At 44.6% G+C, this 72089-nt stretch overlaps 2 protein-coding genes across 5 annotated transcripts; one reads left to right on the forward strand and one right to left on the reverse strand.

Annotated features, from left to right (window-relative positions):
• Positions 1-3231: 3231 nt before the first annotated feature.
• On the forward strand, positions 3232-34832 carry LOC137352266 (guanylin-like). 4 transcript variants are annotated; one of them, XR_010969663.1, is made up of 4 exons: positions 3232-3457; positions 7476-7704; positions 23652-24027; positions 32839-34832. XR_010969663.1 is itself a non-coding variant. In XM_068017553.1 (4 exons), exons 1-3 carry the CDS (start codon positions 3386-3388, stop codon positions 29497-29499), a joined length of 279 nt encoding a protein of 92 aa, XP_067873654.1. In that variant the 5' UTR covers positions 3235-3385; the 3' UTR covers positions 29500-29739; positions 32839-34832. The 4 variants fall into 4 exon arrangements, 2 of the variants coding, with proteins under 2 accessions (XP_067873654.1, XP_067873653.1); XM_068017553.1 differs by lacking the exon at positions 7476-7704 and adding an exon at positions 29480-29739 and having other exon boundaries at positions 3235-3457; positions 23841-24027; XR_010969662.1 differs by lacking the exon at positions 7476-7704 and having other exon boundaries at positions 3242-3457.
• A 10025-nt stretch (positions 34833-44857) lies between these two features.
• On the reverse strand, positions 44858-48582 carry LOC137351929 (guanylin-like). The gene is made up of 3 exons (XM_068016810.1): positions 48511-48582; positions 46111-46297; positions 44858-45055 (listed from the first exon to the last, which is right to left on the reverse strand). The coding sequence occupies exons 1-3, from the start codon at positions 48580-48582 to the stop codon at positions 44991-44993; spliced, it is 324 nt and encodes a 107-aa protein (XP_067872911.1). The 3' UTR covers positions 44858-44990.
• Positions 48583-72089: the final 23507 nt, after the last annotated feature.

Genomic DNA, 72089 nt, shown 5'->3' on the forward strand with positions numbered 1-72089 from the left:
AGTCACTGTTGCAATGGAGAGAACATGGCAGCCAATTTGTGCACAGCAAGATCCCACAAACAGCAATGTGATAATGGTCAGATCACCTGTTTTAGCGATGCTGGTTGAGAGATTAATATTGGCTAGATGGATCTGCAAATTAACTTTTTTTAGTAAACAACTTTATGGGTTCTTCGAGCCCTCAGAGGCAATAGCGAACAATGCGTGAGATGGGAAGCAGCCTTTGGATTCCTTGGAATTCAAAAACTTCACCTGGAAAGAAGTCAACAAAGCCCATTTTGTGCCAAAGTTTACAAATTATGAATTAAAGGGGTGACAATACAAACCATAAATAATCAGGGAGGAGGATTTTGAGGTTGAAGTAACATATTTGAGTTGGTCGATGGTTTGCTTAACACATTATTTAGCCTCTCAAAGTGTAAAGATGAGGTTAATTCAATTAAAACATCTTCGATATAGAATGGCTGCACTTGGCTGCTTACTGGATAGTAAGATGTCGATGCTGTGGTTGAGAAGTAGGCACCTTACTTCATATGTTGTGACGTTGTTCCCAAATCTGCTCCTTTTGGAAAGTGTTAGTAGCACATGCCTAATGTCCGAAGATTATTGCTGGCTCTTATGGTTCTACAATGTTGATGCAGTATCATTCAGCATTGCTAGTGACAAAAAGTGTATAGCGATCAAAGGACCTGTTTACTTACTGGACGAATATAGTCCTGATGAGTCTGCATCTGGAATGAGTGGCATCTTAGAATGTGGGGAAGGTATAATTCCACCATCAAATTTGAAAAGCAATGCAAAAAATGCTTAGAGGACAAGATTGAAAGCTCAAGATCCAGTAGTGAAGATTCAGAGCCTTCTCCCTGCATAGTAATTCAGGAAACAATCCTCTGCAGAATAGGAGAACATGGTGGAACTATCCAAAGTAGGTGGCAGACTCTCCAAGGCTTTTCAATAGTAGCCCAGAGCACTTATTCCTCCGATTAGAGGGGCAACAGAGAAGGCTGAGGCTAACACTTATGGCACTTAGGGCTCAAAATTATGAAGAAAGACTTGCGGAGTTGTTTTTGTTTTTATTGGATCCCAGGCTATTTTAATGCTGAGGAGGATAAATTCTATGGATAGAAGCAGATGATTTGATCCAGACTGTGAATGGACTTCTAGTAAATGTAGTTGATGTCATTTTGATTAACTGATCTAAAAAGGAAATGAATAAGTGGAAGATGGAAACAGGGTGGGATGCTGAAGACTGAAATTCTCAAATATGACACAGGGCACAATAGTTCCTGAGTTGGTGAGTTGGGGCAGTTTCTTTGAAACATGGAAGGCTAATGTTAAAGGTTGAAGATATATGCATAGATAATCTGGAGTTTTGCTTCATTATTGGGGGGATCAAAGTATTTATACAGAACCTTTCCTCACAATAGTTAATGGGTGGAGCAGAGTCCAAGATAATATAGATTGTGCATGCTTTATGGAAGGAGGAGGCTCAATGGACACTTCTGTTGCCATAAGCCTATTAATATTGCTGAACAAACAATCTCTTCTCTTCACGTCAGCGGCTCAGTGACTAGCACTCTCACCTTTGAGTCAGTAGGTTATGGGTTTAAGTGCCACTCCAGAGACTTGAGCATATGTTCTAGGCCGAAACTTTAGTGCAGTCTTTCGGATGAGACGTTAAACTGAGCCCTGTCTGCCATCTCATGTGGACATGAAAGATCACATGGTATTATTCGACAAAGAGCTGGGGAGTCCTCCCCGGTGTCCTGGCCAATATTTAACCCTCAACCAACATCAATAAAACAGATTATCTAGTCAATTATCACATTGCTGTTTATGCGAGCTTGCTGCCCGTCAATTGGCCGCTGTATTTCTTAATGTACGACAGACTGCTCTTTAAAAGAACTTCATTGGCTGTAAAACACTTTTGGACATCTTGAAGACATGAAAGGCGCCATATAAATGTAATTCCTTTTTTTCTTTTACAATAGGGTTTTCACAGATCTGTTGCTAGAGTTGTCTCCAAGAACTTTTGTGTTTCATTTGTGCCAATCACTTTTTCTCCTCTTCAGAGTCTAAGTTAGCATGTTTGCATATTCAGGATTGATCTTGGGGCAACTCTCTCAATCCCCTATACAGGCAACAAGAAAATGATTACAATCAGATGAATGACTTTTTTCGCACTTAATAGAGCCCACTTATTACATCTCTCACTATTTAAAGCACTTTAGGACAGGGTGTTTGTGATAAGGTGCTACATAAATGCAAGTTCATTTATGTTGTATACTTTCTCCCTCTTTTCTCTCTCTTTATCTTCTCAATACTGTATAGTTCTGTCTATTATATCTTCTGCAAACAATTCCGTCTGCCGGAATGGAATTCCTTACTATCTTCATTCTTTCTTTCTTCGTACAATCTAGAAGTTTTAAAACCAGAGCTTTGTGTCATTACTTCTGCATTTACCTAGGCTTTTTTCCTTGTCATTTTGAACTGTGGGGTTTCAGTTGTTTGGAGAGACTGGAGAAGCTGGGATTATTCTCCCTCCGGCAGCGAAGGTTAAGGGAGACTTGGTAAAGATGTCCAAAATCATGAAGGGTTTTGATAGGGTACACAAAGGAGAAACTATTTCCATTGGCAGGAGAGTTGGTAACTGGAGGATTTAAGGTAATTGACAAAAAGTAAGGGGGAAATGAGGAGAATGTTTCTTTACTCAGCAAGTTGTTATGGGCTGGAATGCACTGCCTGAAAGTTTGGTGGAAGTAGACTCAATAGTAACTTTCAAAAGGGAATTGGATCTAAACTTAAAAAGGAAAAAAAGTGTACGACTATGGGGAAAGACCAGGGGAGTGGGACTAAATTGGAAGCTCTTTCAGAGAGCTGGTACAGTGACAATCGGCCAAATAGCCGCTCACTGTTTGATTTTGGCCTGTCAAGTAGGTTTCCTTTCAAAAAAATCTGTTTCTAATTCCATGCTTTTGTATGTTCTCAAGTTGACACCACATCAGCCACCAGGTCACAGAATTGTTGGTGCGAAAATGTAAAAAAAACTGTTCCAGAAAGGACACTCTTTTTAATTTGGATCAAATGGTACATTTATAAGTTTGTCACACATAATGCAGAGAGGAAACCTTCCCTTATTTGTAACCCAGTAGCGACACTCTGTTACTCATTAATGACATTTAAAGTCTAAAATAACGGCACTTCTGTTAGCCATTGTACAAGAACTGTTTTAATTGCACTGTGATCTACTGTCTCCATATTATTGGTGTTATATCAGATGACTTAATAATCATAAACCAGGATCTTATAAGGACAGTTCAAGCTGACAGATTGTACAGAATTCCAGAATTGATTTGCTTGAGGGGAACATCAGACATCAGTGGCCATGAGAAGCCTTTTGGCCTGCATTCTGCTCACCAGCTGCTTGCAGAGTCGCTCAGCAGATATTGTGGTTCGGGTAAGATTGTCTCTCAAACTCTCTCTAAAATTGACTGTGCAGTAACAGACTCTTGCCTTTGCACACTACCCCTTGTCATAATTTCCTTCGAACGTACAGCAGATTTTTGGGGGAATATTTAATAGCGAGAGGATCATATCCCAGGAATGAATGGGCTAGAATAATGAATGCAAAAGAATACTCTGTTATATCATGGCCTGGTATTAACTAAGCCAATAACATTAAATTATATTTGGTGCAACTATTGTTTTGACATTGTAGCTATTTATAAATGCAAAGGTTGATTCAATATACCATTTATCTATTAAATGTTATATTTTATTTACTTATTACAGTATTAAAAGTCCCTCCCAATCAATGATAGATCAATGAACCCTCCTGCAAACATTTAAAAACCTCAATGGTCTTTGGGTTGTTCGATGCCAATATCCTGCGTTTTCACATCAGCACCCCACCCTTAGGAAAACTATTAATCTTTCTGTCTCACATTCTACTTCTTAAATATTTTCCCTTAGTATCCAGGGCTAAAAGGGTTAATTTACAAGGATAAACTAGGCTTACATTCCCTGGAGTATAGAAGGTTAAGGTATGATCAAATTTAAGTATTTAAGATGATATCTTTGCAGCATCCTTAAACACGGGTGAGGTCCCAGAGGACTGGAGAATTGCTAATGTTGTCCCCTTGTTTAAGAAGGGTAGCAGGGATAATCCAGGTAATTATAGACCGGTGAGCCTGACGTCAGTGGTAGGGAAGCTGCTGGAGAAGTTACTGAGGGATAAGATCTATTCTCATTTGGAAGAAAATGGGCTTAGCAGTGATAGGCAACATGGTTTTGTGCAGGGAAGGTCATGTCTTACCAACTTAATAGAATTCTTTGAGGAAGTGACAAAGTTAATTAATGAGGGAAGGGCTGTAGATGTCATATACATGGACTTCAGTAAGGTGTTTGATAAGGTTCCCCATGGTAGGCTGATGGAGAAAGTGAAGGCGCATGGGGTCCAAGGTGTACTAGCTAGATGGATAAAGAACTGGCTGGGCAACAGGAGACAGAGAGTAGCAGTGGAAGGGAGTTTCTCAAAATGGAGACGTGTGACCAGTGGTGTTCCACAGGGATCCGTGCTGGGACCACTGTTGTTTGTGATATACATAAATGATTTGGAGGAAAGTATAGGTGGTCTGATTAGCAAGTTTGCAGACGACACTAAGATTGGTGGAGTAGCAGATAGTGAAGGGGACTGTCAGAAAATACAGCAGAATATAGATAGACTGGAGAGTTGGGCAGAGAAATGGCAGATGGAGTTCAATCAGGGCAAATGCGAGGTGATGCATTTTGGAAGATCCAATTCAAGAGTGAACTATACAGTAAATGGAAAAGTCCTGGGGAAAATTGATGTACAGAGAGATTTGGGTGTTCAGGTCCATTGTTCCCTGAAGGTGGCAACGCAGGTAAATAGAGCGGTCAAGAAGGCATATGGCATGCTTTCCTTCATCGGACGGGGTATTGAGTACAAGAGTTGGCAGGTCATGTTACAGTTGTATAGGACTTTGGTTCGGCCACATTTGGAATAATGCGTGCAGTTCTGGTCGCCACATTACCAAAAGGATGTGGATGCTTTGGAGAGGGTGCAGAGGAGGTTCACCAGGATGTTGCCTGGTATGGAGGGCGCTAGCTATGAAGAGAGGTTGAGTAGATTAGGATTATTTTCATTAGAAAGACGGAGGTTGAGGGGGGACCTGATTGAGGTGTACAAAATCATGAGAGGTATAGACAGGTTGGATAGCAAGAAGCTTTTTCCCAGAGTGGGGGATTCAATTACTAGGGGTCACGAGTTCAAAGTGAAAGGGGAAAAGTTTAGGGGGGATATGCGTGGAAAGTTCTTTACGCAGAGGGTGGTGGGTGCCTGGAACGCGTTGCCAGCGGAGGTGGTAGACGCGGGCACGATAGCGTCTTTTAAGATGTATCTAGACAGATACATGAATGGGCAGGAAGCAAAGAGATACAGACCTTTAGAAAATAGGCGTCATGTTTAGATAGAGGATCTGGATCGGCGCAGGCTTGGAGGGCCGAAGGGCCTGTTACTGTGCTGTAATTTTCTTTGTTCTTTGTTCTTATTGAAGAGTTTGCTTGGGTAGATCGTGAGAAACTATGTCCTCTGTTGGAGGAGTCCCGAACAAGAGGCATAACATTAAAATTAGAGCTGGGGGGATGTTAGGAAGCACTTCCTCACATAAAAGGATGTGGAAATCTGGAACTGTCTCCCTAAAAAGCCGTTGAGGCCGATAGAGAGCAGCTGAATGGCCTACTCCTCGTGTTCATACCCTCAGATGTTCCTGAGCATCTGATGCCTTGCGTATTATTTTTACCCAGGTTTTCCAGATTCATATCTTCGATAATTGTGTTCTTCCATTAGGCACTCAATGGGAAAATATCTGATTTACACCCTAATAAAAGACATCATTTGGAAGGCAGCAGAGCTAACAGGAAGACTTCAGTGCTAATTTTCAGACTATTGCATTCAGCTAGAACCCAGCTGAATAAATCTCTAATTTCAGGGCTCTAATGCACCCAACTACATCCGAATGCAGTCACAGAACCACACCCGAAAATGTTTCATTATGGGACAATGCCAAAATATGGGGTTTACAGCATCCCCCTCCTGCCCGCACTTCCTTTGAGAAGCGACCCACATGGAAGAGTTTCTTGAACATTAAATACATTTGCTGCAGGGTCACAGCTTGAATGGCTCACAACATCTCAACATGCCCCAGACACATTCTTCCAAACCTGACCCTATTCAGAAGGGAAGAATCCCAGCACTGGATCTCTTCCTGATAAGCTTTGCTGACCTCTCCGTAAGCACATTTTTGGCACAGAATAATTTTTTTCTCATTTGGATTCCAGTTGACCTCTCAAGCTCAGTGACCCTCTGCTTCTTTGAACCCTGAAATGTCACGAAAACCTGGGAGCTTTTAGATCCTCAAATCACTTTTACAGGTCCCACCATGCCAGTATAAAAATTTATGAACATATGCAACAACCCTCTGATCCAGCCAACCTGACCCACACAATTATGATATCTTGTGTATATCAAAATGTATGCTCCCCATCCCACGAGAAACCATGCGATCTCCTTGATTACAGTATGAAAAACCTGGAAGTAAAAAGCTGGTATCAGTAAGCTGTCAGATTGTTGTAAAAGCCCATCTGATTCATTAATGTCTTTTAAGGATGGAAACTTGGCCTATATGTGACTTCAGTCCCACACAAATGCTGTTGGGTCTCAATTGCCCTCTGAAGTGATCTAGCAAGCCTCTCACTTGTATCAAGTCCCTCCAAATAATAATACAAGTCCCACTACCACTTTCTCAGTGCATCTAGGGATGCGCAATGAAAATTCACATTGCCAGCGATGCCAATGTCCTGAGGAGGAATAATAAAAAAAACGTCCTGATTGTGAGAAAAATTCCGGTTTCTTTCTAACTTTGAAAACTAAAGGTTTGGTAATGAATCCAAGCAAGAGGCTTTCCCAAAGCTGGACCTTCCCTGATCCAACAACATTCATCTTTAAAAAGTGTTTCACAGCCTGTTACAGTCAATCTTTCCCCCAACATCTTTTCCTTATATACATTTCATGAGCAGATTGCGGTCTCTTACAAGCTGAAATCTATGCCTTTATAATTTGCCTAATCTAGTTTGAATGGCCTAATTCTGACAGTTAACCCTCTACATCTCCTGCCAATTTGGATGATAGAAAATATCACATTGTTAAGATACTTTAGTTTAGGCGAAACAACTGGCCAAATTTATTCACAATTAATCCTGATCTACAGAAGCAAAAAACATAGGTAGAATGCTACACCCTAATTATACATTGTAATTGTGCATTAATTGTATTGAAAAACTGTAATCAATCCACAAGGGGTTAAGATACACATTTTTCCGCTTGGTAGTACAGAACTTGGGTATTGCTGAAAAAAGAGACATGCTGTTGAAGTTTCTCATCTTGCACTCATCAGGACAGATGCAAGAATGCCAAATTTTAAATGGAGCAACAATTTATACTACATGAGAAAAGGGTGCTGATTGGTTGGCAAGTCGACTCTAAGCATTGCCATGGAGAATGCACCAGGGAACGACTGACCCCCACGTTTTGTTTAATTCAAAAAAGTTGCAACGCCTGGACATGTTTCTTTTGTCTGCAGAGGACAGGTCCCTGCTTATGAATATATGTAGATTCTAACAAGCGTAAGTGAGCCACATTGCGAGCCTGACTGATAATCTTAAATTAGTTGTTAGCGTAATTCTTAGCACACTTAGGATTGTTCAATAAGTACTGTCCAATCATGGAATCACATCTAACATTAGACATTGTGTTCTGAGTTGTGCAAGTACAGGCTGGTTGAGTACTCTGCATATTGCAAACAACTGAAGTGATGCGCTGTCTGATACGATCCGCAACTTATTGGGACATACAGCCTACGTACCTGGCATCGCACCAGCACTGGAATTCATATGCCACATTATTCATTTGTGTGGTAGGCAGAACGCCTTTTTGGCTTGATGGCAGCATCCTGTTGGTGGAAAATACCACTCGTGTTGCTACTGCACAATAGCAGTGCGAAATGGCTAGCTCCACCTGTTGCTCAAATTTTTGAGATATCCTCCAGGTATGTTGCGTATCGCGCATACTCACAAATGGGCCTTAGGCCACACTTTCGGACCTGAAAAGTGCCTGGTCTACCTCAAATTACCCTGGAAGGTATCTGCCCACTTACCTGCACTCCGGGCCTCCAGCACTGCTCCTGGTCTCAGCAGTGGCTCCTGCTCCTGGTGGGGCTGCTGAGACTGTTGAGTTGCTGACCCTCTAATTGGCCAACAGCTCTTGGATACCGGACTCCCGTCCTAAAAGGAACAGTGACCCTGGTGCGGGGCAGTTAACTGCCTGAGCGCCGTGAAATGCAGCCAGTGGTCCCCCAAATTCCCCTCGTCTTTCTGGCCTAGTGTCGGGACACTGCCACTTTCATAAATTTCAGCCCCATGTTTCCACAAGGCGTCTGGCCTCAGTGCCAGAGAAAGTTCAATGACCTCACATGGGTCACCAAGGTCAGTGAATGCATCTTCAAAGGACATTTTCTGCTCAACCGCACAACCAACCTCACACACCGCTCAATGTACCACATTCTCCTAACTCACCTATCAGGAATCAGGACTCATGCCTAACATTCAGATGTTCTACCTCATGCTCTCACCCTTACCAATGCTGCCAGCCTCACACTCACCTCTCGCTGTGCCCACATGCCTCTAGCTATTCAGCTATGGCAGGTACATCACGCAAACACATTGCAACGCATTCAACTGACATTCTTCTCTCTCTCTTAGAACCATAGAACCGTAGAAAAATTATGGCACAGAAGGAGGCTATTCAGCCCATTGTGTCCGTGCCGGTCGAAAAAACTAGCCACCCAATCCAATCCCACTTTCCAGCACCTGGTCGGCTATAGCACTTTGGGTGCAGGTTGAGGTACCTTTTAAAAGAATTTGCAGGCAACGTGTACCATAACTACAGGAAACAACAGAGAACTAGAGGGGGACAGGGACACCTGCATTACCTGAGCCAGTTGGAGGAGGCAGTGCTCCACATCACTGGGCTGGCTGTGACAGAAGTCATTGTATCTGGCATTGCTGAGTACATTCAGGATGATGGCATGTTTCTGCCTTATACCCTTCTCAAATACCACCTAACCCTCACCCTGCTATCTGGCATGAAGAGCAAGCTACAGATGTTGTGACCACAGACCTCTTGCTCAAACCCCCCCTTCCCTCACCTCAACCTTCCCCTTCTGTACTTCTACTTTCAGATACCCAAGAACTACCGCCTCACCAGCCACTGCAGCCTCTCGATGAAGGGCAAGAGCTACACCTGACTTCTGATGAAGAAGCACCATCACTTGATCTGAAACTCAGAGCCACCAGCTCAGATGCTGGCATTGTCCAAACTTAAGAGGGTAGTATAGAGTCAGGATCAGCATTTGGTGAGTCACCGGGCATAAGTGGGCGCAGTCAGGCCAGGGGAAAAAGATAGTTTGCATGCCAGCTTACCAGAGGCAAGGCTGCAGATGGGTTCTGCTGCTGAAGATTCAGATGGGCATTTTGATGGGGTGGTGTACAGGAGAACACCGATGGACAAGCACATAGAGATACTTGGTGCATGGCAGGCTGCCACAGAGTCTCTTGTCACTGTCAAAGAGCATGGAGGAATCCGGCTCCATATTGGCACAGGGCTTTGTGCAGAGCTAGGAGCCCAGCCCATCCAGCACGGAAGTGGTGGCCATCTCCATGGGAACACTTGCAAACCCAACCACGATGCAGCATCTGATGGCTGATGTCCCAGCTTCCATTGAAGTGCAGACAGAAACCACACAATGCTTTCGTGCGACAGTGCAAGCCAGACTGAGGCCATCATGGTTAACAGATGCCAGTGCCCAAAGCGGCATGCAGACAGTCATAGCTATCCACTAATCTGTCCTCCAGAAGGTTGCTAGGATTGCTGAGGCGCTGCCCTGGGTGAGTGGCAGTGGCTCCGAGGAGCACCAACTTGCTGCCCTCACTCAGGATAACAGCATTCATATTCCCACCACTGACTCTCTGCCATCGCCCTTTCTGTTGCCATTCCACCAGCCTACCCAGTCTGCTGCCATCCATGCTGAGATGGTGCAGTCCGAAGCCAGGCCCTGAAGGCCAAGCTGCCAAAAGTTATCCTACAAGGCCATCTGCAGTCTCCCCCAGTGAGAGTCAGCATCCTTCCACCAGCCACTAGGGTAACACTGTGTAGGAGCACTGGGACAGGCAAAGGTATAGGAAAGACAGGCAGTAAGGGAACGCATCAGGGTGAATTGCAGTTTTGTTCGTGTGGAAGTGTTGTTGGATAAAGTTGTTCTGGAATATTTTTTGTTGATGGCTTTTATTTCAGAATTTGATCAAGAGAATGTACCAGATGGATTGAAAGGTGGGAAATTGGGGAGCAACTGTGATGTGGGGGTGACATCTCGGGGGAAACCAGAGTCTGAGTCTCACAGCCAGCTGGTCCAGAGCTAAGAGCTCTCCTGGATGCCTCCTCCCTTCCCCCTCCTCTTAGTCCTCCACCCAAGGTGGCCTCCAAAGGTTTGGTGGCAAGGGCTGCACCTGCATGAGAGCCAGGTTGTGGAGGGTGCAGCATGAGCTTAGAGACACACTCCAGCAAGTACTGGAGGGCTCCCTCCAGTGTGGTTGTTCCAAGATGCCGAGGGTTTGCTCCGTGCCATTCCTGGTTGCTGCATGGCTGTCATTGTAGCTATTCTGTCCTCGTGTGGTCGGGTGGTGAGAGGGAGTCACGAGCCAGGTGTACAGCAGAAATCCATGGTCACCTAGCAGCCAGTCTCTCATTCTTCATAGTAGGCCAAACATGGCAGTTATGGCACAGGATGAATGTGTTTTGGCTGCTGCCAGAATAGTGGGCATTCATCAAGAGGTTCCGCTGGGCCTGGCCACATACCAACTGGCCATTGATAGTTTGGTAGCCTTTGAGGTTATGGAATATATCCTCATTAACATATGGGGTCATGGAGCTAGGAGTGTGCAGTTGAGTGCACGTGAACCACTGGGAATCCCTCCAGCCAGGGAAATCCATGTGCTCGCTTCTCCTGCTTCTCTCTGGTCAGTGAGAAGACAATGAAGTCCCCACTCCTTTTGTACAGGATCCCCTCACTTCTATACAGAACCCCCTCTCCGTCTGTACAGGACCCCCACTCCTTCTGTACAGGACCCCCTCTCCTTCTGTACAGAACCCCCTCTCCTTCTGTACAGGACCCCCTCACTTCTATACAGGACCCCCTCTCCTTCTCTACAGGACCCCCTCTCCTTCTGTACGGGACCCCCTCTCCTCTGTACAGGACATCCTCTCCTTCTGTACAGGACCTCCTCTCCTTTTGTACAGAAACCCCTCTCCTTCTGCACAGGACCCCTCACTTCTATACAGGACCCCCACTCCTTCTATACAGAACCCCCTCTCCTTCAGTACAGGGTCCCCCTCTCCTTTGTACAGAACCCACTCTCCTTCTGCACAGAACCCCCTCTCCTTCAGTACAGAACCCCCTCTCCTTCTGTACAGGATTCCCTCTCCTTCAGTACAGAACCCCATCTCCTTCTGTACAGGACCCCCCTCTCCTTCGATATAGAACCCCCTCTCCTTCTGTACAGAACAATCTCTCCTTCTGTACAGGGCCCACCTCTCCTTCTGTACAGGATTCCCTCTCATTCTGTACAGGATCGCCACTCCTTCTGTACAGGGCCCCCGACTCCTTCTGTACAGGATTCCCTCTCCTTCTGTACAGAACACACTCTCCTTCTGTACAGGGCCCCCTACTCCTTCTGTACAGGGCCCCCTACTCCTTCTGTACAGGGTCCCCTACTCCTTCTGTACAGGATTCCCTCTCCTTCTGTACAGAACACACTCTCCTTCTGTACAGGCCCCCCACTCCTTCTGTACAGGGCCTCTGTCACCACCCCATTGCAGAGATGGACAGCAAACTGAGATATTGCTAATGTCGCCTGCTCCCATATGAAAGTATCCACCTGCATTGAAATTGAGGGAAACGGTGACCTTGAACACAGGGTTTAGTGAGAGAGAGGAACTGAAGGAAATCAGTATTAGTAGAGAAATGGTGTTGGGGAAATTGATGGAATTGAAGGCCGATAAATCCCCAGGGCCTGATGGCCTGCATCCCAGAGTACTTAAGGAAGTGGCCCCAGAAATAGTGGATGCATTGGTGGTCATCTTCCAAGATTCTATAGACTCTGGAACAGTTCCTTTAGATTGGAAGGTAGCTAATGTAACCCCACTATTTAAAAACGGAAGGAAAGAGAAAGCAGGGAATTATAGACCCGATGTCGGTAGTGGGGAAAATTCTAGAGTCCGTTATCAAAGATTTTATAGCAGAGCACTTGGAGAACAGTGGTAGATTTGGGCAGAGTCAGCATGGATTTACAAAAGGGAAATCATGCTTTACAAATCTACTTGAATTCTTCGAGGGTGTAACTATTAGAGTTTATGAGGGGGAGCCAGTGGATGTGGTTTATTTGGACTTTCAGAAGGCTTTTGACAAAGTCCCACATAGAGATTAGCGTGTAAAATTAAAGCACATGGGATTAGGGGTAGTGTATTGCTATGGATAGAAAATTGGTTTGCAGACAGGAAACAAAGAGTAGGAATAAACGGGAATAAAAACAAGAAATGCTGGAACCACTCAGCAGGTCTGGCAGCATCTGTGGAAAGAGAAGCAGAGTTAACGTTTCGGGTCAGTGACCCTTCTTCGGAATAAACGGGTCTTTTTCTGAATGGCAGGCAGTGACTAGTGGGGTACTGCAGGGATCAATGCTGGGACCCCAGCTATTCACAATATATATTAATTATTTAGATGAGGGAACTAAATGTAATATCTCCAACTTTGCAGATGACACAAAAGTGGGTGGGAGGGTGAGTTGTGAAGAGGATGCAGAGAGGCTTCAGAGTGATTTGGATAAGTTGAGTGAGTGGGCTAATGCATGGCAGATGCAGTATAATGTGGATAAATGTGAGGTTATCCACTTTGGTAGCAAAAACAGGAAGGCAGATTATTATCTGAACGGCTATAAACTGAGAGATGGGAATATGCAACGAGACCTGGGTGTTCTCGTACACAAGTCGCTGAAGGTAAACATGCAGGTGCAACAGGCGGTAAAAAAGGTAAATCGTATGTTGGCCTTCAGAGCGAGAGGATTCGAGTACAGGAGCAGGGATGTCTTTCTGCAATTATACAGGGCCTTGGTGAGGCCACACCTGGAATATTGTGTGCAGTTTTGGTCTCCTTATCTGAGGAAGGATGTTCTTGCTATAGAGGGAGTGCAGCGAAGGTTTACCAAACTGATTCCTGGGATGGCGGGACTGACGTATGAGGAGAGTTTGAGTCAGTTAGGATTATATTCGCTGGAGTTCAGAAGAGTGAGGGGGGATCTCATAGAAACCTTTAAAATTCTAACAGGACTTGACAGGGTAGATGCAGGAAGGATGTTCCCAATGGTGCGGGAGTCCAAAACCATGGGTCATAGTCTAAGGATAGATTAGATTAGATTAGAGATACAGCACTGAAACAGGCCCTTCGGCCCACCAAGTCTGTGCCGAACATCAACCACCCATTTATACTAATCCTACATTCCTACCAAACATCCCCACCTGTCCCTATATTTCCCTACCATCTACCTATACTAGTGACAATTTATAATGGCCAATTTACCGATCAACCTGCAAGTCTTTTGGCTTGTGGGAGGAAACCGGAGCACCCGGAGAAAACCCACGCAGACACAGGGAGAACTTGCAAACTCCACACAGGCAGTACCCGGAATCGAACCCGGGTCCCTGGAACTGTGAGGCTGCAGTGCTAACCACTGCGCCACTGTGCCGCCGGGTAAACATTTCAGGACTGAGATGAGGAGACATTTCTTCACCCAGACAGTGGTGAACCTGTGGAATTCGCTACCACAGAAAGCAGTTGAGGCCAAAACATTGAATGTTTTCAAAAAGGAGTTAGATATAGCTCTTGGGTTTAAAGTGATCAAAGGATATGGAGAGAAAGCAGGAACAGGTTACTGAGATGGATGATCAGCCATGATCATAATGAATGGCGGAGCAGGCTTGAAGGGCCGAATGGCCTACTCCTGCTCCTATTTTCTATATTTCTATCACTCACAACATCGTCCTCACCCTACTTCAGGCTGCATGTCGGGTTGTAGGAGATGGCACAGTGCAGTCACCACCTCCCTGGTGAAATGTAGGCACCTCAAGCATTGTCCCTGGATAAAATGGAGGTAAGAGAAGTGCTCTCTGAAGACCCTTGGTATGTAGGGCCTTCCTCCTCCTCCCTCTGTGCACAACTTCCCCTCTCTGCTGCCTCTGCTCCATGGCCCTGTCATGTACAGTCCAGGGACGACCTCAGAACGGAGAAGCGGCAGTCGGCAGGCGGACCTGGGAGCAGGGGGATCTAGAGCGGGACCTGTGAAATAAAGAGCGGGGCTTGAGGCCTACACTTACCTCAGACCGGAGCAGCGGCAGTCTGCGAGCACTCTAGCTGTGTCGGCGCGCGCTGTATTTCAAAAGAGGGGAAAAAACTTACAGTGACATCACTGGAAATCTGTAAGCTGATTAGTTAGGTAAGAAACAGCTGTTAGTGCCTGTAAATAGCTTTAAAAATCAGGGGAGAGAAAGTTATTTTTCAAAAAAAACCTCAAAGCCTACCTTATAAGTGATAAGGTGATTGGTTGGCTGCTGAGTAACTGCTGTTAGAGAGTATCAGTAAATAGCTGGGTTAAAAGATCAAAGAACAAAGAACAGTACAGAACAGGAACAGGCCATTCGGCCCTCCAAGCCTGCGCCGATCTTGATGCCTGTCTGAACTAAAACCTTTTGCACTTCCGGGGTCTGTATCCCTCTATTTCCATCCTATTCATGTATTTGTCAAGATGCCTCTTAAACGTTGCTATCGTACCTGCTAAAGTAAAGAGAAAGGTAAGGTCTACAGTTTTTTTATATAGTAAGTTGCGTTTTTTAGGGAATCAAGGTCCCTGGTGTTAAATAATCTCTAATTTTTGAGTAATTTAAGGGAGTAAATTAAGGGTAAATCATGGCAGAGCAGCTCGGCAGTGTGGAGTGCTCCTCTTACGCAATGTGGGAAGTCAGGGACACTTCCAGTGTCCAGGAGGGACGCATGTGCAGGAAGTGACTCCAGCTGCAGCTACTCGAAATCCGCATTTCGGATCTGGAGCAGCAGCTGGGGACACTGTGGAGCATCCGCGAGGCTGAGATCATTGTGGATAGCAAGTACAGGGAGGTGGTCACACCACATGTAAAGACTGCTCAGGCAGAAAGGGAATGGGTGACTGCCAGGCAGAGTAGAAGAACTAGGCAGGTAGTGCAGGAGTCCCCTGGGTCCATCTCCCTCTCTAACAGATTTTCCGCTTTGGATACTGTTGGGGGAGATAGCTTCTCAGGGGAATGCAGCAAGAGCCAAGTCTGTGGCAGCAGGGGTGGCTCAGCTGCACAGGAGGGAAGGAAAGAGAGTGGGAGAGCTATAGTGATAGGGGATTCAATCGTAAGGGGTACAGATAGGCATTTCTGTGGCCGCAAACATGACTCCAGGATGGTATGTTGCCTCCCTGGTGCTAGGGTCAAGGATGTTCTGGAGAGGCTGCAGGACATTCTGAAGGGTTAGGGGGAACATTCAGAGGTTGTGGTTCACATTAGTACCAACAACATAGGTAGAAAGAGGGATGAGGTCATGCAACAAGACCTTAGGGACTGAGGTAGCAGATTAAAAAGCAGGACCTCAAAGGTTGTAATCTCTAGATTACTCCCGGTGCCATGTGCTAGTGAGTATAGGAATAGGAGGATAGAGCAGATGAATACATGGCCGAAGAGATGGTGCAGGAGAGAGAGATTTAGTTTCCTGGATCACTGGGTCTGTTTCTGGCGAAGCTGGGACCTCTACAAGTGGGATGGGTTGCACCTAAACCGGAACGGGACCAACATCCTTGCAGTTCTGAAGAAGGGTCACTGACCTGAAACGTTAACTCTGCTTCTCTCTCCACAGATGCTGCCAGACCTGCTGAGTATTTCCAGCGTTTCTTGTTTTTATTTCAGATTTCCAGCATCTGCAGTATTTTGCTTTTATTTATCCTTGCAGGGAGGTAGAGGCCTGCTCAGGTCGGGAAAAAAGAACCTGACCCGAACCCGACCGAACCACAGCGGAGCGGAGCCCGACCTGGCCCGAGTCCCTCCGATTTTGCCCTGAGCCCGACCCGACCCGACCCAAACCCGCCCTGACTCGACCCAACTCGACCCGACCACCCCTTTACTTCCTGACACCGAACCTGCAAGAAGCCGCAGGGCATGCGTGATGACGTCATAGTGACGTCACTCGCTCACTGCGCAGACTCAGTTTCGTCCCGGACTCCCAGCTCAGGTAAGTTTTCTAATTTCAATACTTCCCAGAAGAGCATTTGCCCTGTGTGTCTGGACCGACCCGACCCGACTCGACCCGGACTCGGCCCGACCCGACCCAACCCAAGCCCGAAAACCGGACCCTGAAGATGGGGTGTAAAAGAGGAGGTGGCATTGCACTATTGATCAAGGAGTCAATTACTGCAGTAAGGAGGGATGATACCTTAGAAGATTCCTCAAATGAGGCCAGATGGGTAGAACTTAAAAACAATAAGGGGGCAATCAATTTGCTGGCAGTGTACTACAGGCCTCCAAACAGTCAGGGAAAGATCGAGGAGCAGATATGTTGGCAAATCTCAGAGACGTGTATAATAATAGGGTAATAATCGTAGGGGATTTCAACTTCCCCAATATCAACTGGGATAGTCTTAGTGCAAAAGGCTTAAAGGGGGTGGAATGCTTAAAATGCATACAGGAGAGCTTTTTGAGCCAGCACATAGAAAGTCCTACAAGAGAAGGGGCAGTACTGGACCTAATCTTAGGGAATGAAGGCAGACAAGTGGTAGAAGTTTCAGTGGGGGAGCATTTTGGGGATAGTGACCATAACTCTGTAAGATTTAAGGTAGTTATGGAAAAGGACAAAGATGGACCAAAAATAAAGGTACTGACTTGGGGGAAGGCAGATTTCAATATGATAAAACAGGATCTGGCCAAAGTGGACTGGGAGCAGCTACTTGTAGGAAAGTCTACATCAGACCAGTGGGAATCATTCAGAAAGGAAATAGTGAGAGTTCAGAGCCAACATGTTCCCATAAAGGTGAAGGGTAAGACCAGGAAGTCCAGGGAACCCTGGATGTTGAGGAATATAGAGGATTGGATCAGGAAAAAAAAGGTTTATGGCAGATTCAGAGGGCTGAAAACAGCGGAAGCCCGAGAGGAGTATAGGAGAGTGAAGAGGGGGCATGAAAAAACACTGATGGGCAAGATAAAGGAAAATCTCAAGGCGTTTTATAAGTATATTAAGGGTAAGAGGATAACCAGGGAAGGACCAAAGTGGCAATGTGTGTGTGGAGCCGGAGGATGTAGGTGAGGTTTTAAATGATTATTTTTCATCTGTGTTCACAATGGAGAAGGCTGATGTAGGTGTAGAGAACAGGGAGGCGGATTGTGATATAGAACATAGAACATTACAGCGCAGTACAGGCCCTTCGGCCCTCGATGTTGCGCCGACCTGTGAAACCATCTGACCTAAACTATAGAAAACTTAAACAAATTAGCATTGAAAGGTATTAACGGTTTTAGCTGGCTTAAAAGTGGATAAATCCGCAGATCCAGATGAGATGTATCCCAGGCTGCTATGTGAGGCAAGGGAGGAGATGTCAGGGGCTCTGACACAAATTTTCAAATCCTATCTAGTCACAGGAGAGGTACCAGAGGACTGGAGGACAGCGAATGTGGTATCATTATTCAAGAAGGGTAGTAGGGATAAACCAGGTAATTAAAGGCGAGTGAGTCTAACATCAGTGGTAGGGAAACTATTGGAAAAAATTCTGAGGGGCAGGATTAATCTCCACTTGGAGAGGCAGGGATTAATCAAGAATAGTCAGCATGGCTTTGTCAGGGGGAGATCATGTCTAACAAATTTGATTGAATTTTTCGAGGAGGTGACTTGGTGTGTAAATGAGGGTAAAGCAGTTGATGTAGTCTATATGGACTTCAGTAAGGCTTTTGATAAGGCCCTGCATGGGAGATTGGTCAAGAAAGTAAGAGCCCATGGGATCCAGGGCAATTTGGCAAATTGGATCCAAAATTGGCTTAGTGGCAGGAGGCAGATGGTGATGGTCGAGGGTTGTTTTTGCGATGCGAAGCCTGTGACCAGTGGTGTATCGCAGGGATCGGTGCTGGGATCCTTGCTGTTTTCAGTGTACATTAATGATGTTGACGTAAATATAGGAGATATGATCAGTAAGTTTGCAGGTGACACAAAAATCGGTGGTGTCGTAAATGGCGAGGAGGAAAGCTTTAGATTACAGGATGATATAGATGGGCTGGTAAAATGGGCAGAGCAGTGGCAAATGGAATTTAATCCTGAGAAGTGTGAGGTGATGCATTTTGGAAGGACTAACAAGGCAAGGAAGTACAGAGGGTCAGAGGGATCTTGGTGTACTTGCCCATAGTTCACTGAAGGCAGCAGCACAGGTAGATAAGGTGGTTAGGAAGGCATATGGGATACTTGCCTTTATTAGCTGAGAAATAGAATATAAGAGCAGGGAGGTTATGATGGAGCTGTATAAAATACTAGTTAGGCCACAGCTGGAGTACTGTGTACCGTTCTGGGCACCACACTATAGGAAGGATGTGATTGCACTGGAGAGGGTGCAGAGGAGATTCACCAGGATGTTGCCTGGGATGGAGCATTTCAGCTATGAAGAGAGACTGGATAGGCTAAGGTTGTTTTCCTTAGAGCAGAGAAGGCTGAGGGGGGACCTGATTGAGGTATACAAAATTATGAGGGGCATAGATAGGGTAGATAGGAAGAAACTTTTTCCCTTCGTGGAGGGGTCAATAACCAGCGGGCATAGATTTAAGGTACGGGGCAAGAGGTTTAGAGGGGATCTTAGGAAAAATGTTTCACCCAGAGGGTGTTTGGAATCTGGAACATACTGCCTGAAGGGGTGATAGAGGCAGGAACACTCACAACATTTAAGAAGTATTTAGATGAGCACTTGAAAGACCATAGCATACAAGGCTACGGGCCAGGTGCGGGAAAAGGGGATTAGAATAGATAGGTGCTTGATGGCCGGCACAGACACGATGGGCCAAAGGGCCTGTTTCTGTGCTGTATAACTCTTTGATTCTCTGACTCTAAGGACTGCAACTGTAGCCCCCAAGTTTTCTCTACAGGCCAATCATCCCCTCTAACCACTTTGTCAGGATCCAGCTTCACTCTCTTGTGAATCCAAACAGTTTGCAAAGCTCCTGCAATAACTTTTTTTTTCCTAAAATATACTTTATTCATAAAAATCTGTAAAAAAAAATTCATTACAAAACAGTTTCAAGTTGACATTCCAGAAAGTGCAAAAGAAATCAGTTTTCTTCAATACAGAATGTGAGTTGGCTCACAACCCTTCCATTCCATTTTTACGTGCATTACACAACAAAACCATGTTTTGGTACAAACAGCCCGTGGGGTTTAACACAGGTTCCGGCCCCTCGGTTCACTATGGTGGGAGGACCTTGCACCGTGTCCTTTCTCCATTGAGCCTTTGCTGCGGCTGCCCCAAGCTTTAGTGCGTCCCTCAGCACATAGTCCTGGACCTTGAAATGTGCCAGTCTGCAACACTCGGTTGTGGACAACTCTTTGCACTGTAATACCAGCAAGTTTCAGGCAGACCAAACAGCGTCTTTTATCGAGTTGTTGGTCCTCTAACAGCAGTTGACATTTATCTCTGTATACGTCCCTGGGAACGTACAGCACAGACTCCTGTGTTGCAGAGCTGCTTGGGATGAACCTCGACAAAAACCACTGCATCTCTTTCCACACCTGCTTTGCAAAGACACATTCCAGGAGGAGGTGGGTAACCGTCTCTTCCCCACCACAGCCACCTCGAGGGCAGCGTGCAGAGGTGTGAGATTCCGGGCATGCAGAAAGGATCTGACCAGGAGGGTTCTTCTCACCACCAGTCAAGCTATATTTTGGTGCTTGTTTGAAAGTTCTGGTGATGAGGTATTCTGCCAAATGACTTTGGCGGTCTGCTCAGGGAACCATCCGACAAGATCCATCATCTCCTTTTCCCGTAGGGCCTTGAGGACATTCCGTGCAGACCACTGCCTGATGGATTGGTGGTCAAAGGTGTTTTTTCGCAGAAACTTTCCCACGAAGGATAGGTGATACGGCACGGTCCAACTGTATGGAGCGTTCCATGGCAATGTGACCAGCCCCATCCTTCGCAACACTGGGGACAGATAGAACCTCAGCACTTAGTGACACTTGGTGCTTGCGTACTGGAGGTCTACACACAGCTTGATGCAGCCGCATACGAAGGTGGTCATCAGGATGAGGGCGACGTTGGATACATTTTTCCCACTTTATCAAGAGGTTTGAACATCGTGTCCCACTGGACACGGTCCATTTTGGATTTCCAGATAAAGCGGAAAATGGCATGGGTGACCGAGGCGCAGGAGTGGAGTATGGACCAGACCTGCGCCACATACAGCAACAATGTGAGCACCTCGCACCTGATGACCAGGTTCTTACCCACAATGGAGAGAGAATGCTGTTCCCACATGCTCAGTTTACCATGGCTAGTCACTCCTCCCAGGTTTTGGTGCACGCCCCGTCCTCTCCAAACCACATCCCCAGCACCTTCAGGTAGTCTGACCTGACGGTGAAGGGGACAAAGGATCGGTCAGCCCAGTTCCCAATGAACATGGCCTCGCTCTTGCCGTGGTTAACTTTGGCTCCCGAGGCCAGTTCGAACTGGTCGCAGATGCTCATCAGTCTGCGAACGGATGGCGTATCCGAGCAGAAGACGGCGGCGTCGTCCATGTACAGGGAGGTTTTGACCTGAGTGCCTCCTGGGATTGTCACCCCTCTTTGGCCTGCATCCTTCCTAATGGACTCAGGAAAAGGTTCAATACAGCAAACAAACAAGACCGGGGAGAGAGGACACCTCTGACTCCAGATTGGATCAGGAAGCGTTCTGATTCCCACCCATTGATTGAGACTGCGCTACTGATGTTTGTGTAAAGCAGTTTGATTCAATTGTAGATTCCCTCTTCAAACCCCATTTTTGGAGAGCATGTCCATCATGTATGTGTGCGATATCCTGTCAAAAGCCGTCTCCTGGTCCAAGCTGATGAGGCAGGTGTCCACCCTCCTGTCCCGTACATAGGTGATCGTATCCCTGAGTAGCGCGAGACTATCAGAGATCTTCCTGCCAGGTACAGTGCAGATCTGGTCAGGGTGAATCACTAACTCCAGAGCAGACTTGACTCGGCTGGCTATGACTTTGGACAGAATCTTGTAGTCAACATTAAGCAGTGAGATGGGCTGCTAATTTCTGATTTCTGCCCTCTCCCCCTTCCGCTTGTAAATGAGGGTGATGATGCCTTTCCTCATGGATTCTGACATGCTGCCAGCCAGGAGCATACTTTCGTATACTTCCAGCAGATCCGGGCCGACCCAGTCCCACAGGGCCAAATACAACTCAACCGGTAAGCCATCGCTTCCGGGAGTTTTACTCGTCTCGAAGGACTTGAGGGCCTTTGTCAGCTCGTCCAGAGTTAGCAGTTTGTCCAGACTCTTCCACGTGTTGTCACCTAAGACCACCGTGATGGATGACAGGAAGGACTGGGAGGTCGTACTGTCCATCGGCTTCATGTCGTACAGCCCAGCATAAAAGGATTTGCTCATTCTTAGTTCATCATGCAATGACGTTCCCGAGCCATCCTCTTCCTTCAGGCTGCTGATCACAGAGCTCTCTCTGTGTACCTTCTGGAAGAAGAAACGCGAGCACTTCTCATCCTGCTCAGCAGAGCGGACTCTGGACCGGAAGATGATCTTGGAGGCCTCCGTGGCAAAGAGCGAGGCCTGCTGGCTCTTCACCTCTTGGAGATCCTTCTTGACCTCGACCCCCATCGACTGCAGCCGGAGCAGATTCTGCATTCTTTTCTGGAGTCGGGACATTTCCCTCTGTCTCTCTCTCTCACCTTCTGAACACCTTTGAGGGTGAAGAACCTCTTGATGGTCACTTAGATCGCTTCTCTCCAGTGCACCGGAGACTCAAAGAGGGGTTTCACGGTTCTCCAACCTCCTGCAATAACACTCAACATAGTGCTTCCACTAATTCTGCATCAGCACAATGGAGTCAAGAACACCTCACCTGAAAGTTGCACGGTTAACCCTTTAAATGATGCTCGCCAGGAGGGTTGGGTTTTGGGGGAGGGTTTCTCAAGCAGCTGAATGTATGATCAGCCGGGAATGATTACTAGAGGCTGTTACCTGGATCTGCCTGGTCCAAAATTGCAGATCATGCACTAAATCAGCCTGAGAGATTGCTCGACATCACAAACCAGCCACTCTGCATGTTTCTGGAGCACAGCTGCTCTAGCAGCCTGTCAGTGCACACTATGTGGGCTACAGCGGAACTGTCCTGGCCAGCAGCACCAGTACCAACAGTGCTACAGAGCCCAATTTCACAGCCAGAAATTCCTAATTTTGTTACCCAGCCCTACATAGTTGCAGGCAAATTTGATGAGCTCATTTCTGGTTCTGCCCCCCACCCCTCCTCATTCTGAGGGACAAAGAGAACAAATCTCTCCTGACTCAATGCCACATCATAAAGGGATCACTTGCTGGGGATTATCCCATTCAGTGACAGCCCAATCTGGTATTCTGACCCCAATTAGCTAGTCCTGACACATTACACCGCATGAGTGTGATAAATAAATAGCCTCACAGCAGTCAAACACTCTGCAGAGGTGTGTCACCAGATTGGTTTGAGTTAGACTGGTCAATTTACACTGATGTGAGTATGCTGCATGGATTTGAAATAGATAATGTGAAGAAACAGTTTCAATCTTAGCATTTCCAACCGTATGAAAGCCTTCGTTACGGCTCTGTGTTCCGTGAGGTTAGTTCAGTGCCAAGGCATGTGTGAGGTACAATTGTTCAAAGATAGTTCATAGACCAACTCAATATCTCATCGGTAAATAACTGTTTAATAATGACAATTAACTGGTAAGTTCTGATGGAATGCTGCCCTATTTTGTGGAGGAGGAAGTGTTGAAAATGGGAAAATCAGAATAATTTGAGTGAGTTGTTGAAAAGTGAAGCTAATTACTTAAGTCGGGAAATTACTGTCGCAACTCTTGGTAGAATAAAGAGGTAAAGCATTAAATGGTATTTCAAGATTGATAGATTTCTGTTAGGGATTTTAAGACCAATGGAACCAACAGGTAGATGGAGTCAAGATACAGATAAGCCGTGATCTAACTGAATGGTGGACTAGGCACAAGGGGATGTTGAGGGTCTCCTGTTCCTACGTCTGCATAGGACACATCTTACAGCCTATTTATTTCAATTGAGTTAATGCCTCCACTAAGGTAACAGGCAGATGACTGTCATGGAGTATGAATTTCTTTTCCCAGCTATCCACCATAACTATTACAACATTTTTTCCAGGTTTCTACAGCTTTTCCGCCAATTTAATGTCGGATGAGCGGGAGACACTCCGTGGAAATTCACCCCTCTGCTCCACCCAATGTATTCCTCTGCTAATGTCACCAACAGTATTTTCTAGGCTACAAGGTCCAAATAACGCTGGCTCGTTTGTGTGGTAACATCTTGCTGTGTATCTCTTATCCCTGTAAGCTTGGATTGCACGATTTTCCATTGAGCCAGGTGATACAGCTGAAGGAGGTGATGGACAGTGAGATCTTTGAGAGGCCCCGCTTCACCTACATTGGTACCAACACATTCTGCAACAGCACTGTTGTCCCAGAAGTTTTTAAGCCAATCTGCGGAAAGGCGGACGCTCCTCAGGTTTTTTATACATTGCGTGAGTATCTGAAGAATGTGCTGAAAAATATATTGGACAAAGGAAATGTAAACATTTGTTATTTGCATGTATGTGACCCTAATACGGCTAAATAGAAGTTTGCATCAAATGTTTTGTAGGAACATAAGAATTTCTGAGCGATAAAAGTCCAAGGTTCATCTATTTCACTTTCTACCATTCTGGTAGTCGCATGATGCAATGATACTGGGGTTGTTGACTAATCATAGCCTTCAATCTCTATCAAGAAGGTGCATCTTGACTTTGTATTAAACAGCAGACCCTTGTACATCTCTCCCCATTTTGGTTCTGAGCCTCAGGTCTCATTGCCATAGAGATGATATTGCAGGAGGAGGCCACACAGGTAATTACTGGAAGTTCAGGCCAATGCTAGCTCTGTAATAGCCCACAGGTAAATGTCCACGGGTGGCGGGATCGTGGGTTGGAGAGCCTGGAGATCAGAACCGGAGCCAGAGACTGGGGGGCTGGAAGTCAAGGATCTCAGGGGACCTGGAAGTCAAAGGTCGTGGATCATAGGAGGCCTAGAGGTCAAAGATCGTGGAACTCAGGGGACCTGGAGGTCAAAGGTCTGGATCTCGGGGGGCCTGGGAGGTCGGAGGTTGGTGTCCTCGGAAGGCTGGGAGGTCAGAGGCCAGGGATTTCGGAGGACTTGGAGATCAGCGGTCAGGGTGGTGTTTTACAGGAAACAACTTTTTTTACAGGTGCTGGCTGCCTCAGGGCAAACCAACCTTGCAGGGGTGGGCTCAAAAAAGTGTTAGGCCTCCAGTTTGCATGCGCAAAGGAACAAACGTCTGCTTCAGGCATAGATAAAGGACGCATCTTGTTTGTCATTCCCCTAAATGGCAGGTGGTGCACTTCCTGCCTGCCATTTTGGGCACGTAGGAGGCTACCTAGCAACTGAGAATAGGGTCCCAAATTCTAGACCATAGTGTACAGTCTCTCTAGAAATCTCAAGTCTCTCTGATTTGACGTTCACCCGAGAACTTTTAGTAGGTGGTCACTGGATGAGGATCAAAAGTTGATCTTTCCTCATTTGGCATCTATCTTTGTTCCTCCTATGATCAGCTCTCTCAGCACAGACTGAGCATCAACGTGGGCCCTTCATAGAATCATAGAATGGTTGCAGCACAGAAGGAGGCCATTTGAACCATCATGGCCGAGCCAGCTCTCTGCAAGAGCAACACACCTAGTCCCACTCTCCTGCCTTTTTCCAGTAGCCCTGCAAATTTTTTCTCTTCAGATAATTATCCAATTCTCTTATGAAAGCCTCGATTGAATCTGCCTCCACCACACTCTTTGGCAGTGCATTTCAGATCCTAACCGTAAAAAAAGATTCTCGTATGTTGGTTTTGCTTCTTTTGCCGATCACCTTAAATTGGTGTCCTCTAGTTCTGGATCCTTTGGGTCTCTGTTCAGACCCCTCATGATTTTGATAATCTCAGTCAAATCTCCTCCTAATCCTGTCTTCTCTGATGAGAACAAACCCAACCTATCGAAGTAGCTGAAGTTCCTCATCCCTGGAACCATTCTCATAAATCTTTTCTGCACCCTCTCTAATGTCTTCACGTCCTTCTGAAAGAGTGGTGTCCAGAACGGGATATAATACTCCAGTCGAGGCCGAACCAATATTATTCATCATAACTTCCTTGTTTTTGAACTTTCTTCCCCTATTTATAAAGCCCAGGATCCTGTATGCTTTATTAAACATTTTCTCAATCGCCCATTTCCACCTTCAATGATTTGTGCAAAGTAACCCCAGGTCCGTCTGCTCGTGCACCCACTCTCGAATTGTGCCCTTTATTTTAAATTGATCTCCTTGTTCTTCCTACCTCCTCACACTTTTCTGTATTAAATTTCATCTGCCGCTTGTCCACCCATTCCACTATCCTCCTCACAGTTCACAATGCTTCCAAGTTTTGCGTCGTCTCCAAATTTTGAAATTGTGCCGTGTATACCCAAGTCTAGGTCATTAATATATATCAAGAAAAGCAGGGATCTCAACACTGACCCCTGGGGAACCCCACCACATACCTTCCTTCAGTCCGAAAAACAACTGTTCACACCTACTCTCTGTTTCCTGTCACTCAACCAATTTTGTATCCGTGCTGTTACTGTCCTATTTATTCCATGGGCTCAAAGTTTGCTGACAAGCCTGTTATGTGGCACTTTATCAAATGTCTTTTGGAAGTTCGTGTACACCACATCAACTGTATTATCCTCATCAACCCTCTCTGTTACCTCATCAAAAAATTCAAGTAAGCTCGTTAAACATGACTTGCCCTTAACATACATGAGCTGTATGACTCACGCGCTCAATGATAAAGTTACTGATCCATCAATCTCTTTAGATCAATTGAATAAATATCATTCTAAAAATATCGCCTGATATTTGAATATATTATTACTGTAACATTTCAGACTATTTCAGTGAAATGATACACGAGCTGCACAATTTCCAAAACCATCTCACCCAGTAAGATCAGCATCTCCCTCACCTCTGTTAGTTTATAACAACAACTTGCATTTATATAGCATCTTTAACTTAGTAAAACATCCTAAGTCACTTCACAGGAGGGTTATAAAATAAAATTTGGCACTGAGCCACATAGGAGATATTAGGGCAGATGACCAAACACTTGGCTAAAGAGATAGGGTTTAAGGAGCATCTTAAAGGAGGAAAGCGAGATAGAGAGGGCAGGAAGGTTTAGAGAAGGAATTCCAGAGCTTAGGGCGTTGGCAGCTGAAGGCACGGCCTCCAAGGGTGGAGGGGTCAGAATGAGGGAGTGCAGATATCTCAGAGGGTTGTGTGGCTGATGGAGATTACAGTGAAAGGGAGCGGTGAGGCCATGGAAGAATTTGAAAACAAGAATGATAATTTTTATATCGAGGCATTGCTTGACCGGGAGCCATTGTACGATGGCCAACATAGGGGTGATGGGTAAACAGAATTTGCATGAGTTAGGACACAGGCAGGAGAGTTCTCTATGACCTCAGGTTTATGAAATTCAGAACGTGAGCAACCAGGCTGGAGTGCTTCGGAATAGTCAAGTCTAGAGGGAACAAAGGCATGGATGAGGGTTTCAGCAACAGTTAGCTGCGGCGGGCAGAGTCGGGCAACATTACAGAGGTGCAAATAAGCAGTTTTAGCGATGACGCAGATATGTGGTCAGAAGCTCATCAAATATAACACCAAGGCTGCAGATGGTCTGGTTCAGCTGAAGACAGTTGCCAGGGAGATGGATGTAGTTGGTGGCTAGGGAACAGAATTTGTCACAGGGAGCAAAGACAATGGATTATGTCTTCCCAATATTTAGTGGAGGAAATTTCTGCACATCCAATACTGGATGTCAGACAAGCAATGTGACAATTTAAAGTCAATGGCGGTGTTGAGGGAGATGGTAGTGAGGTAGAGCTGGGTGTCTTCAGCATGCAATGTGGAAACTAATTCCAAATTTTCAGATGATGTCACTAAGGGGCAACATGTAGATGAGAAGTAGGAGGGTGCCCAAGGATCGATCCTTGGGAAACACCAGAAATAAGATTTGAAATACGTTTTCTGATATATTTGGAGTTGAAAATAGCACTATATCCTGATCAGTCACATCTCCCTTCTATAATACATCAATACCTTACGTTGGTGAATAGTTCCTGTGTACAAGATCTTTTTTTTACAGCTGTTGCATTTCAGACGCATTTTGTGTTAACTTTTCCCTTTATATATTCCTATGTCCTCACTTACTTTGGGAACTGCCATGTAATCTTCTCACACTGTGATTAAAGCCCCCTACCAGTGATGGTGCTGTAGCACCTCAGTTTTGTACCACCCAGTTCCTCATACCTGTAATACAGAGAAAATCCATACACCGTTCAACTCTTATTCGCTGCTTCCCAAATTGCTATCAGTATTGCTCTATGTAAGCTGTGACTTAGTGGTAGCAATCGCGCCTCAGAGTCAGTAGGTTGTCAGATTCCATGGCACAAATCGAAAAAGAGCAGGGGAGTTCTCCCTGATGTCCTGATCAATAATTATCCCTCAAACAACATCACTAAAAAGAAGAGGTTATCTAGTCGTTATCACATCGCTGTTTGCGGGAGCTTGCTGTGCACAAATTGGCTGCCATGTTTCCTACATTACAGCAGTGACTTCTCTTCAAAAGTACTTCATTGGCTGTGAAGCAATCTGAGGTTGTGAAAGGCGCTACATAAATGCAAGTCTTTATGTTAGGTCTTGACTTGGTGTATGCAGAGCCTTGGGGGATTGACAAGTGTAAATATATGATTCATTGCTGCTTAATAATTCACCAGACTGAAAAAAATTACAAAATAATTGGGCAAAGCATTAAAAGTGATTTTATAGAAACTCAGAAAGATAAACATTGGCAAGGATTGTGCATGCTTGGATCTTTCTGAGTTTTTTTATTCATCCTTGGGACGTGGGTATCATTGGCCAGGCCAGCATTTATTGTCCATCCCTAATGCCCTTGAGAAGGTGATGGTGAGCTGCCATCTTGAACTGCTGCAGTCCATCTGGTGTAAGTACACCCATGGTGTTATTAGGGAGGAAGTTCTAGGACTTTGACCCAGCAACAGAAAAGGAACGGTGATATAGTTCCAAGTCAGGATGGTGTGTGGCTTGGAGGGGAACTTGCAGGTGGTGGTGTTCCTGTGCATCTGCTGCCCTTGTCCTTCTTGGTGGCAGAGGTCGCAGGTTTGGAAGGTGCTGTCTAAGGAGCCTTGGTGAGTTGCGACAGTGCATCTTATAGATGGTACACACTGCTGCCACTGTGCCCCCATGGTGCCAGGTGAGGTTCTGTGCCTAGAGTGCAATTTCCTGAAATTACCCCTTCAATCTAGATCATGTTTTTGGTGATTTTATTTTTGTAATAAGCTCTTGTTATTGAAAATTGTGCTGTTTGTTTGGAAGTCACATTTAATAGGGATGATTTTTCCGTTCTCTTGCGTTCAGTATGTCCTCCACTCGAAGTGAACTGAACCTGCCATTAGCCTGCCCCGGTGCAAGTTTATCTACAGGCTGGATGTTATTTTGCAAAACCAGCACACATCAGGCCTCTAGGCCTTCAAATCCTTGGTGAGGCTGTAAAAACCAAAACCAATCTTTTTAGGCCTCCCTTGCCTTGCTGCCTGCCTTCACCCCTCAGATCTTCCAATCTGAGGAAGGCCAGGTACGAGGTTCACTGCCAACCTCTTCTGCCCTCCCTCAAAATCGGCAAGCAGCTCCATTGATTGTGGAGGAAAATGAAGCAAGGGGCCAGGAATGCTCTTCCTCTCACAGGCTTCCTTTGCTTATCTCTTTGTGTGTATGTATTTATTTCTCTGACCCAATCCTTTTCCTCTCCTGCCTCACTGATAGCTGGAAACAAACTCAAGAGTGGGAATACCTTTTCGCCAAATAAATTACCTTGTCTTACTCCAGGTGTGAAGCCACAGGCGTAAGCCTGAGGCAATTCTGAAGTCCCCAGCATCACAGATGCCAGTCTTCAGCCAATCCAATTCACTCCATGTGATATCAAGAAATAACTGAAGGCACTGGATACTGCAAAGACTCTGGGCCCTGACAACATTCCAGCAATTGTACTGAAGACCTGTGCTCCAGAACTTGCCGCACCCTTAGCCAAGCTGTTCCAGTACAGCTACAACACTGGCACCTACCCAGCAATGTGGAAAATTGCCCAGGTATGTCCAGTACACAAAGGCAGGACAAGTCCAACCCGGCCAATTACCGCCCCATCAGTCTACTCTCAATCATCAGTAAAGTGATGGAAGAGGTCGTCAGCAGTGCTATCAAGTGGCACGTGCTTAGTAATAACCTGCTCAGTGACGCTCAGTTTGGGTTCTGCCAGCACCACTCAGCTCCTGACCTCATTACAGCCTTGGTTCAAACATGGACAAAAGAGCTGAACTCCAGAGGTGAGGTGAGAGTGACTGCCCTTGACATCAAGGCAGCATTTGACCGAGTATGGCATCAAGGAGCCCTAGCAAAACTGGAGTCAATGGGAATCAGAGGAAACTCTCCACTGGATGGAGTCATACCTAGCACAAAGGAAGATGGTTGTGGTTGTTGGAGGTCAATCATCTCAGCTCCAGGGCATCACTGCAGGAGTTTATCAGGGTAGTGTGCTAGGCTCAACCATCTTCAGCTGCTTCAACAATGACCTTCCTTCAATCATAAGGACAGAAATGGGGATGTTTGCTGATGGTTTCACAATGTTCAGCACCATTCGCGATCCCTCAGACTTTTTTTTAAATTCATTCCTGGGATGTGGGCATTGCTGGCTAGGCCAGCATTCATTGCCCATCCCTAATTGCCCTTGAACTGAGTGGCTTGCGAAGCCATTTAAGAGTCCACCACATTGCTGTGGGTCTGGAGTCACATGTAGGCCAGACCAGGTAAGGACATTAGTGACCCAAATGGGTTTTTACAACAATCAACAATGGTTTCATGGTCACCGTCAGACTAGCTTTTTAATTCCAGATTTATTAATTGAATTCAAATTTCACCATCTGCTGAAGTGGGATTCGAACCCATGTCCCAAGACCACTAGCCCGGGCCTCTGTGTTACTAGTCTAATGACATTACCACTACTCCACTGCCTCCCCAATATTGAAGCAGTCCTTGCAGCAATGCAGCAAGACCTGGAGAATATCCAGGCTTGGGCTGATAAGTGGCAAGTGACATTCATGTCACACAAGTGCCAGGCAAATACTATCTCCAATAAGAGAGAATCTAACCATCTCCCCTTGACATTCAATGGCATTACGATCACTGAATCCCCCATTATCAACATCCTGGGGGTTACCATTGACCAGAAACTGAACTGGAGTAGCCATATAAATACTGTGGCTACAAGAGCAGGTCAAAGTCCGGGAATCCTGCGGTGAGTAACTCATCTCCTGACTCCCCAAAGCATGTCCACCATCTACAAGGCACAAGTCAGGAGTGTGATGGAATACTCTCCACTTGCCTGGATGAGTGCAGCTCCAACAACACTCAAGAAGCTCGACACCATCCACAGCAAAGCAGCCCGCTTGATTGGCACCCGATCCGCAAACATTCACTCCCTCTGCCACCAATGCACAGTGGCAGCAGTGTGCACCATCTACAAGATGCACTGCAGCTTCGCACCAAGGCTCCTTAGCAAGCACCTTCCAAACCTGCAACCTCTACCACCTAGAAGGACAAGGGCAGCAAATGCTTGGAAACACCACCACCTGCAAGTTCTCCTTCAAGCCACACACCATCCTAACTTGGAACTATACCACTGTTGCTTCACTGTCGCTGGGTCAAAATCCTGGAATTCCCTTCCTAACAGCACTGTGGGTGTACCTACCTCACAGGGACTGCAGCGGTTCAAGAAGGCAGCTCACCGCCACCTTCTCAAGGGCAATTAGGGATGGGCAATAAATGCTGGCCTAGCCAGCGATGCCCAAATCCCATGAACGAATAAAAAGAACACCCAAATGGACAAACTGGGGATTACAGGTGGAATGGTTGATCAATAATTTCTGTTAGACAGGTTTAAGGCCTGAGGAGACCTGTGATAAGCTGGCTGGGTGTGCACCTTGTAAAAACTGATAACTGGTTCCTTGGATCATCTGTGACGGGCAGACCTGGGAACATTCAGGGTAGGTGATTTTGCTTGGAAATCAAGCCAATTGCCAGCGGGCAGGACTAGATAGCACCTAACAGATAACAAACCTCACACCTGATTGGTCCCTTCCCTCCATTAAGCTTACACTTAGCAGCGGCCAGTTGGAAAGCTATGCTCACAACCAGAGTTCTGATTTGATAACTACACAATAAATGTGATGCAGTGAGCTCATATGAGACAAGTATTGAGTTTTGGAGAGCTAGGTTGATTTACAAAACATAGAAATTTTAAATTACAAAAGCACTTATGGCTGGAAATGGAGTAAGGATAGAGGGGAGTGTGGAATGGGCACAGGTCTTTAAATCCAGATCAATGCTTGCCTAGGCCCAGTCACCATTAAGTCAGTGTTATTTATTTTCAGGTTGTGCAGGCCATTTTATTTCAAGGGTAATTTGCTTGTTCGTGTTACATACCCCTCACAATGATTGGATTATATGATACATGCTAATTTCTATGTTATATTGATGGTGTTCCTCATAACTTAGTTGATTTCTGATGTCAATGTTCATGGATGACATTTCTCTCTGCAATTTATTTGGAATTAATAAGGACTCTGTAGCTGAGCTCCTTGGATTGTGACATCTCTTTAATTGACTTCTGAGGGATTCCGAGAGATTGATTTTTCGCTCTAGCCCTTCAAACCCATTAAAATATCAGCTGCAATTTGAATTCTTAAATGCTTCTACAAATTGTAAACAGTAAGAATTATTTCAATTTGCTTCAATTTTCAAAGAGGCTGGAACCTGAGTTCAGGAATGAAGCATTGAGACTGAAGGGGACTTTTTTTTTGCCTATTACTTGATTTATTTTTTCTGAAGCAGCCAAAGCACTGAGCCAATCAGGCCAGACAGACACGATTCTCTTGTATCTGATTTGTTTGCATGAAAAGCAGCAGAAACACTGAACTAATTGGGAAACTGAGGCATGTTGAACATTGAATCAATCAGAATTCAGACTATTATCTACATTGAATCAATTGGAAAGTTCAGATAGAAGCCCAAAGGAAGTCTTAACACAAGAAATCTCATGACACAGATTTTGATGGCAATGAAATGATTAAAGAATAAGACAATGCATTTCATGCATGATGCATGTTTGACCCATTTTCAATCTATCTTTCCAGGGCAAATTGGTACAAATCCATATCCTTGCACTATCTGTGCATACGTTGCTTGTGTTGGCTGTACTTAACCTCAGACCTGGAGACCTAATCCATGTATAAAACGCACGTTCCTTTAATATTCATCCACTGAATCCCCAGGAAAGGAATCAGAGAACCTTGTTTTACAATCTTGTGTGATCAGTAAGACAGATAAATAAATCTAAAACTTCTTGTTGAAAACTTTTGGAACCAATTTCATTTTAATGTGATAGTCCTGCAGTACATGAGAGGCTTGCCAGAAGATACTGTGATGTGAATGGAAAGGACCAACTTCAAATGTAATCGCAAAGGAAAGTCTCACCATCTTCCCAATGAGACTGAAAAGGACTCTTTGTTCAGTTTAAAATTTTTGCCAATTTCCACTTTGGTTAGTATTCCATCTTTAAGTTGCCAAAGGACAATATCACTGAGCAGTGAGATAACCGGATCATAGGCAGACAAGCAGAGAGTGTTCTGCATCATAGTATCTCTCTTTAATTTTCTGAGGTGATTTACAATTGTGTTTCTTTTGATAATTTTTTTTTCATTCATCAATGTGAGATGAACTCTAGGGAATGGAATACTTTTCCTTTTGGCCTTCCCAGTGTCAGCATCAAACACTCTCAGGTTGGATGTAACAGAGACAGTTTCAGGATACCTAAACCATGTATAATCCATCAGAAGCACGCAGCAGCACTGGGAACCATTTACCTCCACGTTGAGAGTGTCGTCACCCTTTCACAGTTTTACAGCACAGGAAGAAGCTTTGAGAAACACTCTCTGCATGTAGCTCAATGCCTTTGAGTGCTGGTCTGTCTCTTTAGGAATGTTGTACAGCTGAGTTAGGCTGAGTTAGAGTCACTGCTTAAAGCTCTGTTTCTAACTGTAATACTAAGTGTGGAAGCAAGGAGTTCCCATTGCAACATCTGACTCACCTTGTTTGCGCCACATGTATTGTACTGGATTATTATGTCGAAGACAACCAACAGTTGGGTGCTGTGTGTGGCCCTGGACTCACTCCATCCTCTAAATGGTGCACCTTAAATAAAAATGTGAATATTTCTGCTTCTCCCCTTGGTATTGCTGCACTTAGTGCCATCATCCCAAATGAAATCTTGACTCACGAGCTGAATTTCAGTCCCTGATTGGAAGCAGAGATTTGAATTTGAGGTTTTTTGGAAATTCTTTTCATGGGATGTGGGCATCGCTGGCAAGGCCAGCATTTGTTGCCCATCCCTAATTGCCCTTGACAACTGAGTGGCTTGCTAGGCCATCTCAGAGGGCAGTTAAGACTCAACCACATTGCTGTGGGTCTGGAGTCACATGTAGATCAGACCAGGCAAGGACAACAGATTTCCTTCCCTAAAGGAACTTAGTGAACCAGATGAGTTTTTATGACAATCGCTGATAGCTTCATGCCCCATTACTGAGGTTAGCTTTCAATTCCAGATTTTTTTAATCAATTAATTGAACTTATTAATTGAATTTAAATTCCACCAGCTGCCATGGTGGGATTTGAACCCATGTCCCCGGGTCATTAGCTTGGGCCTCTGGATTACTAGTACAGTGACATTAACACTACCCCACCACCTCCCTTTTGAACTCTGTAGGCAATAGACAGTGACAGTGGTGCAGTGAGTAAACTCTCACTTCTGGTTTCAAGGATTGTAGGTTTAAATTGCACTCCAGCGACTCAAACGCAAAACATAGCCTGACACTATAGTGCAGTACTGAGGGAGTGCTGCACTGTCAGAAATATCCTTTTCGAGGATAGGTTAAATCAAGGCCCTGTCTGCTCTGGTTGTAAGCATTCCTGGATGTTTGACCGCATGACATCTGACCATGTGATGCCTGGCCACATAACCTCCAAGTTTATCTGAGATTGTTTCTGCCTGTGTGTTTGTAGTTACATCATGTACTCTCAGTTTCAATTTGTCATTCATTTGAAATTAATAAAACTGATACGGTGATTCAAAGTGTGTTTTATGAATTATTAAATAGTGAAAGTAATGCCAGTTCCAGTTGTAGCTTTCACCTTCAGATCTACAGGGAAAGAGGTGGGGGGTGGAATTAATTGGATAGCTTTTTCAAAGAGATGCCACAGGCATGATGGCTGAATGGCCTTCTGTAACATTCGATGATTCTTAATTCTCTTTTCATAAACAGTTTCCCTTATGACATCCGATGGGCAGTGGGCTCTGCGATCTCACCATCTGCCCAATGCCCTTGGCGAGTAGCCCTAGCCATATTGACAATCGGGCTTTGTTTGCTTCCAATTAGCGAGCTGTGAGCACAGACCAGTGCTCACAGGCAGCTCCCTGTTGGGGGTGGGTGGGGGAGAAAGCGTGGCAACCAGCCGGCAGCTCCTCTGCAGATCCACGCATGAAGTCAAAACTCAAAAGGTGGTGGGGACTTGGTGGGGGGGGGGGGGGGGGGGGGCGCAGTGGGGGGATTAAAAAAGAATCCTGCTCCTCCTGAGCCCACAGAAACTATTCTGAAATCCTACCTGTGTGTTTTCCAGAGAGGCCTGTAGCAGCCCCTTTAAGGACCATTGGTTGGTTCACCCTATGACACGTGTGAATGAATGGAGCATGCATGGTGTGTAATCTGCCCATTGGTACCTGGAAATTACATCAACTTCTATATACGTCATCGGGCACCAATTTGCTGCCTTAGTGAAGACCAGTGGCAATGGCAGCTGGAGGATCGGGAGGTCCCCATTCCCGCCCAGTCAAGGGGGTGAAAATTGGCACCCCCATGTCTCTGGAGAACCTGAATCTGTGTCTCTTACTCTTTGTCATTGTAGAACACCTCGCGCCTAGCAACTTACAAATTAAGGACAACAAAAACAAGGAAAGCAGGAGGAACTTTTTTTAAGGAACAGATTGCCAGAATGGGTGGCAGAACAAGAAACCTTAATGGGTTTCAAAAAGAATTTAGAGAGGTCCTTGTTAGCAAATGGGATTTAGAGTTGTTAGGATTGCTATGGATGGATGCCATGGATGGGCTGAAGGTCTTCTGCCTGAAACTGCTACTATATAACTATGCTCACTTGCTTGCTGGGAATATGTGGGATTCCCATTAAATCTTCGACCAATTCAGAAGGTGGAAAATATCTGAATGCTGCACAACTCTGCACACAGTCTAAAATACTGTCCGGGTTTATTCACAAATTAAACCGATTAATAGAAATAAAACATAGGGAAGATAATGCACAGACCACTCAGTCACTTACACATACATAGATCATGATGACTTGTTAAATACAATGTGCTGTTCACCCAGTCTTTTTTCTCGAAGTTTTGGAAGGACACAGTCTACAGTGTTACATATACACGCACAGTTTATGCAGATCTCCTAAAATTACTCTCCAGTCCAACAAGCCCCCTCTCTGACCAGTCAGCTGCCATTCCAATGACTGACCCCTCTCAATGACTAATCCCTTTCCAATGACAGACTCCCTACAATGGCTTTGAGCCATTGGCCGGCCGTCCGGACAACTGGCCTCCCAATCTTTTTTTTAAATTAGCTCGCACTGCTAAATTCAGGAGGACCTCCAGGAAACCTGTACTTCCAGGTTTTCTGACTCCCAAGCACCCCAGGGGTTCACAAGTCTTTGAAGATGCCAAAACAAGTTAGGAAGGCTGTTAAAAAAAAAAGTATATGGAATCCTTGGTTTTATTAATAGAAGCATAGAGCACAAAAGCAAGGAAGCGATGCTAAATATTTACGAATCACTCGTTAGGCTGCAGCTGGAGTATTGTGACCAATTCTGGACACTACACTTTAGGAAATATTTCAAAATCTTGCAGACAGTGGAGAGGAGATTTACCAGAACTATGCCAAGGAATTCAGTTATGTGGAGAGGCGAGAGAAGCTGGAATTATCTGCGTACAGCACAGATGGCTATGGGCAGATTTAACAAATGTGTTCAAAATTGTGAGGGATTTTAATAACGTAAGTAGGTAGAAACTGTTTTTGTTGCAGGTAGGCCCGGTAACCAGAGCCGGCCTCCCATCTTTCACCTTCCATAAACTTCAGCTCATCCAAAACTCTGCTGCCCTTATCCTAAACTGCACAAAGTCCTGTTCAACCATCACCTCTGTGCTCTCTGACCTACATTGGCTCCCAGTCCACCAATGCCTCAAATTTAAAATTGTCATTTTGTATTCAAATCATTCCCTGCTCTCACCCCTCCCCATCTCTGTAACTTCCTCCAACCCTGCTTTCTCAAGTCTTGAAGCTTACTGTGTACCTCCATACAAGGCCTTACATTGACTGATCATGAGTTGACCCAGTCATTTGCTGTATTGACGTACTGTCCAATTCTAGTGCAGATTTGTGAGCTACACCCCTCCCCCACCTACCACCAGTCCAAAATAATCAGTCATTTCTTTATCTGGGATATAATTTTCTAAGATAGGTTGAACTTTGATGAGGTAATGCCAGATTATGTCACTGGAGGTATCGTTTCATAATACAGTACGGCATCCTGGTTAGGTTCTATTATTGTACCCGTGTAGGACAAAATATCACTCAGTTATCACAGGGCACACCTGCAGAGCAAGGCAGTCATGGGAAGATTTGCCAATTGGTAAGAAGGAGGTATCAATACAGATCAGTCTTTTTTTCAGCCACCAGCAGAAGGATGACTATGAAGCACCTTGGAAAGTTTTTCTCTATTAAAGATGCTATATAAATGCAAGTTGTTATTTCTAGATTGATGTACTATCACTCGCCTTCTTTCAGCTGCGTGCAGGTACAACTCCGTTCCATGTGGCTGAGCTCTGTTGGTTGGTAAATGGGTCAGAACAAGAACATGAAGTGACATGAAGACATCATGTGGAGAGACTGAACGATGTTAATGTCACTTGGACCAAGCACAAAATCCATCTGAACCAGTCAGATGTGACGATGTTAAGAACTAGCCTTTCCTGTTTCCAGACAGTTTCTTCTACTACAAATACATTTTAAAAAAAAACAAATATTTATTTCTTCCATATTTTTCTCCCCTTTCAAGCCATAGTTTGTAAATTTGTTCTCCATATATGGCGGATGCTGATAAGTATAGACTTATTGCCCATCCCCAGTTACCCTGAGAAGATAGGAATGGACCTTCCTGAATCACTGCAATCCTTTGGCTAATCATGTTGCCACAATGGTGTTGGGTAGGGATTTCAGGATACTGTCCCAGGGAACATAAAGGAATGGTGATATACGGCCACATTAGGCAAGTGTGTGACTTGAATGGGAACTTGGAGGTGACGCTGTTCCCCTACTGTTACTGTTCTTGGCTTTCTTGGAGGCAAAGGATTCAGGCGAATGAGGTGCTGTCAAATTCACCTTTGTGAGTTTCTGCAGTATATCCTGTGGATAATGCATTCTTCAGCCACAGTACACCAATGAAGGAAGAGGTGATGTTGAGTCCATTAGCAGGGCACTAAACAAGCGACCTATTCTGTTCCGAATGGTGTCGCTGTATTTGAGTGTTGTTACTCAACTCTACATCACACTCCTGATTTGAAGCATGTAGGTGATGGAGAGGTTTTGAAGCATCATGAGGTGAGAAACTCATTGCAAAATACCCACCCTCTGTCCTCTTCCTTTTGCCACAATAATGACATAGTCAGTCCATGCTTGCAGCCAAGGTGTTGATGATAGGGGACTCAGTGAAGGTGGTGCAGTTGAAGGTTGGGGGGTTTACTCGGCTGTCCCTTGCTGGAGATGGTCATTGCTTGGTGCTTATGTGGTGGAAATGGCCACTACCACTTGTCAGCCCAAGTCTAGATGTTATGCAAGCCTGGCCAGAAACTGGCCTGGGTTGCTTCATTATCAGAGGAATTACGAATAGAAATGAACACTCCATAATGGTCAATGAACAGCTTCGTTCATGACCTTATGATGGAGGGAATGTCACCGATGAAGCAACTGAAAATGGTTGGACTAAGGGCACTTCCATGAGTCCATCATGGACGTATGCACAGTCATGCAGTTGACCCTGGAGTGTATGGTAGCTCCAGTATAATCTACAACAGAAGCAGATTGTGAGTTCAGAATGTGAGCTATAGCTTCTGCTGTTGGGAGCCAGATTGAGCAGGGCAATTTCTCAGAGTTTCCAAGATCAGACTGGAACCATTCCGCCTGCTTATCTACCAACCAGCGGCCCAACAGACCTATTGCCCAGTAGCAGTGTGCAGAAGGGTTATATGCATGTATGTCTCTCATCACAGTGCCAATTTTGTTCCATCCCACCAGAACCTTCAGTTACATTTCTAGAAGTAAGCAGCCTACACGTTTGAACTTTTAACAGCACAGGGTATATAGCGTTCAGCAGGGCCCTGTGAACCTCTGCTGTCCCAAGATGAGGATCACAGCAAGAATCAGGCTGAAAATTCCCAGCCATTTACCTCTGAACTTATATAGTTACAGTTTCAGGCAGGGGAAGATCTTTGGTCCATCTAACCCACCTATCCACAGTATTCACATAGTGCATTTGGGCGACACAGCGGCGCAGTGGTTTGCACCACAGCCTCACAACGCCAGGGACCCGGGCTCGATTCTGGATACTGCCTGTGCGGAGTTTGCAAATTCTCCCTGTGACTGCGTGGGTTTCTGCCGGGTGCTCTGGTTTCCTCCCACAGCCAAAGACTTGCAGGTGATAGGTAAATTGGCCATTGTAAATTGCCCCTAGTGTAAGTAGGTGGTAGGAATATGGGATTACTGTAGGGTTAGTATAAATGGGTGGTTGTTGGTTGGCACAGACTCGAAGGGCCTGTTTCAGTGTTGTATCTCTAAAATATCAAAAAGATAATAACACTGAATCCGTTTTGATGACAAGAACATATCTTATGCCTTCTTGAAAGACATTAAGCTTTCTTGTTTCACTAGTATTCTGTTCCACCCTTTACAAGCAAGAAGTTCCTCCTGCTTTGTCTATTTTCTTCTGTTGTTCTTAATTTGTAAATATGATCCCTTGTGCTTAAATTCTTTGCCTGGTAGCAAAACATACTTGGATCTGATTTGGCCATACTCTGCATAATTTTAAACATCTCTGACATACTGCCTTTCATTTTTCTCTATTCCAGAGAGAACTGACCAACATCCCACCACTGAGGAAGCACCAAGGAGCGGGAGAAGGCTTGGATTAAATGAATGTACATGTTTTGGGGTCAAGGGGATTTCTAGATATAGAAGAGAAACAAATGTTTGCATAGTTATGTTAAATAAATCATATAGTATTGGTGTCCTTACCTAAGGAGAGATGTACTTGGCTTAGAGATAGTGCGATAAAGGTTCTCTAGACTGATTTCTGGGATAACAGGGCTGTCCTATGAGGAGAGATTGAGTAGAATGGGCCAATATTCTCTGGACTTCAGAAGAATGAGAGGTAATCTCATTGATACATATACAATTCTTCGAGGGATTGACAGGGCACATGCTGAGAGGCTAGAGAATCTAGAATGAGGGACATTGTCTCAGGATAAGGGGTCAGCCATTTTGGACTGAGAGGAGGAGAAGTTTCTTCATTCAGAGGGTGGTGAATCCCTGGAATTCTCTACCGCAGAGAACTGTGGAAGCTCAGTCGCTGAGTATATTCAAGACAGAGATCAATAGATTTTTGGGAATCAAGAGATATCGGGATAGGGCAGGAAAGTGGAGTTGATGCAGAAGATCATCCATAATCTTACTGAATAGCGGAGAAGGCCCGAATGCTACTCCTATTTCTTATGTTCCAAGATACTGGCTCGGCCTGATCTGTGGCAAATAGGATGTCAAGGGTATTTTCATCCAGATGTTTGGCTCTTGAAAGTTTTGTAGGGAAGCTTTGTGTGATTACTTTATTGAGAGTGAAGTTGTCATATGGAGATCCTGATGGCAGTACTGCGGTAGTGATGGGCAGACACTTAAGTTGCCCCTTATGAGTTGTTTGTATATTTAATGGCAGTTGGTAAAAGTTCCACTGCCTATTTTTCCTGCTTTCCAGGGTCATATTCCCTGTCATCCTCTGGATCCATAAGAAAATGTTATTTCCCAGTATTGAAGCTGTGGAGCATGCTGCAGGCCATAGTGATCTTGCAAACCCTGGCTGGACTATACCATAGTGTGCCCCATGAACTGTCGAGGCATCTGAAGTTAGCCTTTAGAATGCCAAAGGTCTATTCAACAGCACTCATGGTGGTACAATGAAACTAATTGTATCCAATTTGTTCGAGTGTTCTTAGGTCCCTTAGTGGGCCATAGCCACTGCTTTAGAGGGTAGCATTTGTCCCCCCAGTCTGTCATCCAGGGCCTGTAAAGCTGGTACTCTTGCCTGCCATAAAGTGAAAATCCCTGGATGGCTTTACAGGCATGATGTACTTAACATCACACGTTAGCTGCACGTTAAGGCAGTGAGACCCTTCCTCATTGACATTGATATATTTATTGTATTCTGCAGTATTTTATTGGAGGCCTCTTGGACATGGGGAAATCCAGGCAATCTCTAAAATTGTGTCATCCTTTCCCATTGTGTGTCACGTCCATGGGAAGGAGATTACCTGGGTAGATCTCCAAAGCAGGGCATCAGTAATCTGCCAATTGACCTATGGGGCACATCTCCTCCTAGGCTGCCTGAAAGGAACTGTAGAGTAGTGTTGAGGGCACTGTGATCTTTTCTGCCATTGTCAAAGCAGTGGCTCAGGATGATGCAGGCTCCATGTTCTGAGGTAAGCAGCTGGCCCAACTATGCCCGTCGGGAGCACAGCTTTCTGAGGCTTTGTTGTCTTGGCAAGTTCTTACAGGTGTGGTATGAGTACCAGCGAGAGTGCGCCAATTGGCACCTGTAATGTCTGAGAAATCTGGTCTCCCTCCTTTGGTCCCCCTTTTCCTTATGCCCAAAATGGAGGTAATCATGTGCCAGAGAAAAGGTGTTGTTGGGGTTATGGTAACGGCGACCAAATGTTACAAATCAAAATATCAGCAAGTCAACCCCTAAAACAATGATCAAGCTGCCCTCCTATTATAAGTTGACAAAGCTACAAGTCAAATTACTAGAGATAAAAAGCAACAGTTGTCTGAAGTGAGAGCTACACCATAAAGGTCACTAACAACACTGCCATCAGAAGGTTACGGGTTCGAGCCCCACTCGAGAAACTTAAGCACAAAATCTAGCCTCTCACTCAAGGAATTCCGCACTGTCAGAGGTGCTGCCTTTTGGATGAACTGTTAAACCAAGGCCTCATCTGCCCTCCCAGGTGAACATAAAGAATCATCTCATGATACTATTTTGAAGTAGGGCAGAGGAGTTCTCCCTGGTGTCCAGGTCAATATTTATGTCTCAATTAATACCAACAAAACAGATTATCTGGTCATTACCCTATTACTGTTTGTGGGAGCTTGCTGTGTAAAAATTGGCTGCCACCTTTCCTACAATACAACAGTGATTATACTTCAAAAGTATTTCATTTGCTGTTTAATGCTTTGGGATGTCCTGAGGCCATGAAAGGTGCTACATAATTTTTTTAGGATTATTTGTTTGTGGGATGTGGGCATCACTGGCAAAACCAGCATTTATTGCCCATTCCTAATTGCCCTTGAGAAGGTGGTGGTGAGCTGCCTTCTTGAACTGCTACAGTCAGTGTGGGGTAGGTACACCCACAGTGCTGTCAGGAAGGGAGTTCCAGGATTTCGACCCAGCGACAGTGAAGGAATGGCGATATAGTTCCAAGTCAGGATGGTGTGTGGCTTGGAGGGGCACTTGCAGATGATGGTGTTCCCATGCGTCTGTTGCCCTTGTCCTTCTAGTTGGTAGAGGTCACGGGTTTGGAAGGTGCTAAGGAGCCTTGGTGCGTTGCTGCAATGCATCTTGTAGATGGTACACACTGCTGCCACTGTGCGTCGGTGGTGGAGGGAGTGAATGTTTGTAGATGGGGTACCAATCAAGCGGGCTGCTTTGTCCTGGATGGTGTCGAGCTTCTTGAGTGTTGGAGCTGCACCCATCCAGGCAAGTGGAGAGTATTCCATCACACTCCTGAGTTGTGCCTTGTAGATAGTGACGGGCTTTGGGGAGTCAAGAGGGGAGTTACTCACCACAGAATTCCCAGCCTCCCACCTGCTCTTGTAGCCACATTATTTATGTGACTGGCCCAGTTAACTTTCTGGTTAATGGTGACCTCCTCCCCCACCCCACCCCCACCAGGATGTTGATGGTGGGTGATTCAGCAATGGTAATTCCATTGAATGTCAAAGGTAGATGGTTAGATTCTCTCTTATTGGAGAAGGCCATTGCCTGGCATGTCTGTGGCGTAAATGTTACTTGCCACTTATCAGCCCAAGCCTGATTGCTATCTAGTTCTTGCTATATGTGGGCATGACTGCTTCATTACCTGAGGAGTTGCGAATGGTGCTGAACATTGTGCAATCATCAGCGAGCATTCCCACTTCTGATCTTATGATGGAAGATGAAGTAGCTGAAGATGGTTGGGCCTAGGACACTACCCTGAGGAACTCCTGCAGTGATGGCCTGGGACTGAGATGATTGGGCTCCAACAACCACAAACATTTTCCTTTGTGCTAGGTATGACTCCAACCAGCGGAGAGTTTTCCCCTTGATTCCCATTGACTTCATTTTACCAGGGTTCATTGAGGAGGCAGTGCAGAATGAGTTTTGATGACTTTTACTATATTGAAATGAATAACAAATATAACAATACAAAAACGCGCCTATGAACATAAATACTTTGAGAATCTACTTTTCAGCAAACTTCAAGGAAAAGACCCTTCAGTGAGAGCAACACTGTGTCATTCCAATACAGCTTCCATCTAACTTTGTTAAAGCATCATCTCCTGATAGAACAGACAGACAGCAGCAAAATCATCAATGCAATTCAGGAATATGCTGGTAAAAGCGATGAATGTAACCTTGTAGATTTGTAATAATCAGGGAGATCCCAGTCTTATAGGCCGATCGCTCACAGTCACGTTGCTACTCTTTGTCTGACTGGATTGAAGCCCAATATGATTCTGAAAATTATATTTATTTTATTTAGAGATACAGCACTGAAACAGGCCCTTCGGCCCACCAAGTCTGTGCTGACCATCAACCACTCATACTAATCCTACATTAATGCCATATTCCTACCACCTACCTATACTAGAGGCATTTTATAATGGCCAATTTACCTATCAACCTGCAAGTCTTTGGCTGTGGGAGGAAACCGGAGCACCCGGCAAAAACCCACACGGTCACAGGGAGAACTTGCAAACTCCACACAGGCAGTACCCAGGATCAAACCCGGGTCACTGGAGCTGTGAGGCTGCGGTGCTAACCACTGCACCACTGTGCCGCTGTGCAGAGTGCATTCTGCAATACAGCAGCCAGTCAAAATTTAAAGTCATTAAAGTTTGAACGATGGTGGATAGCAAAGTTTTACATAAATTAACATTTTAAGATATTCAATGCACAAATGTTGAATGGATATTTTTCAGCTTGCCAGAACTGGAAAGTAATTAATCCCTGGGCAGTTGATGGGGAATTTAATCTGAATTGAAATTTACATTACCACTGAGCATAGATTGGGAGTGTTATCAGTTTGACTTGGAGTCACTTTGGGATCTAAATTTGGTGTCTGTTCCCTGGCAATGAGCAGACTGAGATTAGGCTATGCATCGTGAGCCTGTGTAACAAATACATTAGGTCCCACTGTTAGACTGACCCACATATAGACATGTTATTTTCGGCTCATTATTTCTTGATGTATTTGGGCCAATGTTCCTCAGCTTCCCCATGCACTTGGTTTTGGATTTTTGGAACTGATTCTGAGGTTATGTGGGCAACAGGGGTTGGCAGTGAGAGTGACATGCAGAGAAAGAGATGAGATATGAGCCAATCAGAGTGGATGCAGCGGAACATAATGCAATCTGGCCCAGCAGATCAACCACCCTGTGTTACTTCTATAAAGAAAGTGAACAATGATTCCAATGACAGAGGTTCCCAACAATTATTAACAGGAAGACCATTTGTAGATTTATTTATTCATGGAATTGGCTCAATTAGTCTTGGCATAACCAAGGTGCTTTCACTCAGTTCTGCAGCTTGACAACCACAGCTTTTTAAATGTATTCTGTTGACTTATCACAAGGTTCTGCGTCCCAGATCAACAGCCAGTACAAGCAACATAGGCACAGATTTCACAGATGTCTGCATTCGCTGATATTTCCTCTGTAAGAGAGAGAGAGAAAAATTTATTGTATTGAACTCCAATCGCACACGATCTTTACTAGAGAATGTCAGTAGGCCACTAGCCCGAGACAAGCTACTTCCCAGTCTTAGTGAGCTGGAATGTCAAGCTAAGTGGTGGGGAAGAACAGAGATTTTAATGAGTTCAAAATAAGACAGGTTTCCCCAAGCATAGCAGCTTAGCAAAAAAGGAAATGCTTAAGAATTGAAGTAGGATATCTTGAATAGGTTTAAATTGTAAAATTGTGTAATCTATTAATTGTTTTGTCAAAGCCCTGTAAGCAAGGGATTGAATCAAAGGAATCAGGCTGGATTTTCTCTTTGCTTTTTCTTTCATTGTTTTCTTTATATTTCAAGCATCATTGGATCAGTTCTCTCCCTCAATCCTCCAATTCCTTTCCCTCTTACAACTTATTTTGCATACTTTTTCCCCCAATATTACTACATCACTTGTGTGCTTCTTTCTTGGTTTCTCTTATATACTATCTTCTTCTTTTTCACTTACTCACTCCTTCGCCAGGTCTCCCCTTTCATCTACAACCTATGGGATTTTAGGTCCAAGCCTGGTGTCATTTAATCATCACTACTTTATTTAACCTTCCTGTCCCCATTCTGTTCATCCTTCTGCTGTCCTGCAGTGAGACTTTGAAGCTTGAAGGTTTCTCAAGTAAAACAAAACTGCTCTTAAATATTGGCTCCTTTACTAAGATGGCAATGCAACTTACTGAGACATTAATCAGGAATTTAATATATACTTGAAGGGGAACAATTCCTCAGGCAATGGGGAATGAGTAGGCAAGTGAGACTAATTGGTTAGATCTTTCAAAGACCTGGCACAGGCATGATGAACCAAATGGCCTCCTTCTGTGCTGTATGATTCTGTGAAACAAAATTAAGAGACTTTCTGCTAATGCCATGGCTTGGAAAAAATATTCCTCCATCTGTCGTTACAAAATCCTGGCAATGTTAACTGGCAAGGATCATGTGTCTCCACATTTTTTTAAACTCAGGTATCATTTAATCAACATTCTACTTACTCAGTCTGTGAAAAACATGGGGAGCATCACTTGAGGCGCAGACTGGTTGAAACACATGTGGTAGCTCAGGGTTGTTGCACAGTGTAGGAGTGTGAGAGTTAATAATGCCTGTGATGCCTAGTCTGTTTTTGTCCATCAAGTCCCACAACTTTTTCACATCGTCCAAGAAGAACTCGTAGTCCCCATCCTTGTAGAAACAGAGAAACGCAGCAAGTGTTAGTCGCAGTCAGCAACACTCTAGAAAGTGGCAATGAAAAGAAAAAAGTAAATCTTCCATTTCTATAGTGTCTTGCGTAAGCTCAGGACGTCCCAAAGCATTTTACAGCTAATAAACTACTCTCGAAGTGGTTTAATCATTACTGCTGTAATGCATCGAATGCAACCTGCACACAAGCATCAATGAAATAAATGACCGGCTAATCTGCTTTAGATGCTGGTTGAGGGCACTGGGGAAACGCCCTTGCTCTTTGAGTTTTTCTTGGGAGTTTTATGTCCACCTGAGAAAGCAGACGTTTGGTTTAATGTCTCATCTGAAAGACCGCACCTCTGACAGTGCAGCACTTTCTCCGCACTGTCAACTGGAATTATGTGCTCAAGTCTCTGGAGTAGCACTTGAAATCACAGCCGTCTGCTATTACTGACCTGCAGCTATCACTTTGGCAGCTGGTTAACTTGCTGATCCTGGCTAAAAACATAGCAAGCATTTATAAAATGTTGTTACCGGCTCTCACAAATAACAGCCACTCATTCCTGCATGGTAGACAATGTTAAAAAGATTTGTTTTAAATGAGTTAATCTGTTTGTTTAAAATAACAGGGAGAGAAAGAGCATACAACTGCGATAAAGGTTTATCTGCCAATACCCGCAAGTATGACCTCCTGCCTCTAACAGTAGCTGCCCAACTGGCAAATGTCCTTTTACGCTTTTATTTTAGACACAACAAGAGCGGGGCTGGTTTTCTGGAAAGATGAGATCAAATAAGTTGATGGGCCTCCTTTATCCAAACCTATCTTGAGCAATCAAAGGCACATAGGTTTTGATTTCACCTTGGGTAAAGCCAGATGTGAACACCTTGTACCCATGATAACCAAGGTAGTCACTACCTATAGATGTTGGAATTCACAGTACTATACTACTTCTTGTAAAGCTGCTAAGCTCTTTTCAGGGAAGATGTTTGCATCCATCAGAGAGGGGTCTTCCCTGCCCCCGGCTCCATCCGTTCAGGCTAGGTTTGAGCCCAGGTCTCAGAGATGAAGGTGATGAAATTCATCTTGACTATATTGCAAAATGGGCAAATACAAATCGGTCATTCATTTTACAGTCTGCCCGGTTTACTCTCCACCCGGTTTACTTTCCACCCAGTTTACTCTCCACCCAGTTTACCCTCCACTCGTCTTTCTCTTGCATTGAAGGCAATGCGGCCAATTCTCTTTTCGCCCAGTTTGAGCTAACGTCCAAGAAAAGCGTCGCCCCGAGAGCTCCAACATCCATTTTTATATTCTTCCCACGTGACTCAGAACCTGTCTATACTTTCTAACTTTAAAATCCTTAAACCTCTCTACTTCTCTTTTAAGATGCTTCATAAACCTACCTCTTTGACCAAGTATTTGGTCACCTGTCCTAATATCTTCTTATCTGACTCCTGTGAAGCACCCTGGGACATTTTACTATGTTAATGCAATTTGTTATCATTGCTAATAGATTTTTAAGCAGCTACATATAAAGACAAAGGAATGAGAAGGTGTATTTGCTATTGGCTTGCTCCTGTCAATGAACAGTACTCATAGGGACCGAGAGTTAGGATACCATCTCCACCTGATTTTCTGTTCATTGATTTAATGGGCTCTTTGGCAAGTTCAAGGCTCACTCCTCACAATGATTGCCTATGGGAGAATCAGCTCAGGTGTTTATGAGAATATTACGGTACAAAATTAAAAAACAAGTATTGAACTTCATTTCAACATGCTAGTTTATACCTATCCAGTGTCTTAAACAGAAGATTCAATAGCACTCAGATAATCAATTCCATATTCACCACTTTGCCATCAAGTATTCTCCATAGACTAGAAGCTAATCGCAGTTAAGTTAACCTGTTTTTGGTGTTGTTCGTTATTGGAAGAATGCTAGCCAGTAGATTGCGAACACATCCCTCTATTCTTCGAATAGTGCCATGGGATCTTTTTCATCCAACCAGAGTGGGCAGACCGGGCCTCGGTTTTATGTATCAACTGAAAGATGGTACCTCTGACAGTGCTGCATTCCCTCAGTGCTTCAATGAAGTATTGTGCAATGGCATCACTGATAGCCATTTTCAGAATTATATCTGCGATACATTAGTGAATTTACAACAGCAGTAGTTACATTGAAATCAATTAGAAAATGTGTAAGAACTTAATTTACCTGGACTACAACCTTTGCCATAAGACTTGACAAGCAACTGGTGAGGAAAACGATGGCAAAAAGGGTTTTCATGTTGACTGAGATCTGAAGTTCAGCTCGGAGGTTTCTTCGACGAGTTGGGTCAGGAACTCTGCAACCTATCTGCTTTTAAAGCCCTGGATCATGGCAATAAAGTCATGTGATGTAACTCTAATAGTGTAAACACAGTATATCAGAGTACAATAAAAACTTCATTGTACAATGACAACACATAAAATTTGATTGCATCTGCAGAAGCTGTATTTTTTTAGTGGCATTAATGGGTAACAAAGTTTTACTACTTAGTTCCAGAAAAAGAAACATCTGCTCAGAAAAAGAACAGTGTACATTTATCATGTTCCACGTGGGGACTGTAGGTGAAATGAGATAGTTCTTGCAATAGTTGTTAACTCACTGTATCATCACAAGTACCCAGAAACAGCTAAATAACTACACTCAACTAAACATTGTGTCTTTATTTATAATTTGACTTATCTTGGTTGCTTTTTGTGAGGTTTGTTGACCAAGGGAGATCATTTTCGCATTTTTGGGCAGCATCAATTAGTCCCAGCTTCTGTTCTGCTATTGGAGCCAATATTGCTGCCCTCTGACCCAGGGCACTGGACAACTTGAGCACTGCCATACTATGCTGTGCCAGTCAGGTTATAAAGGACCCGAATCTAATGGGTCTTGCCATTAGAATGACCTGCGTATATCTTGGAGCAGCCTTGTCCCTGGCAGAATCACTGGCAGAAACAGAGGCTTAGCTGCAGGACTGGCCACTGATGATTGGCTAACAACCAGGGCCAATATGAGGAAAAGCTTTATTGTACAGCATGTGGTTAGGATTTGAAATGCACTGTCCAATAGGGAAGATTCAATCATAGCCTTCAAAATGGAACTGGATAAATACTTGAAGGACAAAAAACTGCATGGATATGAGGAATGACCGTGGTGTGGGACTAACTGGATTGTTCTTCACAGGAATTGGCGCAGACTCGATGGGCCAAATGGCCTCTTTCTGTGTTGTACTTTTCCACAATATTATGCCCCGTTGCCCTTGCCAAGCTCTCATCAGCTCCCACTTCCAACAAGCTACGGCCCAACATATTTTTGAGCTGAAGGGTGCAGGAAAATGTCTAACTAACAGTGTGTGCCAGGAAATGCCCCACCCACAGCAAGATCCAACCATATTGGATGCAATTTCCAAACATGTACCCTGTATCAACAAGGGAACAATTTTATGGACAGTTGTGTAATTTACTAATGTAACAAGCATCTAATACAAAGTTTCTGCCTGCAATAGACTTGCCCAATGTCCTATTATAATCCAAGGAATTTGCTGTAATTGCACTCAATGCTGCAGCGCCCCAGGTCATGCTCCACAGATATAAGGGGCACTTCCTGCAGATATTGCACAAGGCAAGTTTGGGTGTGCACTGCCTGTTACGTTCTAATAATGAATGTCCAGAAAATCATGGGCACTGCGCACCTAAATTTCCAACATGTACTCTCCTTGCCACAAGTGTGACATCAAAACATTTCCCCAGTAATGTTGATTTACCAATCAGTTTGGTGGAGTGGGCAAAAGAGAAGACATCTCTTTGAAATCGAGAGCTGCTTCCTCTGTACCTTTTGTGTATTATCCTTTCTTGTTCTGCTTAATCTCTCTGCAGCTTTCTCTGCATATTTCTTCTTATACCTTTTGATCCTTTCCCTTTATCCTTTGTCACAAGAAATAACAATCATAGACTAACTCTGAAGCGTTATGAAAAATGGAATTTGTCTTTAAAAATGAACCTTTATTTTAAAAAGTGAACAATGGTCCAAAATAGCCACCAAAGAAAAGGGGATTGGCCTTTTGTGTATTCAAACTGTTTGTATGTGTGCGTATGTGTGCGTGTTTGTGTGTATGTGTGTGTTTCTGTGTATGTGTGTGTGTTTCTGTGTATGTGTGTGTGTGTGTGCGTGTGTGGGTACTCGTGCACATGAGCAAATGCATGAATAGATGCATTTGCAACAATTTCAGGATAAGGCAAACTGATCAATAGACAATTGATTTTTCTGTTTTTAAAACCTACAAGAAAACCTGTCGCTGTCTGTTTATTTGAAAAATAAAACACCAAGGGACTAGACTCTAAGACAAATACATGCTGGGGAGTTGAACAGTGGGAACCATCCACGTCACACCATGTGGTTAGAAAACCTCTATTCCATTCATCACACCATTGATATTGGCATCTTCAGCTGCTATGGTCCGTACTCTGGAAATGTTTCCCTTAACCTCTCCACTTCTCTACATGACTTTAAAAGCTTCCTCAAAACCCATCTGCAGCCAGATATTTCGTCACACCCCCTCCCGATCCTTCCTACTCTCCTTTCATAGCTTTATGTCTATTTCCATGTACCAAATGGCTAGAGATGTTTTGTACAATAAAGGTGCTATGTAAAAGCAAGTATATGGTGACTTTTCCCCAGAGATTCAGGAACTGAATATTGTAAGGCCCAACCTGATTAACAAAATTCAATACAGTGATTAAACTTAAAGGAGATGCCCATTGCTTCCTCCACTCTTGTAACAGTGCCTGTATTATTACTAGTGCAGGGATAATTACCATACAAGGTCCCAACAATCCTCCGGCAGCTTTTCCTCATGAACAGTGCCAGCGTTTGAGTGAAAACACATCAGGAATTCTTCTTTGTGAATCTGTTCTATCCATTCGGAAACAGCACTCAGTATTGCTTCAAGTCCTTGAATCACAATGAAGCCTCAGTAACTGCCTGTGTGTCCTGAGTGAGCATCTCTGAAGAGCAACCTGACGCAGGTTTCAGTTAAATAAATTGACAGATAGTGATTTGGGCTGTTTACTTGGTCATTTCTCAAAATAAATCTAGTTTCTCATACTTTTCTAATCGCACTTCCTTTGTCTGTGGCCTAGCTTGAGTTTTTTCCTGTGCACCATAATCATCAAGTCTGTTGGAGGATCAGTGTGTTGGCAGCCATCTAAGTCTTGGCAAAGTCTGAGGCCTATACAAGCAGGTGAGTGGAGAATAGACTGGAGACAGACAATTCTCCGACAAGACTCACTCCCTCCATTGGGGAACCTCAAGGCTCTTGCAAATGTTGTCCAGGGCCTACCTCTGCTTTCCAGTCATGGGAAGTGGTGGTAACATGGGCAGAGACCCAGAAGATCTGCGGGGTCCTGAGCCATCACCTCCTGCAGCTGGTTTCTTTCAACAGGCAAGGAAAGGGCATTGACCTGTCCTTACCCAACATCTCATACAAGTACTTTAGCAGGAATCCCTGGCTGGGGAATAGGAGTAGGAGCCTTGGCGCATTGCTCCTGCTTAATCCATGAGTGCTAAGGGCAAGTATAGGAACCAAACTGCCACTCTGACAGGGATCTGTTAACTCAGCACAGATCTACAATCCAACCTGGTCGGCACGTCTCAGCTACTCACTGGACCAACTCGATGAGCCACTGGAAAAGACAGTGAAGCCTTTCTGGATGAATTAGTCAATTAAAGTTTGGAAAAGCTCAACCCTGAAAATAGGCCAAATCCACAGAAAAAGCAGGTGATTTTCAGCAGTGCATTCGTGTGCTAAAGATCTTGTGAGGTGGTCTTCAGCTAAAACGCCAGTTTAACCTATGTTTAGCTCAAGGTGCTATCTTGGTAAAGGAGTTGACATACATGCTAGGAATGGCCACCCGGAGGCTGGTTAATGGGCTGATTGCCACTGAAAATGCCTGACGGTGTTAAAGATGCCTGCATGGCATTTTGGTGGCTACTGCTTGTCCCACTGCCCTCTCCGAACAGCAACCAGCTGATTGGAAGCGAACAATTCTGATGCGGATTTCAAGGATACTCACCATTTCATGGTCACTGCTGCTGGAGCTGTGAAAGGGCCTCTCAATCACTTCAGGAGACTTTTTGAGACACTTTGTTAAGACTTCACACACACTCTTGAGCAACATTTATTCTGGAAATGCTCTGAGGACTTCACCTAAAAGAAGTACTGTGTTACTCCACCTTATTGGACACCTTATAGGAGTCACCAGGAGAAAGGAAGAGTTTGGTCATGGGCATCTTGTTAGGGGACCCCTTTGGTCTTGAGGAGGAATGGGAGGAGGACATGTTTCCAGGCAGAGCACCACCAGCTGCTTCCGGAACAGAGGAGCAGGAGGATGAGGTGGCCTCCTTCCTCACTGCAGGTACAGGACTTGCCTCCACCTCTGAACCTCCTCCACCAGGACCTCCAGTGCCATATCTGAGAACCTGAGTGCCCTCTTCCTCGGTTCCTGAGCTACCTTACAACATGCTGCTGCGTGCCAGCCAGAGCACTCCACACATTCAGTGGAAGTGGGAGCAGGGAGCCCACATATACTGCTCCATGAAAATTGTGCCTAATCAGAACTTGAGTGCCAAATCTGCAGGTTTCTGGTTTCACTCCTCCAAGTAAGTTCAAATTATGGTCATCAGCATTTAGGACCAAAATTGCTAAATCTGGACTTTCTAACAGGCGTGGCTTATTAGCGCAGCAGTCATTTAGCATCTGTTTCACCCTTTGGGAAATATTACCCCAAAGTGTAATATAAATTGGAATGTTATGGAGATTAGAAGACTTCAATACTGTCGTAACAAAAGATTCATAATTGGCATGGACTGTATTTTGTGAAAGGCCAAGCAACGGGGGAGGAGGTGGTGCAATGGTAGTGTCGCTGGTCTTGTATCTCAGAGGCCCAGGTTAATGCTTTGGAGACTGGGTTCAAATCCTACTGCAGCTGGTGGAGTTTAACTTCAATAAAAAAAAAGATATGGGATTGAAATAGTGGTCATGAAGCATCACTGAATGTCATAAAAGTTTAAAATTCCTTTAGAGAAGGAAATCTGCTGTCTTTACATGATCTGTACTACATGTGACTCCAGACCCACAGCAATGTGGTTGACTTTTAACTGCCCACTGAGATGGCCTAGCAAGCCACTCAGTTGTACCAAGCCGCTATAAGAAATCCAAAAAGGAATGAACCCGGAACAGCACTATGGGTGTACCTACACCAGATGGACTGCAACAGTTCAAGAAGGTAGCTCACCACCACCTTCTCAAGGGCAATTCAGGAAGGGTAACAAATGTTGGCCTAGCCAGGGATGCCCACAGTCTGAGAACAAATGGAACAAAAGCCTTAATGTGACAACTGTTGACATCTTCAATGTTGCCATTAAGAAACTACTGAATCCATATTGGAGAATAACTCACCAGCAGCATTTTAACCCAACAATCAACCAGTGGCTCTGATTAAATTATAAATGTCAGGAGCTGAAGCTTGGCTGGTTTCTAAATGTCAGCAAAAGCATGAAATTGGATTTCAACGGGAACCATTAATCTCCAGTGCCAGTTATTTCTCACTGTACGCATTATACATTAGTTTCCCACATTTCTTATCTCTATGAAAGTGTCAGAGACAGTGGTAAAAATACAGATGATGCAGTGATAAGCTGGGCAATGACGTAGGACTTCATGGGACAGGTGCCATATTCTATAATAAATTATTTTTCCAGTGAAAGACTGCACACTATGCAAAATAATAAAATCACATTGCAACAGTACAGCAAATGCTACATAACAAGATTATGGATTCAAAGATATCAATTCCCTTTTTCTCCTTCGGTGGTCTCCATTAGTTACTGGCTCAGAGGCTCACATTCTCATCTCTAGATCGGAAGATTGTGAGTTCAGGTCCTACTCTGGAGACTTGAGCATAAAAATCTAGGCTTGTAATGTAGTGTAGTGCTGATGTTATGCTGTTTTTATGATAAGATGTTAAACCAAGGCCAAAAGATCCCATGGTATCATTTTGAAGAAGAGGACAGTTTTCCCCAGTGTCCTGGGCAATATTTAGCCCTCCACCAACATCACAAAAAACAGATTATCTAATCATTAACACATTGCTGTCGGTGGGAGCTTGCTCTGTGCAAATTGGCTGTTGGGGTTCCTGCATTGCAACAGGAACTACACTTCAAAAGGACTGCATTGGCAGTAAAGCACTTAAGGAATGTCCTGTGGTTGTGAAAAATGCTATATAAATGCAAGATTTCTGTTTGAATCTCCTTTTCCCAGGCTGAATTTGAGTGTTTCTGGCCACCAGGGATCGATGGGAATACAGAAGCTACCATCTTCTACACGGTACGTATATCTGTAAACCCTTGATAATAACTATTATAACTTATAAAGATAAATTCAGCCATCCTAAACTCCTGTCATGGACTCTTGCTAGACAGGGGTCATAGATCGGTAGAGGATACCATTACACAGCCGTATGTGCTTATGTGTGGTGAGGAGAAAGGTTCTTTCCCGCTGTTCTGTATCCCATCACCACAATAGAGGTGGACACCTGCCCCTGTATCGAGCAACACAAAGATTCAGGTACTGCTGGGCATATCTACCATGGGATTCCCAGGGTAGTCCACATGCCCTAGCCTTCCCCCATCCCCTCCACCCCTCCAAACTACAGCCAGGTGTAAGGGAATAGGAACAGTAGAGAACAGCAAACACAAGTCACCTTCACAGTTTCTGTAGTATTATAGAAAAAAATTTAAGTCATAACATCAATCTCAACCCCATGAGAATTTCTCCGCTGTGTTTTCTTTTGTGTAGCTTTCCCTTTTTTCTGTTTATTATTATTTCTTGAGCATGTACTGTTTTGTGTGCCTGTCTGTCTCTTTCCTATTTACCCGTTTTACAACATTTACACTTCTCTGGACTATTTTTTGTTTCATTACTTGTCCCATTAACACCCCTTTTTGCCTTAAACCATCATCCTTTTTGTTACTTAATCACTCCTGCCTTCCGAACTATCACAGATCTTCTCTTTCAATCTTCACCCTCCTTTCCTTTCCCTGCCTCAGTACTTGCTTAAAAGCCGTGCTCAAAGGTCAGCGATCTGAAACGTTAACACTGTTTCACTCTCCACAGAGGCGGCCTTACTTGCAGAGTGTTTCTAGCATGTTCTGTTTGTATTTCAGATTTCCAGAGTCTGCAGTATTTTGTTCTGTTTCACAGTTCCAATCTCCTGTCATTTTCACTACCTTTGACCTCTGTTTGGTCTATTGCTGTGTTTGCTCAGCTGCGCCCTGCATATTATTTCCAACAGGAAACCTAGTAACCTCCAGTAACCTAGGATTAGAGTGCATCCAGCTGATTTCTATTATAAACAAGATGTACAAGGGTATGTTTTCAAGACACCTGTCTGGTAGTACAACAATAACAACAAACTACATTTATATAGCACCTTTATCATAGTGAAATGGTTCAAGGTGCGTTATCAGACAACATTTGACAGCAAGCCACATAAGCAAATATTAGGACAGGTGAACATAAGAACATAAGAAATAGAAGCAGGAGCAGACCATTCGATCCTGTTCCACCATTCACTACAATCATGGCTGACTGTTACGACCAGGTGAGAAATGTGTCTAGGTGTATTTTGCTGTCTTTACCTGGTCTAATTGTAACAGGGTTTAATTTTTAAACACACTGTTTTGAGATCTCCCTTTGTGAATCCTTGTTCACCGCTTTCCAATTATAAGGCAAAGAAACCGACACACCAGGTTTTCTCAGGTTTAAAGAAGAAAGATGAAATTTTATTAAAGCTTAAACTTAAACTCTAATATGGTTAACGCCAAGATTATACAACGTGCCCATGCTAGCATGCACACATGATACACATATGCAGATAGGGACAGAAAAGAGAAGAAAAGATAAAATGGAACAGTTTGAGGCAATATCTTGTTACTGTACTTCAAGCTCACGGTATAATCCTTTTGTAGGTAATTCTTGCTTTTCTTTGGGGCCCAGTATTCTGCTTAAACCTTGTTCACATAGGAGACTTTTCTCTCTTTGAGGTTCATGTCTTTTCACAAGATTCAGTTCCATGGGAAGGAGATGGGAGCAGGCAAATAGGAGAGCCTTCTGCTTCAGTTCCAGGAGCACACGGCATTCTGAGTTCAAATTCTGTTTTTCCAATTTAAAACTCTCCTAGTTGGCCAGCAGGTGGTCATATGACCGACTGGTTTGACCAGGTCACTGTGTATTGGGGCAGGGACTGGTTCCTCATTGTTCCAACACTGTCTGTTACTATACAAAATGTCTTTCCAGTCAGGGGCTTACAATCTTAAGTTTTACTGTTCATGTGGCGAAATAATGTGTGTCTCAGTCTTGGCAGGTGGGGGGTTTGCCTGACACCTCCACACCCAGGGGAATGAAATGTGATTTGAAGAAAAACAATGCATTTCATTACAGAGTTTGAGAGAAATATAAGATACAGAAAGAAAAACCATGCATTTCTCTCATTCATTTCCATTCATTCACCAGTTTTAAACATTAAAAATGGTCTGCTCTGGGTGCCAGGGCTGTTTTAATTTTCCCTTTTTTTTCAGGAGAGAAGTAGTGGGAAGATCTATCCTGAACCATCTGAGTCATGCAAAGACTTTTGACTTCAGGGGATGGGTGGTTCCCTTTTCCTCTGACTGTAGGGGAGGAGTCTTTGTTACTCTCCCCTTTTTTCACTGGGACACTGCTACCTGTCGCTTTTTGTGCAGACTAGGCTGCACTCCCCTGTGGCACTTTGACTGGGTGAGGCATCACCCTCATGGTTTCTCTGCCTGCCTAGAGGTCTCTCTTTGTCTCTGCAGGTTCCTGTAAATGCTGTTAGCAACTCTGGTGGGGAGCTTCTAGAAGCTGTATTTACATAGGAGGATGTGGGGTCTAACGTTTCACATTTTTCGGGGTTGGTTGACCAGACAGTAGAGGTTTTCATCCGGGATTCTTCCCGGACTTCCTTTAACCTGCCTCTGGGCCACTTTTTCCCCTTCTCTTTCTAAACTTTTGCCAGCCAGATGCCTGCCTGTCCCCTTTTGTTCTCGGCGGGGGTCCCTTACACTTCACCAGCCCTCTGCTGGAGGGTCCTCCTAACACCGGTACAGGACTTAGGGGTGCAGGTTTCACTGTAGGTTGGGGTTTCCCCTCAACCTGGCACATGTGACAACTCCAATAGATGCCACCACATCTTTGTGGAGTTTTGGTCAGTCAAATTGCTGTCTTATGCAGGCTGTGGTTTTTCATATACCGGCATGTACAGCCACTATAGTCTTGTGGGCCTTTCTTAATATTTCTCTCCGGTACCTCTGCGGCACCACTAACTGGTGAACTACTGTCCACTCTTTGCTCTCAGGTCTGTAAGGAGAACTCCATTTCCTCATCATAGAGTATAAAATTGGCAAGTCATGTTGCAGCTGTACAGAACCTTAGTTAGGCCACACTTAGAATATTGCGTGCAATTCTGGTCGCCACACTACCAGAAGGACGTGGAGGCATTGGAGAGGGTACAGAGGAGGTTTACCAGGATGTTGCCTGGTCTGGAGGGCATTAGCTATGAGGAGAGGTTGGAAAAACTCGGATTGTTTTCACTGGAACGACGGAGGTGGAGGGGCGACATGATAGAGGTTTACAAAGTTACGAGCGGCATGGACAGAGTGGATAGTCAGAAGCTTTTTCCCAGGGTGGAAGAGTCAGTTACTAGGGGACATAGGTTTAAGGTGCGAGGGGCAAAGTTTAGAGGGGATGTGCGAGGCAAGTTTTTTACACAGAGGGTGGTGAGTGCCTGGAACTTGCTGCCAGGGGAGGTGGTGGAAGCAGATACGATAGTGACGTTTAAGAGACATCTTGACAAATATATGAATAGGAAGGGAATAGAGGGATATGGGCCCCGGAAGTGCAGAAGGTGTTAGTTTCGGCAGGCATCAAGATCGGCGCAGGCTTGGAGGGCCGAATGGCCTGTTCCTGTGCTGTACTGTTCTTTGTTCTTTGTTCTTTGTACCTCATTCTTTAAATAGCAGCAATCAGGGACTCCCTCTGCTTCACTTTCAGACTGGGCAGCCTGTGCTAACTCTTGCAATACTGGGTCGGCTCTTAGAGCCTCAGCTAGGGAAAATCCATTTAATTAATTCCCTGGGTCTCCTAACTTTCCAAAGAAAGTCTGGGACAGACAGACCTCATGGTCATTTGCCTGCAGTGCCAATGCAGTCTCCTCTGGGGGAGCTGGTTTGATCATGGCCTGACCCACTACACATTCAGGGACTCTGCAGGGGTCCATCTCCTGCCACTGCCCTGTCTCTCTGACCTCCTGCCGTCTTTCTTTTACTACTGGGGGGGCTACCACCTTCACCCCTGCCAGATCATTACCAAGAACCAGGTCAACCCCGTCCACAGGCAAACTGGGGACAACCCCTACAGTCACCGGTCCTGAAACTAGGTCGCACTCCAAGTGAACCCGGTGTACAGGTACAGGCATACACTGCCCTCCAATAACATTCACCACTATTTTGGTGTTCACTACACTCTCTGGGGGAAAGGTCAGGCATCTGGTGGCCCCTGTGTCCCTGAGAAGTACTATGGGCTTGCTTGCCCCACTTGAGGGATATGAGGTTACTTTCCCTTCGAATATAAAACCCTGATAACCTTCAGGAATCCTATTAACTTTTCCTGCACTGGTCGTAGTAACCTTCCTGGGTTGCACTCTTACTGCAGTTAAAGCCACAGCTTGTTCTGTGTTTTTCATCAGGGCCTCATCTTCAATGAGCGGGTGTGCCCTGATTAACCCTACCAGTTCCCCCTTTAGTTTCCAGCAGTCAGCTTTTAAATGCCCTGCCTTATTACAATGGAAGAACACATGTCTCTGGGTCTCACTCTTGCTCACAGCACCTTTCTTTTTGGCTGGAGGAGGGGCCCCTGTGTCTCCTACTTTCTTTTCTCTTCCAGAACTGCCTGGGTGGATATCACCTTCCCACCCTTTGTCCTTTTCAAATTTGTGGGGTGATTAGCAAAGGTTCTCCCCGGGAAACCGACTTATAAAGCAAACTCACCAGCCAGAACGATCGCTTGCCGGGCTCTCTGGACCCACTGCTCCTCTACATGGGTTTGTATTGAGAATGGGAGAGAGTATTTAAATTCCTCTGACAGGATTACTTCTCTGAGAGTCTCATAGCTGAGCTGTATTTTTAAAGCCCTCAGCCACTGGTCAAAAGCCAGCTGCTTGCTTCTTTCAAACTCGAGATAAGTTTGATTAGCTTGCTTTTTGAGGGTTCTAAACTTTTGGCGATAGGCTTCAGGTACTAATTCATATTCCCCGAGGATAGCATTTTTGGTCAGTTCATAATTTGATGAACTCTCATCTGGCAACAAGGAATAAACCTCATGGGCTTTTCCAGTTAATTTGTTTTGCAACAAGGTTTCAACAGGTTTCAGCTGGCCATTTTAGCTGCCTTGCCAGTTTCTCAAAAGACATGAAAAACACTTCCACATCTTCCTCATTGAATTTTGGAATGAATTGACCGAGTATTAGCAATCTTGTACCCATCCCTGAATTCTGCTCGTCCATATTGGCTATGCTTTCACTGGGGTTACTCTGTCACCCCCTAGTTAACTCAAGCCACTTCAGCTCACGCTCTTCGGATTCTTTCCAGAATATTCTCTCTCCTCTCTCTCTCTTTCCTTTACCTGTCTTTCTTTTTCTCTCTTCTCTCTCTCTTGTTCCTTCTCCTGTCTTTCTTTTCCTTCACATTCCATCTGGAAGGCTCTTTCTTTCTCCCTCTCTCTTTCCTCAAATTCAAATTTCCTTTATTCCAATTGTATCTTTGCTAACAATACCCTGTCGGATTCTGTTTCTAACACTGCTTCTCCTTCTTCAGATTCAAGGGGAAAAATGGTTGGCCACTAGCCTTAGGAGTTCAGACTTCCTAGCCTTGCCATCCCACACTGCTCAGCCATTTTCCTCAACTCCTCCATAGACAGTGCTTTTAACTTATCCCAAGTTACTTCACCCTGGCTTGGAGAGCTAGTCTATTCAATTGTAGTCATGTTAGTATTCAATCACACACAACCACAAGAAAACCTGTTTTGAAAATTTGCTCTTTTTGATTGGGAACAATTTGGCTTCCCACTTCCACTTATACTCGTTTGTCTGTGGGTAAAATTCTGGATGCTAGCACCCAATTTTTGTTCTGACCAGGTAAGAAATGTGACTAGGGATCTTTTGCTGTCTTTACCTGGTTTTGTTGCAACAGGGTTTAATTTTTAAATAGACTGTGTTTTGAGCTCCCCCTTGGTGAATCCTTGTTCACCACTTTCCAATTATAAGGCAAAGAAACCAACACACCAGGTTTTCTCAGGTTTAAAGAAGAAAGATGAAATTTTATTAAAACTGAAGCTTAAACTCTAATACAGTTAACGGTTAGGGATATACGACGCGCCCATGCTTGCATGGTGTGGGGTATTCTCTGAAATGATGGTCTCTGAAATTAAGGAGGGTTGAAATGGGGAGTTCAAAAATGGGGGTAGTCTGAAATGGTGGAGTTTCTGAAATGGTGAGGTGTCTCTGTAATGGGGTGTCTGTGAAATGGGGGTCTCTGAAATGGATGAAGTCCCAAATTGGGGGGTGGGGGGGAGGCTCTTCTCTACCCTCAGTTTCCCCTCTCTGGCTCCTTACTAATGGCCTTCTAGTTCTTGGAACTTCGCACACAACAGGTGCTGTTGTGAAATAAAACCAAAAATGTGCTGGAAATACTCAGCAGCATCTGTGGAGAGAGAAGCAAAGTTAATGTTTCAGGTCAGTGACCTTTCATCAGAACTTAGTCCCAGTTTAGAAACCAGTTCCCCCTGGACTGGACAACCACCTTCCCACCCCACCCTCGCCTGGGTCTTCAGGACTGGCCCTGGCGACCTTGTCTCACTTACCTGAGGTCCGGGGATCCAGTGCTGGGCCTGGGTCCGAGGTCTCCTCAGTATCGGCAGTAGCCACCGCACCCAGTGGCGCTGCCGACACTGCCGAGCTGCCGAGCTGCCGACTCTGTGATTTGTCAGCAGCTCACAGAGGCAGGATCTCCGCCTCAAAGGGGACGGGGTCCCACCTCCTGAAACTTAGGTTTAAAAAGACCAGAGTGTTGCCACGGAGGGAGGGCACAAAAAGGCAGAGGCGGGCTGTCCCACGCCTTTTCAGCCCACAGTGTTTTATACAGTTCCAGCACAGCCTCCAAGTTCTTATATTCTATGCCTCGGCTAATAAAGGCAAAATCCCGTATGCCTTCTTGACCACCTTATCTACCTGTCCAGCCACCTTCAGGAATCTGTGGACAGGCACTCCAAGGTTCCTCAGTCTCTCTTCACTTCTCAGTATCATACCATTAAACTCATTTCACTGCTCTTCATAAATATGGCCAATTGCAAAGCTTCAAATCTCCCCACAAAACCTTCACACTTGCTCACTCAACCCACTTTCTGTATTTTCTCAGTGTTTTGGCGATTTTCAGAAGCAGGTTCTAGCCTTGACATCCTCCATCGTGACCAATGGAGAAAAACACTATCTGTTATAATGCTAGATCTCACTATTGATGTATTGGTGTCAGCTATGACTCAGTTATATTTTCAAGTTCCATTTTGCACTCTGAGCAATAATCGAGGTTGACACTCTAATGCAGTATTGAAGGAGTGCTGTGTTGTCAGAGGTGCAGTCTTTTGGATGAGGCATTAAACCAAAGCTCTGTCTGCCTTCTCAGGCAGACATAAAAGATCGCATGGCACTATTTCAAAGAAGAGCAGGGGTGCCTGGGTTCATATTTATCCTTCAACCAACATTAAGAAAAACAGATGATTCATTGCTGTTTGAGGGACCTTGTAAATTGAATGTAAATTGACTGCCGTGTTTTCTATATTACATGAGTGAATAAACTTCAAAATTACTTTGATGATCTTTCATCAGAACAGATGAAAGGTCATCAAACTGAAACAGCGTGGAATGCGCTGCCAGCGGTGGTAGTAGAAGCAGATACATTAGGGACATTTAAGCGACTCTTGGATAGGTACATGGATGATAGTAGAATGAAGGGTAGGTAGGTAGTTTGATCTGAGAGTAGGTTAAAGGTTCGGCACAACATCGTGGGCCGAAGGGCCTGTACTGTGCTGTACTGTTCTATGTTCTATGTTCTATTAACTCTGTTTCTCTCTCCACAGATGCTGTCTGACCTGCTGAGTATTTCCAGCATTTTCTTTTTTTATTTCCCATTTCCAGTGTCCGCAGTATTTTGTTTTTGTTCAAAATTATTTAATTGGATGGAAAGCACTCTCGGGTGCCCTGAGATTGTGAAAGCATCTACAGAAATGAAAGTTATAAAATCATAGAAGGGTTACAGCACAAAGTGAGGCCATTCAGCCCTTCATGTCCTTACCAGCTCTCTGCATTTTTTGATTAACCTAAGATAATGTGGTGTAATTTACAAAGTTGTGGTTAAATATCATTAATCCTTCTTCTCTTCTTCTTTGGCCTCCTTGTCTTGAGAATCAATGGGTAAGCACCTAGAGGTGGTCAGTGGTTTGTGGAGCAGCGCCTGGAGTGGTTATAAAGGCCAATTCCAGAGTGACAGACTCTTCCACAGGTGCTGCAGATAAAATTGGTTGTTGGGACTGTTACACAGTTGGCTCTCTCCTTACACTTCTGTCTCTTTTCCTGCCAACTGCTAAGTCTCTTCAACTTGCCACTCTTTAGCCCCGCCTTTATAGCTGTCTGCCAGCTCTGGCGATCGCTGGCACCTGACTCCCACGACTTGTGGTCAATGTCACAGGGCTTCATGTCGCGTTTGCAGACGTCTTTAAAGTGGAGACGTGGTCGGCCGATGGGTCTGATACCAGTGATGATCTCGCTGTACAATGCGTCCTTGGGGATCCTGCCATCTTCCATGCGGCTCACATGGCCAAGCCATCTCAAGCGCCGCTGGCTCGGTAGAGCGTATATGCTGGGGATGTTGGCTGCCTCGAGGACTTCTGTGTTGGAGATACGGTCCTGCCACCTGATGCCAAGGATTCTCCAGAGACAGCGAACATGGAGTGTGTTGAGACGTCGCTCTTGGCTGACATACGTTGTCCAGGCCTCGCTGCGGTAGAGCAAGGTACTGAGGACGCAGGCTTGAAACACTCAGACTTTTGTGTTCCGTGTCAATCCACCATTTTCCCACACCCTCTGGGCCAGTCTGGACATAGCAGCAGACACCTTTCCCATGCGCTTGTTGATTTCTAAAATTAGAGACAGGTTACTGGTGATAGTTGAGCCGAGGTAGGTGAACTCTTGAACCACTTCCAGAGCGAGGTCGCTGATCTTGATGGATTTCTGACGTCCTGCCCCATGATATTCATTTTCTTGAGGCTGATGGTTAGGCCAAATTCGTTGCAGTCAGCCACAATCCCGTCGATGAGTCTCTGCAGTCAATCTTCCGTGTGGGATATTATTGCAGCATTGTCAGCAAAGAGGAGTTCCCTGATGAGGACTTTCCGTACTTTGGTCTTCGCTCTAAGACGGGAAAGGTTGAACAACCTGCCACCTGATCTTGTGTGGAGAAAAATCCCTTCTTCTGAAGACTTGAACGCATGTGAGAGCAGCAGGGAGAAGAAGATCCCAAACAGTGTGGCTGCGAGAACACAGCCCTGTTTCACACCACTCAGGACAGGAAAGGGGTCTGATGAGGCGCCGCTATGCTGAATTGTGCCTTTCATATTGTCATGGAATGAGGTGATGATACTTAGTAGCTTTGGTGGACATCCGATCTTTGCTAATAGTTTGAAGAGACAACGTCTACTGACGAGGTCAAAGGCTTTGGTGAGATCTATGAAGGCAACGTAGAGGGGCATCCATTGTTCATGGCAATTCTCCTGTAGCTGGCATGACCTCAAAGACCCCTGATCTCACTTGAACCTAAAGACATTATTTATTCATTTTCATTACAGAATTTCAACAGCAATGAACATGTGCAGCAAATCTAAATTGCTGCATTTCAGTCTCCACCTAGAAAGTGACATTTATACTGTGTCGTTTCAAACAGCACAAGGAACTTATATTATAGAGTATCTGGAAAGTCACAACAACTGTACTTACTGGTCTATCTTTTAAGAATGGAAAACAGATCTTTGATGTGTGCAGTATGGACTTTATTTTCCTCTATTTATAAAGTTAAAATGACTTTGATAAATTGTTTGGTTCATTATTATAGCTTAGTAAAATAATTTTTCATTAATTGTACACACAGAGGAAAATATGTTCATTAGTTCAGGATTATGTGAAAGGCATTGACAGCTCCTGGTAAACTTAGCATGTCCAAATACTCAACTGGATGGTCTTTCTGAAGAGATGCAGTAAGAAGGGTCAAATAACCTTTTTCATTTGTCCCGTGCATAAGCTTTACAATGAGGTTCTTGAACATTAAAGTCCGAGATCATAAACTTATCAAGCACACAGTACATAAACATACACTTACGACCACACCTAATGATGATCTTGTCAATGCTTTAACTCATGTTCCATATAACTACTATTCAACCAAGTGAAACCTTCCGAAGAAGGGTCACTGACCCGAAACGTTAACTCTGCTTCTCTTTCCACAGATGCTGCCAGACCTGCTGAGTGAATCCAGCATTTCTTGTTTTTGTTTCAGATTTCCAGCATCCGCAGTATTTTGCTTTTATTCCTTTAATTATAAGCCTATCTTTGCCTCTGTATCATCCTAACCAATTGAAGAAGATGTATGCCCAAATGTTTTCCTTTGCCAAACTTATTTTCCAGTGCTCATTATCAGCTGATTAAAGAAACTGACCATTGTTGCAGGGTCAGCCCTGATTCTACAACTCAACAGCACTTTAAACTGATTTAACCCCTCTGCTTCACAGCCAAATGCTAAAGATTAACATTACTATAACATAAAGAGAAATCAATAGTAGTTTTATATTTATTCATTCACAGGATGTGGGTGTTGCTGACAATGCCAGCATTTATTGACCATTCCTAATTACACTTGAGAAGGTGGTGGTGAACCACCTTCTTGAACCGCTGCAGTCCATGTTGTGTAAGTACATCCACAGTGCTGTTAGGGAGGGAGTTCCAACATTTTAACCTAGCAACAGAAGGAACGGCAATATATTTCCAAGTCAGGACTGTGTGTGACTTGGAGGGGAACTTGCAGGTGGTGGTGTTCCCATGCGCCTGTTGCCCTTGTCCTTCTAAGTGGTAGAGTTTGCAGGTTTGGAAGGTGCTGTCGAAGGAGCCTTGGCGCGTTGCTGCACTGCAGCTTGTAGATGGTACACACTGCTGCCACTGTGCATCGGTGGTGGAGAGAGTGAATGTTTCAGGTTCTAGATGGGGTGCCGACCAAGTGGGCTGCTTCGTCCTGGATGGTGTCGAGCCTCTTGAGTGTCGTTGGAGCTGCACTCATCCAGGAAAATGGAGAGTATTCCATGACATAGGAACACAGGAACATAGGAACATAGGAGCAGGAGTAGGCCATTCAGCCCTTGAGTCTGCCCCGGCATTCAATATGATCATGGCTTATCATCCACTTCAATGCCTTTTCCCCACACTATCCTCCTATCCCCTTATGTCATTTGTATTTAGAAATCTGTCAATCTCTGCTTTAAACATACTCAATGACTGAGCTTCCACAACCCTCTGGGGTAGAGAATTCCAAAGATTCACAACCACCTGAGTAAAGAAATTTCTCCTCATCTCTGTCCTAAGTGGCTTCACACGTCTGACTTGTGCCTTGTGGACTGGCTTTGGGGAATCAAGAGGTGAGTTACTCGCCACAGAGTTCCCAGCCTCTGACCTATTCTTGTAGCCACAGTACTCATGTGTCTGGTCCAGTATAGTTGCTGTTCAGTATATTATAATAGCCCCTGGGATGTTGATGGCGTGGGACTCATCAATGGTAGAACGTGGGATGTCAAGGGGAGATGTTTAGACTTTATCTTCTTGGAGCTGGTCATTGCCTGGCACTTGTGTGGCACAAATGTTAGTTGTCACTTATCAGCTCAAGCCAGAACATTGTCCAGGTCTTGCATCATATAGTATCTGAAGAGTCATGAATGGTACTGAACACTGTGCAATCATTGGCGATCATCCCTGCTTCAGACCTTATGATGGAGGGAAGGTCATTAATGAAGCAGTTGAAGATGGGTGGGCCTAGGACACTACCCTGAGGAACTCCTGCAGTGATGTCCTGCCACTGAAATGATTGACCTCCAACAACCACAACCATCTTCCTTTGTGCGAGATATAACTCCAAAGTTTTCCCCCTGATTCGGATTGACTTCAGTTTTGCTAGAGCTCCTTGATGCCACACTCAAATGCTGCCACCAACTCAAGGACAGACACTCTCACCTCACCTCTGGAATTCAGCTCTTTTGTCCATGTTTGAACCAAGGCCTTAATGAGGTCATGAGCTGAGTGGTCCTGCCAGAATCCAAACTGAGTATCAGTGACCAGGCGATTACTAAGTAATTGCTGTTTGATAGCACTGTCGACAACATCTTCCATTACTTTTCTGACGATCGAGGGTAAACTGATGGGGCAGTAATTGGCTGGATTGGATTTGTTCTGTGTTTTGTGGACGGGACATACCTGGGCAATTTTCCACACAGTCAGGTAGATGTCAGTGTTGTAGCTGTACTGAAACAGCTTGGCTAGGGGCACAACTAGTGTTCATCACTACAGACGGGTTGTTCTCAGGGCCCATAGCCTTTGCTGTATCCAGTGCCTTCAGCGGTTTCTTGATATCACGTGAAGTGAATTGAATTGGATGAAGACTGGCATCCATGATGCTGGGGACCTCAGGAGGAGACTGAAATGAATCATCCATTTGACACTTCTGGCTGAAGATGGTTGCAAATGCTTCAGCCTTGTCTTTTGACTGCAGAGCTTTGGTCCGTTCATTGTGGAATCTCTTTGGCTCTGTCTATTGCACACAGCTTCCACTGTTTAGCATGTTGGTCCCTTAGTTTGATGGTAATGGTAGAGTGAGTGATATGGCGGGCCATGAGATTACAGATTGTGGTTGAACACAATTCTGCTGCTGATGATGGCCCACAGCGCCTCATGGATGTCCAGTTTTGAGGTGCTAGATCTGTTCTGAATCTGTCCAATTTAGTATTGTGTATGTCATGAAAACCCTACATGCCAAATGGGAAATCTTAATTTCATTGGTTGGAACCTTGCCTGAGACTTTTGCTGGAAATTGTTACAAATAACTTTTTGTAAAAATTAACCTGGCAGCCAAGATGGCCACTGAAATTTACATTTGAAACACCAAAGGATTAGACTGAAGCCAACATGACTGATTCAACATAGCCAGAACAATGATTAAATTACCTGAAATGGCTTTATCAGTACGGTTGTCAAGAGCCATCGACACCCATTGACTTTGAAAGAGCCAATCTCCCACTAAGTGAGTCTAGACAGCCGGAGAGGAGAGCCTTGAATCTCAGAGAACATTCCAAAAGGTCTTCATTAAAACACAAAGAGGTTTGGGAATATCATGTGACTGCTGTGCAGCTCTGGAGATACTAAGCTTTGACTCAGAAAGCAGAGAACAGTAACTGTAAGCCATCAAGGGAACAGCTCTCTATCTCTTTCTCTCTCTCTAGTAAAGATCCACAGAAGCCTTGGCTCCAACTTCTAAAGCCCCAAACCTACAGATCAGCACAGCCAACAACTAGGGGACAAGGATCAAACGCCCTCTTCTGCCTTCCCCGAGCCTGAGAAGCAAGCCCGCAACTGTGCATGTAGCCCAGCGATGACTTCAGGACTATAATTTCAACTGCGTATTCTGGGGCTGATATTCACTATTTAAATTCCATTTATTCCCGTCTCTATTCCAACCATCAAAGCTGTTTTCCCTCTGTAATCTATTTGTGTGTGTGTGACTCTTGTTTGAATGCATGCATAGCATATTTTAGTAAGTTTAACCGGTTTAGCGTGTTAAGGATAATAAACTTATATCTTTCTTGTTTAAACTCAAGAAAATCTGTCTGATTGGTTCTTTGGCAATTGCATTAGAGGAACAGGAGCAAGTGCTCACTGTGAGTAAGTTCAATCACTGTGTAAAAAGGATAAACCCTGTTGCGATCAAACCAGAGAAAGGGCGAAAGGGGGAGCCTGAGACCCCTTCCTCACCTAGCTGTAACATGTAATAGTTGCAGACTTCAGGACATTATAATTATCCTTTCTTTACAAATTTGTGATAAACAATATTAGTAAGTAAAAGCAATCTTCTTGCAAAGAAATGAAAATTTTCTAAATAATTATCAATTGTTTACAACACATTATAACGTCATAGGTAATAAAAACAAGAAATGCTGGAAATACTCAGCAGGTCTGGCAACATCTGTGGAGTGAGAAGCAGAGTTAATGTTTCAGGTCAGTGACCCTTCTTCAGAACTGGCAAATATTAGAAATGTCAAAGGTTATAAGCAAGTAAAGTGGGGGTGGGGCAAGAGATAACAAAGGAGAAGGTGTAAATAGGACAAGGTCACAGAATAGCCGACCATAAGGTCGTGGAGCAAAGACAAACAATATGTTAATGGTGTGTTGAAAGACAAAGCATTAGTACAGATAGGATGTTAATGGACTGAAAACTGAACAGCCGCAAGTACAAACACGAAAAAAAACAGTGGGTAGGCAAACTGAACAAACTAAGATGAAATAAAATAAAATAAACACAAAAACTATATAAAAAAAGGAAAAAATAAAAAAATAACTGAAAACAAAAGTAAAATGGGGGGGCCCGTCAAGCTCTGAAATTATTGAACTCAATGTTCAATCCGGCAGGCTGTATTGTACCTAATCGGTAAATGAGATGCTGTTCCTCGAGCTTGCGCTGATGTTCACTGGAACACTGCAGCAATCCCAGGACAGAGATGTGGGCATGAGAGCAGGGCGGAGTGTTGAAATGGCAAGCAACTGGAAGCTTGGGGTCCTGCTTGCGGACTGAGCCGAGGTGTTCCACAAAGCGCTCACCCAGTCTGCGTTTGGTCTCCCCAATGTAGAGGAGACCACATTGCGAGTAGCGAATACAGTATATTACATTGAAAGAAGTACAAGTAAATCGCTGCTTCACCTGAAAGGAGTGTTTGGGGCCTGGGATAGTGAGGAGAGAGGAGGTAAATGGGCAGGTATTACACCTCCTGCGATTGTAGGGGAAGGTGCCATGGGAAGGGGACGAGGTGGTGGGGGTAATGGAGGAGTGGACCAGGGTGTCACGGAGGGAACAATCCCTTCAGAATGTTGACAGGGGAAGGGAGGGGAAGATGCGTTTGGTAGTGGCATCACGCTGGAAGTGGCGGAAATGGCAGAGGATGATCCTTTGGTTATGGAGGCTGATGGGGTGGAAAGTGAGGACAAGGGGAACCCTGTCGCGGTTCTGGGAGGGAGGGGAAGGGATGAGGATAGAGGTGCGGGAAATGGGCTGGACATGGTTGAGGGCCCTGTCAACCACAGTGGGGGGGAATCCTCAGTTGAGGAAAAAGGAAGACATATCAGAAGCACTGTCATGGAAGGTAGCATCATCAGAGCAGATGTATCGGAGACAGAGAAACTGGGAGAATGGAATGGAGTCCTTACAGGAGGCAGGGTGTGAAGAAGTGTAGTCGAGGTAGCTGTGGGAGTCAGTGGGCATATAATGGATATTAGTAGACAACCTATCCCCAGAGATGGAGATAGAGAAGTCGAGGAAGGGAAGGGAAGTGTCGGAGATGGACCATGTAAAGGTGAGAGGAGTGTGGAAATTAGAAGCAAAGTTGATAAAGTTTTCCAGTTCCAGGCGGGAGCAGGAAATGGCACCGATACAATCATCAATGTACCGGAAAATGAGTTGGGGGAGGGGGCCTGAGTAGGACTGGAACAAGGAATGTTCGACATATCCCACAAAAAGACAGGCATAACTAGGACCCTGGTCCACTCCTCCATTACCCCCACCACCTCGTCTCCTTCCCATGGCACCTTCCTCTGCAATCACAGGAGGTGTAATAGCTGCCCATTTACCTCCTCTCTCCTCACTATCCCAGGCCCCAAACACTCCTTTCAGGTGAAGCAGCAATTTACTTGTACTTCTTTCAATGTAGTATACTGTATTCGCTGCTCACAATGTGGTCTCCTGTACATTGGGGAGACCAAACGCAGACTGGGTGATCGCTTTGTGGAACACCTCCGCTCAGTCCACAAGCAGGACCCCGAGCTTCCGGTTGCTTGCCATTTCAACACTCCCCCCTGCTCTCATGCTCACATCTCTGTCCTGGGATTGCTGCAGTGCTCCAGTGAACATCAACACAAGCTCGATGAGCAACTGTCATCTTTTTACTCAAATCATTTACAAATAGACATCTAAACCATATGTTGACAAATCAAATGATCTTAAATTAGATTAATTATGCAAACTGATTCTTGAAAGTTTTGAATCACTTATCACAAAAAAAAAATCCCCTTTAAATAAACAATGTTTCATTTACCGATTAGGCACATTACAGCCTGCCAGACTGAACATTGAGTTGAATAATTTCAGAGCATGACGGGCCCCCCATTTTACTTTTGTTTTCAGTTATTTTTTTTTTCCTTTTTTAATATATTTTTTTGTGTTTATTTTATTTTATTTCATCTTAGTTTATTCAGTTTGCTTACCCACTGGTTTTTTTTTACGTTTGTACTTGCGGCTGTTCAATTTTCTGTCCATTAACACCCTATCTGTACTAATGCTTTGTCTTTCAACACACCATTAACATATTGTTTGCCTTTGCTCCACGACCTTCTGATCAGCTATTCTGTGACCTTGTCCTATTTACACCTTCTCCTTTGTTATCTCTTGCCCCACCCCCACTTTACTTGCTTATAACCTTTGACATTTCTAATATTTGCTAGTTCTGAAACGTTAACTCTGCTTCTCTCTCTACCGATGTTGCCAGACCTGCTGCGTATTTCCAGCATTTCTTGTTTTTATTTCAGATTTCCAGCATCCGCAGTATTTTGCTTTTAATAATGTCATAGGTACTATTTTGAACTCAATGATGAGATTGGACAGAATCATCATTCAGAGGTCACGAAAGACATCACCGATATGTGTTTGGCATCACAAAAGCTTGTGGGTAAATAAAGGGTGAGGCTAGGTCTCACCTTGCCCTAACTATAATCTTACAAAGTTCTCTTGATTCAGGAACCATTCCTTTAGATTGGAAAATTGTGCATGTCACTCCGCTATTTAATAAAGGTTGCAGAGGGAAACCAGGGAATTGTAGACCAGTTAGCCTAACATCTGTTGTAAGGAAATTGCTCGAATCAACAAGAACAACTTAGATTTATGTATCACCTTTAGCATAATAAAACAGGAACATTATCAAACAAAATGGAGATATTAGGGCAGATGATCAAAAGCTTGGTTAAAGAAGTAGGTTTTAAAGAGTGTCTTAAAGAAGGAAAGTGAGGTAGAGGCGGAGACGTTTAGGGAGGGAATTCCAGAGCTTAGTATATCATAAAGATAGGGTGACTGAACACCTTGAAAATTGTCAGCTGATCAGAGAGAGCCAGCATGGATTTGTAAAGGGTAGGTCACGCCTGAGGAACCTGACTGAATATCTTGAAAAGGTGACTAAAGTAGTGGACAGGCGAATATCTAAGGAGGTATTTATAAGGACTTCCAGAAGGCATTTG

Source organism: Heterodontus francisci, chromosome 37, assembly GCF_036365525.1.
Source record: "Heterodontus francisci isolate sHetFra1 chromosome 37, sHetFra1.hap1, whole genome shotgun sequence".
In the NCBI taxonomy this organism is placed as follows: Eukaryota; Metazoa; Chordata; class Chondrichthyes; order Heterodontiformes; family Heterodontidae; genus Heterodontus; species Heterodontus francisci.

Coding starts and splice junctions, on each gene's coding strand:
- LOC137352266 (XM_068017552.1), top strand. CDS start 3,386: ATGAGAAGCCTTTTGGCCTGCATTCTGCTCACCAGCTGCTTGCAGAGT. Junction 3,458..23,840: donor CAGCAGATATTGTGGTTCGG/GTAAGATTGTCT, acceptor TATCCCTGTAAG/CTTGGATTGCACGATTTTCC. Junction 24,028..32,838: donor TCAGGTTTTTTATACATTGC/GTGAGTATCTGA, acceptor CTATCTTTCCAG/GGCAAATTGGTACAAATCCA.
- LOC137351929 (XM_068016810.1), bottom strand. CDS start 48,582: ATGAAAACCCTTTTTGCCATCGTTTTCCTCACCAGTTGCTTGTCAAGT. Junction 46,298..48,510: donor TGGCAAAGGTTGTAGTCCAG/GTAAATTAAGTT, acceptor TGTTTCTACAAG/GATGGGGACTACGAGTTCTT. Junction 45,056..46,110: donor CCATGTTTTTCACAGACTGA/GTAAGTAGAATG, acceptor TCTCTCTTACAG/AGGAAATATCAGCGAATGCA.